The sequence below is a fragment of the Chaetodon trifascialis genome, chromosome 24 (assembly GCF_039877785.1).
Source record: "Chaetodon trifascialis isolate fChaTrf1 chromosome 24, fChaTrf1.hap1, whole genome shotgun sequence".
NCBI lineage: Eukaryota > Metazoa > Chordata > Actinopteri > Chaetodontiformes > Chaetodontidae > Chaetodon > Chaetodon trifascialis.
The window spans coordinates 13,104,594-13,165,541 of NC_092079.1; the positions used below are offsets into that span (position 1 = coordinate 13,104,594).

Consider the following 60,948-nt stretch of genomic DNA (forward strand, 5'->3'; position numbering starts at 1 on the left):
TATTTACGAGGTCCCTGACGCTCACTACACGAGCCTTATGAGAAATAACCCCTGGAAGTGCTGATTCAGCTGGCAGCCGCAATGCACAGGCCTCCCAATAATGGAACTGAAGCTTCCTGGAAATTATGATTGGATTGGTTTGAGATTTCTGTTTATCTGTTTCTGTCTTTTTCATTTTCAGCGAGGCTGCTCCGGTGCACCTGCAGATGTGCATGTTTTGTTTTTGTATTTATTGGAATTAGTATTGATCTGAAAACAGCGTCGAGGCGCTCAGAGTGTTCACTTCGGGATCCCTGCAGGGGTGAGCTGAGAGTTTCTGGGCGTTTCTCGCAAACGAGCGTCCTGAGAGTCTGTTCGGGAAAGCAAATGGAATGTAAAACTTCTGAGAAAATGTGAAGGGGACAAAAGAACTATGGGGCATCACAGCCGCTGAAAAATGATCCAAAACCCAACAGCCTCATAGCATCAGGAAATATCTGCCTCTTGCTGCTTGTTCTGCAGGTTATGGGAAAGAATATAAATGAGAAGGAGACACATACCACAAAAGCAGACCAAACCTGCAGCCGTATCTGCTGACATCGTCATCCTCAGACCTCCAGGTGGAGGCTGCATATGTAAAAACGCAGCATGCAGATGTGCCTGTGAGCTGTCACCTGAGAAAATGCAGCCCCGCAGACGGCAGTGCTGTCATGGCGACAGCTGCTCCTTCGTCCTCCTCTGCTTCCGCTAACGCGCTCCTGTCAGACTCCTGTCATGCCTCACCTGCCCACTAGCTGCTGTCGCTGATCACCTGATGGTCACCTGACTGCTCAGCTGCTGCTCATCACCTCATTAGTCCCTGTGTGTGTTTAATGGACCAATTACCTGTTGTTGTGTGTCAGGTGTTGCTGCAGCTTCCTGGCTAATTTCCTGTATGTTGTCTGACTACCGTCTGTCTCTGAGGGTTTGCTGCCTGCCTCTTTATTTGTTTCTTTATTTACTGGAGACCTTTTGCTAATTATAGGTCTCAGTTCCTTCTGTTGAATCGCTGTTGAATCCAATTTTATCCAAAAGTTTTGATTTCAGTGGAGAATTGTTCGTATCATGCTAACATTTACCAGTTAGCTCTCATGCTACTTTCACACAACACAGCCAAAAAGGGCCGAACTGGAAAGTGTCCCATTATTCCAAATGGGAGTGTTGGTTAGCAACACTGCTAGCCTTAGCGTCATGCTACTTATTAAGCTTACATTAGCTGCTTTTGCGGCTGTTTTTTTTAAATACATAAACGTAGAAAACTCATTTCATAGCTGTCAGAAATTCCCAGTTCCTGACTGGAAATGTATTTTTTTTCTAATTCAGCTGTCAGGACCAATAGAGACTGGCGCTGACATCCCTAAACTAACGTCCTCTGTTTGCTGTGTGTGTACCCTCCCTGACCTTCATGAACACACTGAGAGGTACCATCTCAGCAGTCAGGGCTCATTTACATCTGCAGACGTTACTGTTTTGACTGCAAATCATATTATTAGACGCCGTCAAGCATGTTTGGTTTTAACGAATTGGCAATTCTGGCGCCGTGCCTCGGCCGCATGTGGCGCGAGTGACTGACGATGTGTGAACTCTCCACCACAGGGATCCGCCGGCAGGCCCGCAGACCCGCAGAGCAGCGACGGCACCACGCCAGCCTGCGCCGGGCTCCCACCACAGCCCCGTCCAAAACACTTAATCAAAAGGGACACTCTCCTCACTTAGTCCCCCATGAGAAGGAGGCTGTTGGCCATGCTGTGCACCTTGGCAGCTCGACAGAGAAAAGCCCAGATTGGTCGACCATCCACCGCACGTTGGACATTGGAGCTGAGGCCTCCGATACAATGTGGATTTTCGAGCAGGTAATTGAAGTTTGGTTGATGGTGATGTGTCCTGCCATAAGCACTGGTGGATGTTTATCATCTCCTTGTAACAGGGCCTGCGCGTCACTTACCGCGCAAGTTGATTCGAGCTGCTGAATCAATGTCACGAGGAAAATTACTGTAATTTCACTCGTCAGGCTTCACTGTGGCATGTACCCCGATATTAAGGTCACCTTTTTCCAGCTGCACTGATTCATTTTGACACAGTCGTGCAATTTCACTGCCAAACCGCGTCTCTGCTTTGTTTTTACATTCAAGGTTGCCTTTCTCTTTACGTTGCCTCTTGGTTGCAGCTCCTGACATTCATGCCTAATTTAATAGCTTTGGAAAACGTTGGAGTAATTGGTTGTAAATCTCTGCCTTCTGTCAAATCGCCGTGTTTTCTTGTTCTCCTGCTGTGCAGAAACCAATTTTACACTTTTCCTGCAGATTATTGCGAATGGAGAGTCAAACCTGAGGGTAAGGGTTCGACTCTGTTGCGCCGGTCCTGTCTAACCTGCACTGATAACGCTGTTACATGCAGCTCTTTTCTGGGTGTACCCTGAATCTTACATCACTGGCATTATAAGTAAACTGTCACTGTTCAGCTTCATAGAATATTTCAATTTTAAAGATGCATTTAATGTACAATATTTCTTTTTTATGATTGTGTTGACAAACATTACTGATGGAAATAAAGTTGTTGCTGTCGCAGAAATCATGCATTATAACATAAACAAGTGTGCACTGACGCCGTGCTTTTCTCTGGTAGTATGTGTTGGCTGGTGGCCCCTGATTGGCTGACACTGCTCGCCAAAAATAACTGGATTTGGGTGGAAATTTTTACCCCTAAGAAATGCTGCCATACTGGGCGATGTGGCTTTAGGGTGGATTATGGAAGTGAAAACGAGACTGGGTGGGTTGACAGAATTTTGGCCTGGTTTGTCCCGTTTTTTTTGTTTTTAGTCTTATTTTTTGCGGTTAATAATGATGTTTTTGAGCCAACCTGGCCAGTTCTGAAGCCTCCTTTTTCTGTCTTTCAGATTTTGGTGATTTGCATCCCAGATGTCATCCTCAGGAGGTTTCACCACACTGAGAGGTACACTGTGTTTCCAAAATACACAGAGCCACCTGTAGGGTCGCCCCATGTTGTGGGAAAGTTATGCATCTCTTAGCCAATCACATCGCTGCACTCAGTCAACAAGGAAGTCACGTTGTCTGGGTGATGCAGAGGGTTTGGGTTTTAACAGTTAATATTAACGATGATAGCAGCTTATTTAATCAGTCTTTCGGTCTTGATTCTTCTGGATGTGACGTCACAAACGGCCACATCAGCTCTTGAAATGAGACACAGCAGCATCAAACGTGAGCCACTGGAAAGGTGGCTGTGACACTCAGGATTAATGGGCTCCAGTAATAAATAAGCAGGCACAATGCTGAGTTATAACCGGTCTGATGTGCGCGGAGGTGTGTGGGGTTATTTTCCAGCGGACCTGATTTAATGAAGGTAAACACGGTGGACGGCTCTGCGTTATGGTGCTTTTCTGCAGGCATGCTGCACTGAAGAAGAAGCTTTCCCTGCAGCAGAAACCGTAACAAACAGCTCATTTAAAGAGAAATGCGACTGGTTTACGGACACTTCCTGCTTTAACCACATTATTTTTTGACCCGCTTGCTGGCGAGGTATTTACATTTTAAGCATTCGTGTGTTATTTCTGCACATTTGCTGCAAGTATTTAGTTTGCAGTTGTTGATAAAAAATCAGCAGATTGGCAGCAGATCAACGCTGAACAAGAAAAAACTGTGATTTGAATGAAGTCCCACCTGTTCGTTCGCTCTGTGACCTGCTGTGCATGTTCTCTATATTGGATTTTTCCAGCATAATTAGTCTGGATTGGTGGCCCTGACACATTTTAAAGTAAGATACACAACACTTAAAAACATCTTAATACTCTACTTCTTTAATGAGAGATGAATTCAAAGAGATTCGCTGCACGCGTTCCTAAGCAGAAGCTCCACTGGCTGATTCAGGAGGAGGGTTTAATGCTGACGGGCCCAAGGACGAAACGCATGCACTGCGTTAGACTTAAAGAGCCAAATGACGGAAAAAACAGGAAAATAATCAGATTTAGAATAAAGGAACAAGACATAAAGGGCAAGAATCGTCAACACCTTGCTGGTAAACATCTTTTAATTAACATTCCTCCTTCATTCCTGAGAAAACGTTTCAAACAAGCTTCTCATGCCGAGCGATTTGAAGTGTTCAAAGCAAAAGCCTGAAGTGAAATGTGATTATTGATGCGCGTGAACTCGAGCGGTGATCAAGGCGAAGGAGGAAAAAACACACATCATATTGAGGATTTGACGGCCGCCGAGGCTTTCATAGTTTTCATCTTCCTGCCTTTGTTAGCATGTACTCTACCTCTCCAACAACGCGCACATCCACCACAGCAGTCATTTTCCACTGCGTCGAGATGTTTAATTAGGTCAGTGTCTGCTGCTGCTGTGTGCGAGCCGTGTCTTTCTCTTTGAACTTAATTGTGTCAAAGCGCTGTCGCGTCTTAAAAAGCCCAACCTGTGACTGCGGCGTGACGCCTTCTGCTGGAAAAAAAAAACAAAACAGGATGTGTGCGTGTTTGTTTACACATTAACTTTGTACAGCCTCTGTTTCTTATTCTGAAATCCACCGGCTGGGTTTCGTGGACTCACTGTGAGCACGCGCATCGATCAGAGGAAGACTGTGATGTCAAAGCAGCAGAGGACAAGACATCCTGACTTTTAGTCTCCAGTGTGGGCCAAAGACAGTGAATCCTACATTTCCCATGATGCAACTTAATACTTAGTAGCATGTGGCGAATGCCCTGCACCTCATCCAAAATTTTAAAATACTCTCAAATGCACAATAACTTAAAAGAAACTTTTTGGGAACGAGATGTACGCTAAATATGAAGCTAGAGCTAGCAGGTGGCTAGCTTAGCTTAGCATGAATGCTGTAAGTATTTGGCTCTATCCAGCGGTTTATCTTGTATGTTGAATCTGCACAAACACTCAATATGAAAACATCAGTTTGTGGTTTTTACGGATTTGATTCAATGAACGTTAGCTTGGTGTTGTTTTAGCTCAGCAGGCGAAGCCGTTGGTAGACTCTTCATTCACCGTGATAAGACCTACATTAGCATGAAAATAGCAGTTTCTCTCAGTTTTGACTTCTTTATTAGAAAATGATGCAGACACAAGCATGGTGGGGTTCGGGCTGATTATGGAAGTTAATGGTCCGTCCAGCTGGTGTGCGTCTGTGCCAGGTTAACCATGCCTTTGAGCTGAGTCAGGGACTGTCTGGGCCACGTGCCCAATAACTCTGGCAGTCAACAGTTCACTATTTTACAGCCAATTTACAGCAACATTGCTTAGGACTGCATGCCGCATGAATTCAGTCATCACACATTCCAGGCACACGTACGCTGGAAGCTGTCCCAGTCTTCAGCCTCGTTTGTGCTTCAGTTTTTCCAAATTGCATCAGTGCCAGCTACCTGGCAGCTGGGCCTCTTTGTTGTATTAGCCACAGAAATGGAATAATTAATGTCTGGCCAAAGCTGCCATGTGCGCTCAGTCCGACGGGTCGTGATTAAATTCATGTCACAACATTTGCAGGTACTCAAAGCCTATAGCGAGTACAGATTGAAAAAAAGAGAAAATGATGCAGCGCTCTCCGGGTGAGGTGTGAATTGAAATAAGTCATTATCTACAGAAAACACCTTCCCAAGAGGCAGCAAGGAGAGGCTTCAAAAGGATTCTTTATTTTCACAATCCAGACACATTGCAGAAATAGGAGAGCAGCGTGCAGGGAGAATCTCTGGGAGGCCGGTTATGGCAAGCTGCTTAGGTAACTGCATGAGACAAGCGAACATCAAAGCCTTAAATATTCAAGGGGCCCTGAGATGGCGAGAAATGTACAAATGGATTATTCCTCCTTGAGTAAACACACATAGAATACAAGCACGTGGCAGAGTGAGGAAAACAGTTTGGCAAATGGGCTGAAGATGAAGGAAAATGTTGAGAGCGAGAAGGAGAACGATTGGTTTCCGGGACGGGACGCGGCGTGAGCGCACATCGAGCGCAATCAGACGCCACCAGTAAAACCAATTCAGCTGCCCACAATATCCAGCTGTCACCAGTGACAGTATTAATATTGTGATGCTTCTGTTGTGCTCTCCTCCCACACTGGGTGCCATTTCCAAGGAAACTGTTCAACAAGGTGTCTGAGGCTGTGATGAAGCATAAAACCTGCAGCCTACAGGAACGAGTCACCCAATCACAGAGGAAAAATGAGCCGCTGTGCCTTCTCCGGATGTATGGGTAGGATGTCTTGTGATGAATAGCCAACCCTGTTTCCTAAACTCTGCTCCTGTGCAGCAGCTTCATCACTATGCAGCTCTATCTTCATACATCTAACCGGCTTGGCTGATTTATCGGCGGGTACGGCAGACCCTGCATCAAACGCTGCACGGCTTCTCCAGCACAAACGCTCACATGGACGGCGTGAGGGTTTGTGAGATGGATGACTGGAGCGCATTCGAATTGCAAAATATTCAGATTTACATGGATTAATTTGTTCAAAAATATTTTGATAGTATCCCGGGAAGGAAAACCTGAGTCCAGAGGCACATGTTTGCTTTAATTGGAGCACAGAAATGATGATTGATCAGTTCGGTCTCAGCGTCCACGCCGGAGGACTGACCTTTCTGTACCTGCTAAATATTCATGCTGTTTTGCTGTGGAGATCCCTTCAGGGTAAAGCCTCATCAATAAGACATATTCAGTCTGGTATTAATGGAGAGGATTAATTCGGGGGACGGAGTCTTAAACGATGGCTGTTCAGATGTGTATTACGACCATCTGGTTGAGATTCAGAATCCCAGAAAGCGCCGTTGTGTCGCCCACTCACGGAGCTCAGCGCGTCCTATCCTGTGACCGGCTATTTAAAATGCACAGTGCATGTGTGGATTTCTTCTAAGGATAACAGCAGCCCTAATGTACAATCTAAGAAGATTGTTCTGTAAGCCTTAAAAGATCATATCTGATAGAAAAGAGATGAAACCATTTCAGACAAAGCTCAACGTGAGCCCCAGAGCCGGTGCGAGAGGTGCAGACCAGAGGCCGGCTTCTTCTCTTATCTTTGTGGCCAAAGCTCTGAGGCAAAGCACCCCTCCTGGCATTTAAAACACATGTCTGCGATAACATCATTGGTTCTTTTCTCCCTCCCTCTGGCCTCCAGAGAGAATCTCTGAGCATCTCTAAATGTCACGTTAAGTGCTTCTCTTGTCCCGCGCTGACACAAAAAGGAGGTGCTCTCTGAATACAAAGGAGGCCCGTCCTGGACGGCTGCCACGGCTCGGAGGGAGCGACGGTTATCTCGTCTCCTCTTCGCCGCTCGCTCCCTCATTTGTTCAAACTGTCAGAAGTAACATTTAGTCTCTAATAGGGCTACCCAGAGAAAGGCTTCCACTCGTGCTCCTCACTAAATTTGAGTGCCTCTGCATTCATAAAGCACGAGTCACAGCTGCTGTGAAGGTTAAAGCTAAGAAGAGATTGTAATTCGATCCTCTTGGTAAGCAATCAGGAGAGCAACGGTGTAGTGATTATAGTTAAACACTAATATCATAACAAGGTGCTGTTTTAGCCGCCTGGAGCTGTGCCACAGCGAGCGTGAGACACAAATGAGGCACAAAAGTGCACCTATAATCAGCAATTAAAACATGTGACTGCAGCGCGGAGCGCAGCGACGAGGCTGCTTCTCTGGAGCTTCACTCCAAAATGTCATGCAGTGGTTTAACATTTTGGGCTTAGAGGTGAGAAGAGCGACACCAGTAAGTGGCTATAGCCAGGAGATGATTAGCTTAGCTTAGCAGAGACACTGGTAGCAAATGGAAACAGCTAGCCTGGCTTTGTCCAGAGGCACCTGCAAAGCAAACACATTTTATCTTGTTTATTGAAACGTAATTTTTCCACCTGCTGTCTTTATGTAAGCTAAGCTAGCTGCTGTAGCTTCATAGTTAGCCTATGAAATAAACCCCTTTTACACCTGGTATTAAAATGAGAGCTGTTTCCAGAGACAGCATCTGGATAATGACCAATCCGACCTTGGCTTTCGTGTTTCCACCTGCTGCTTTTAATGCTCACTGAGGTCGATCTGTGTAATTCCAGACTGCCTTAAAAAATTATGGATTTTTGTAAGATGAGCAACGATTTTTAATCATTTATCCCCTCTTGTGATCAGTGCATGTAATACATTAAGTTATAAATTTCTTTGTGTAGAAAGTGTCAGTTTGCCTCGGCGTGATGTTTTTCTCCTGCAGTTCTGTTGAATGGCTTTTGGCACAGAGTAGGTGTATAACCGCTAATTGGAGTCGACTCTCTTTCAGCTTTCTCACTTGCTCCCTGACGCCCCGTTTACACCTGGCAGTAAACTCCAGTGTGTATCCAGACATATTATCAGGATAAGAGACAAACACGTGTCAGTGCGTCGTGGTCGGATCGGCTCACGTTGTGTTGAGATCTTGCAGGATTTTGCAGCTTTTAAGGCTCCGTTGACGTCTTAACTTTTCCCAACAGTCGTTCTCGTGAAGCTCTTGGAGGAAATGTGCAGGGTTGGGTGATGCTGCAGGCACACGTCGGGTTTTCTCCTCCTACTTCCACCAAAGTCTGAGTTAAGTTTTCGACCCACGAGCACATTCATCATGCATTACCCCCTCCATCTTTTCCATCTCCATTACCTGCGTTTCCTCCAAAGGATCCGCTTCTGCTGCTGTGGCCAGTTTGCCCTATAGAGCGCCGGCCTCCTCGCTCAGTGGGAGGACAAGAAAGACTCAGTGCAAACCTCGTCATTTGTCTGCTATATATAATTCTTTAGTGCTGGTTCCTCTCATGACCTGAGAAACATTCACAGGGGACAATGAAAGGAAAAGGTGGGATGCTTCTCTCGTTCTCCCCTCCCCACCACGGCGCTCTTTCATCTCTCCTTCCCACAAGGCTGATTCACCGCTTGTGACCCCTGCAGCTGCCTCGTTGAAAATAGACAACAAAGTGTCTGAGATGAAAACCGGTGGGCAGTCGTAGGCTAGATTGCTGCTCAGCTTTAAGTTGGTCGGGCAGTGGCGAGCGCTCTCGCTGAGCTGACACTTCCATTTGTCTGGATTAGAGTCGTGTGAAAGGGAGCGGGCTGGCAGCGCCGCACACCCACATCTGTGAGCGTGAACAAACACAAGCCTGTCAGACCTTCTCTGCATGTGAAACACCTGAAGGCAATGAAAACATTCGTTAAACGGCGGCTTTTTGCTTTTTAATTGTGGCCTGAGTGTTGCCTTTAATTGAAGTCAAATCATTTCCTCCATCCTTTCATCTCACATTCGCCCTGTCAGGCAGTTCCTGCTATCTACCTTACAGGCGCCTGTTAGCATTAGCTTAGCCTCCTCTATGAAACCTCTATCTTGGTGTACCCACTTCTTACAGTACCTCCATGGCAATGATCAGCTCTGCCCATGATTGCACCACGAGGACGTGATTTTTTTTATTATTAATTTTGGTGTTTATGATGTGCTGCCATCCCAAAAAAGAAGCTCCCTTGCACCTCCTGGTGAAAGCTTCATATTTAGTGCAGGACAGCACTCAGATGCACCTCTTCACTGCGCTTTCTGTGGTCTGGTTCCATTTTAATGTGGAAAACTTTAATTCATTCAGTGATAAGAGGCACAATATTTGTCCTCTTCAGCAAATGCTTTTAATTGGATTATCAGACACATTTATTTGTTATCGTTTTGAACCTTCTCCTCGGCGGACGCTTCGCTGTGCGCCGTCCTCACAGGCTGCAGCTCCATTAACTGCCCCCAAAAGATAAAAGTGACTGCATTTGAATGCCTTGATTTATAAACTGTCGCATCAAAAGTCTCTTTCACCTCCTCATCCTCCGATTCCTGCAGATAGCTGAGAGCAGGGCTACAGTAAACCTAACTGTACGCGGCGTTTCACCATGCAGAGTGGTCTGGATCCATCTCGTCCTCTGCAGGGGGAGATAAGAACCTCCTTCATGAATAAAGATGCTTCGGCATCCTCTCCTCTCCGTGTTCAATATGTACTTGTTACAGCGGCCATTATTTATAGTCCCGCTAAGGCCCAGAGTGGTGAGAGTGGGTCTCGTGGGGGATTGGGAAGTGGAGCCACCGCTACCTATAGTGGGAAAGATATACCACCTCACCCCCGCTGAGAACTTGGAGCAGGAAATGAACTCATAAATCAAGCAGTAAATTGAGTGTAGGGCTGTGCTTACTCATCTCAAGAGGTCCGCTCCTCTTCCTCCACACATCCCTACTCCTTTTTACTGCATGACTAATGCGGCCGGCGCAACTTCTCTGCCCGCGCGTGTCTCTCGCTCTGCTAAACTCTTATCAAACAGTGTGGATTTTACTTTCAAGTAAACATCATAACTCCGGCCTGCAGACGAGAAGACTACAGGGGGGACCACTGCCAGTCTGGCTGGGATTTGGAGTCCGAGACCAGCACATCGGCATCTTGTCCTACAGCTGAACTTCACCGCCTCATTGTGATGCCGCTGGTGAGAGCTGCCTGTCTTTACCAGGACACAGCCTGCGAGGAGAGTCTCCCCTGCCCGCCTCGGGCTACGCTGACAGTCACAGGGCCTGTCCGGAGGAATTAAAATCTCTATTTATCAGGACTCGACTGAAGCCGCCTGGGGACTGGTCAGGGAAATGGCACGCAGCCGGCCTCCTCCAGCAGTGGGACTCTGATGGGGAGTTCAGCGGGATGGGATGTGCCCATGCAGGTTGTTTCTTGACAGCATGTGTGATGTTAAAAAACAGTCCCGTCCCAGCTTCACGCTATGTTCCACTTCGTTGACGTGCCGTGGCAGCATCTGCATCGCCCTGAATGTGAATCATTCTTTAAGCTTACGAGACCATTTTTTTTTAAAGGCCCATCCTTGAATACAAACGTGCGTGTGCAGGCGTGTGTGGATCCACCCTGCTGAGCGCCGCTGCCCATTAAAGCAGGGACTGTGTCGCCTCCTGCAGCTGCTCTCCATCACAGCAGCGGTGGGCAGCATCTCGCCTGACAGAGAGAGAGGAACCGACATCGCTCACCCAGCAGAAAGCCGGCGCGCCTGCAGGGCTGAGATCAGATCTCTACTGACCTCCGATGGTGAGATGATGTACATGGTAAGGGGATGGAAACACGGCCGCACGGCTCGGATGTTGAAAGGTCAGTTCACCAAAACCACAAAAAACAGCGGTGACCAAAGGTGTCTTTGTTTAATTGGGCTGACCTTTAACCTCTCGCTCTGCCAAAGCTCTGAACAGGACCAGGTAAATGCTGCAAAGTAGTATACTTAAATACAATTAAATACATATTGTACTTTTTACTCCACTACATTAATGAAGAAAAGTAACCCCTATGCATGACAACTGCTTCTGCTCTGACACAATACTTCTGTACTTTTACTTTACTTTACTTTTTACTTTCATGGACATTTTCTTTAAATGTAGGATTTCTTAGTAAAGGGTCTGAATACTTTTCCACCATTGCCAGTTTCCCAGCAGCAGCAGGTTAATGGGGCCCCTCATGTGAAAAGAGGTTGAGTCAATAGTCATTTACACCAGCAGGGGGAGCCCTGACACAAGGACAGTAACCACCTATGTTACGTCGGAAACTTTTCGACATCTTCACTTGCATCCCTGCAGCTTTGTTGATGCTTCTTTCAGTACTTTATCTTCTTGGTTGTTTTCTACGTTTAAACCATTTTTAGACGGTTTCCGTCAGCTGAAGAGGGGGCCGCCTTCAACCTCGACTCCCTCATCTGTCTCCGGTCTCCCCTCCTCAAAGCACAGCGCTCTGCTTCTCCCTTCCCCCCTCTCACGGAGAGCTGCGTCAAATCGCCACAATGTCACCGGAAATGAGGAACTTTGCCCTCAAAGTAAAGGTTTGACAGGACTCTGCCCTGGAAAAGCCCCACGCATCAATGCCATGGATTTAAATTATTCTTTCTGTAGATGTTCTTCCTGTTTGACTGATAAACTTACCCTCAGAGCAGCTTTATATTGGTTTTTATGGACTTTGTCTAACAGCTGATTAAAAGAAGAGATAGATAGATATGTTGTGCACAAAAAACAACATATTGTATGATGGCAGAGTATGAATAATAAATCAAGAAGGTATTAGGGGAGAAATGAAAACTCATGGTACATAGATATTCCAAATCAAACTTATGACATTAGTAGTTTTCTCATGAGAATATTAGCAACAGTACTTTTTATGGCGGTGGGATGTTATGGCATTTACTATTTTTATAATCTGTGCTAATGTACATACACATAGTTGTTTTTCTATTCTTTATCCTGTAAACTTTTTTCATTTTGACCTTTGACCCGCTGTTTGCTCTTTGTAATACTTGCTGACTGTTTTGGCTGAGTAATAAAGTCTTATCTTATAGATCAAAATAACACGTTATATCCAAAATGTAAGATTATATGAAAGGGTTTTTTTTGTCATTAAACAATTATTTTTAAGAGCCCTTGTATTAGCAGAATGTATGTCCAGATTTAACCACCTTTTTTAGATATTTGCATCTGAAATTTCCTCTCAAATGTTCGTCATGTTTTTAATTTGAAGGCAATCACCGGAAGTTCCGATTCAACTGTCGTTATCTTTGTGGCGCTTTTTTTTTTTTTTTTTTTCCTGAGCTGGGATTTAGGAATGTGGAGACCAGCGGCTGCGTCACCCTCAAATCTCCTGGGGTCCCGTCGTCAGAAAACTCCTCTAAAGCTCATGAATTAGTAACACAAAGCGTCCGGTAAGTCGTTTTAACGTCGTTCTGAGACATATAACTCAACATTTAAAAGCCACAGATGTTGAGGATGTGTAAAACTTTTACGTTGTTTAAAGTTTTTCCCGGCACGCTGACTGAAACTCGTCCGTTAGCTCGGTTAGCCACGCAGGAGGTTTGAATTCGAGCCGTTACGAGCTAGCTGCGGAGAAAAGCTCCACGGTGTGAACTCCTCGTCCAACTGTTGCTCAGACAAGCTCCAGCATGTGTGTCTCTGTTTAGGTTGAGGTCAAGCAAGGGGGTAAAAAGCCTGCCCCGACATGAAATGAGTGTTTGGGAAACGTGATGCAGAGAGATTAGCACGGAGGCTGCTAGCAACGCGCTGGTTTACAGGTGAGCGGTGACGCCTGTGTTTGGGTTTTTCACACGCTGGTTTCCATCCACAGAAAGCCTAACTGTGTCTGTCCCGCAGGACACAGCCGGTCCTCCTCACTGTCGGGAAACATCTGCTGATAGCCTGCACTGTTTTGGTAACATTGGTCTCTGGGGACGCTGGTCTCTGTCTCCATGGTAACGCGGCGGACGCCCAGCCTCGTTGTCGAGTTGAGCTGTCTGCAGAGGGGGCGGAACCGGAGAGGAGCGGCGGCTGCTCCTGCTCTTTCTCCTCGGGAAGGCAGAGCCGGTCGAAGATGGTAAGGAGCGCGCGGCTGCGTCAGGACGGCGGCAGCGTGAGAGGTAGCGGAGGAATCTGAGCTGCAGCTCCGCAGAGCAGATGCTGCCTGCTGCCTCTCTGCTCTCACTCCCTCTCTCCGTGGTTGTGTGCTGCTCTCATGAATTGTTCAGGTTTGCTGTTTTAAACGAGGATTTAAAACCTCTCTCTGCTCTTTGTTCCAGCCATTTCACGAGGGAGTCTACTACCCGTACTCCAGCGACACCCAGGGGACCCACTCATCAGCCGGGATCCCGTCCCTGCTCAACTCCCCGCTCAGCCAGCACTCTGCACCCGCACCAGGCATGACTCCATCCAGCGGCGCGTCTGCTGTGCTTCCTTTTAAGTTCCGCCCGCGCAGAGAGAGCGTGGACTGGCGGCGGATCAACGCCGTGGACATTGAGCTGGTGGTGAGCCAGCTGGACGTGGATGCTCTTCAGGAGCACATCAGCACGGTGACCTTCTGCAGCTTGGACGGGGAGCGGTGTCAGCGGTGCCAGAGCCCCGTGGACCCGGCTCTGGTCAAGCTCCTGCAGCTGGCCCAGCTCACCGTGGAGTGGCTCCTCCACTGTCAGGAATTTCTCACCGCCAATCTGCGTGCGGCGGAAGAGCGGCTGGCGGCCGCCGGCAGGGAGCGCGAGCAGCTGCTGGCCCAGCAGAAGAAGCAGGAGGAGAAGGTGAAGGGGCTGACCGCCGAGCTCAAGCAGAGGAAGAAGGTTATCCGCACTCAGCAGTCCCTGCTCACGCCTCGCATCATCAGCGGGCAGAAGGTACCACTGACACGCTAAACGCTCGCCCTCTGGGGGGTATCGCTTACCATTTGTATTTCGCATATGTATGGCAAGCAGACAGCTACCCCCACCCCCTTCACTCCTCCTCCTCCTCCTCCTCAGGGCCCCCACTCTGTCATTGTTCCCAAGATCTATTCACAGCTCCGGCTTTGTGCATTTCACACGGAGGGGAAAAGGGAAGTAGTTGAAGGCTTGAATCAGACTGAATCCTGGCTCTGTGTGCCGCTCGAGGCTGCCCACCTCTGCTGTTTTGGTTTGGTTTTAATGAGCAAGAGACGGATTTAAAGCTGCAGACAGATGGCGTCATTCGGTGGCTATTAGCTTTTTTTGTAATCCATTTACAAAAGGGTGAAGAGCAGTATCGAGATGACTGACTTCCACCTCCCCCACCCTCATGTACACGTACAAATGTACAGGTCCTCGCAGAGCATTTTGTCCTTGTTACTATCTTTGAGGACATTTGTGTGTGGATCCGCCTGCCTGTGGATCTCTTTCAGGATATTTATAGCTCAAATCAGAAATCTGCCTCTTCAGGTGCGGGGCTGCAGCTGACCTGGCCGAGCAGCTGCCAAGGCAACAGATCTAGTGTGTCACCACAGCGTGTGGTTGCTAGGTGTGCGCTAGAAGCTCGGCTAACGGCAGCGGCTCAATAATTGATAGAGAGGCCATGTGTTTGTGTCCCTGGAGGACCTTTGGCATTTGTTGCCGGCTGTAGCTAACGTCCACATTTCACTCCAGGTTTCCACAGTTATTCCAAACCTTCACGTGACTGCATCACACCTGTCTGTGTCATGTGTGAGGCGATAGCAGCAGCAGGTTGAACACCAAGCGGAGTCACACGCACAGCTAGTTAAATGTAGCGCGTGGTGAGTTTACGCTGAGTAAAGGCGGCGTCTGCTGTAGTTCAGTGTTAGAGAGCTGGAGTGTGGTGACGCCTGCCGCAGGGAGCAAATCAGCATCATTCAGGCCGTCTGTCTGCTGGGAAACACATGCCTGTTTGGAGTCTCTCTGACGCCTCTGTCACTCACCGAACACAAAACATTTGATGTTTCTGTCTCCTCAGATGTGAAGACTTGCTGCTTGTCTTTGTCCTACATACGGTGAATTGTGTTGGATATACTACAAAAGCAATTAGAAGATCTCTCGTTGAGCTTGAAGACCACATCATGGAAAATTTGATGGACGTTTTTCACTTTTTTCTGATGTTTTCTGGACTAAATGATTGAGAAAATCTGCAGATTAAGCAGTTATGGAAATAGTTGTTAATGCAGCCACGATACCTCAACATACTGCAGCTAAAGAAAACTCAAATAGACAAATATATTAACGTTTGTCTCCCGTTTCCTTCTTTCAGTGTCCGCAGTGCGATAAATCCTTCCTCAACTCCTCCTTTCTCCAAAATCACATGCAGCGCCGCCACCCCGACGAGTACCAGATCCGTAAGTCATAAAAGCTTTGGGAGCAGTTTCAATAAGAGAAGGATGAGCTGAGGTTAAAAGAGTCTCGTTCTGATTCCTTCCAGAGCTGCTTTCGGACAATGAGAAGAAATCTCAGATCGAGGGCCTCAAGTTGGAGATCAGCCGTCTGAAGGAGCAGATCGTTCAGCAGCAACAGGACCTGCGAGCCAAAACGGCTCAGGTAGGAAGACCAGACCTTAGACCTGAAGCATGTAGTCAGCTGATTGATTGGCTGATTAGCCACTCAGGCACCCTGCTCCTCTGTGGTTTTACAGTGACCGAGGTCTTTTCATTTCTGCTGTGATTACAGGAAAAAGAGCAGCAGTCCGTCCACAAAGACCTGCTGAGAGAAATGGACCGTTTCAAGGCTGAGGAGATGGCACGCATGGACAGGAAGATAGAGGACAGCAGGGACGGCATGCGCAGGGAGATGGAGTTCCTCTACACCCGAAATATTCAGGCTCTCAATGTACGAGCTTTCACTCACGTTACTTTAATTTGGTCTCCAGGATGTCTTTTACTCACGCCTTTTCTTACTATTTCACAGGAAGCAAATCAGAATCAGACAGCCAGGCACGAGAAGTCAGCCAGCCCTGTCCACTCGCAGCCCGAGAGGGACCTGGACAACTACAGAGAGATGCACATACAAGCCATCCAAAAGCTGGAGCACCAAATGAAGAAGCAGGTCAGTGTGGAGCCAAGACGCTGTTGGTTAAAACAGACGTGAATCAAGTTTTGCTGAGTACCAAAATCTTTTCCTCCAGGATAAAAAGTGGGAATCCAGGCTGCAGGACTTAAAGGCCCAACACGAGTCTGAAAAGAATCAGGTATCTTCTTAGTATTTGTCGCAACTGTAGTGCCATTAAAGCAGCTTTTGTTAGAAATCAGCCAGCTGGAAAATGCAAACGTCTTCCTGCCGTCTTCCAGCTGCTGGATGAGCTGAGCAGAATGCAGTCGTCTGTGTCCGACCACCAGGAGCGCAGCCAGCGGCTGCAGCAGGAGATGGGGAGGAGGCTGCAGGAGAAGGAGCAAACCATCAAGGCTCAGCGGGAGCAGGTTAGCGCTGGTTCACTCCCACGCAGCCATCACATCACTGCCCAGTGTGATTATGTCCAGAGAGGAAGTGAGGCGGGGGTCAGCCCTTGTTCAGGATATCCTGTATGAGCTGCACGGGCTCAGATTGTGATTATTGAGACACGGTGATACTGTACACTCGAGGCTCACGGCTGAGAAGTCTGCTGCTCCACAGGCGCCTCACACAAGGTCGATCTCCACATTTCAAATTTATTGTTTTCAGTTGTCATTTTTCCGCTTACAGATAAGGAATATTTCCTCAAACCCACCCACCAAAGTCGTGGAAGTGCCAGGTATTTCCTTTCAGCTACGTTTTCATCCTCCGTGTTTCTCTGAAGGACATTGCGTGTGTGATCCTGATGCCTTCGTCACGTTGTGTTTTTCAGTCATCGTCAGCGCTCCGGCTCCGGACCCGAAACCAAAGAGAGTCGTACTGGGTAAGTTGGCAGAAGCCGGCGGCCATGAGAAAATCTAAATCTGAAAACAGAGAGGCTGAGCATGTGCTTTGGTGCATGAGGGATTTCAAAATGGTGTTTCAGAGAGTGAACTCCCCCCCACTCCAGTTTTAACACATTTTATCTGACTTCCAATGAACTTTGACCTCATGTGCCGTCCAAGTAGATGAGCCAGTCTGTGCTCTTAAGCTGGATCCTATACAGGAGCTGTCAGAAGAGGAGAAAGGTAAAACAGCCCGTAGACTGCACGCTGTCTGCATGGGTGCATCCGTCTGCTGTGGGCAGTGTGTCCCGGCTGAGATCATGTCAGACATGAGAGGCATGCTCTTAGTCCAGCTCATGGTGTGTGATGATCTGTGACGCATGCCGTGTTAGCTTTGCGCGTCATTGCATCCATCCATCATATTGTCGCCTTGTTTGTGGCAAATACACCTGTAGACGTTCTCCTCTTCTGCCTGCCCCGCTGCAGCCGCATCCATGTGCCCGGCTGAGCCTTTGGCATGGAGCTTGCTGTGAAAACTGAACGCATGCTCATTTTTGTCTCCTCTCTGGTCCGTAAGCGGTTGATTAAGCAAGATGTTGTGTTCCAGACTCGAGCAGTTTCTCTGAGAGGAGGCCGGTGGAGAAGAAGCCTGAGCCTGCAGCAGAGAAGAAGCAGAGGGCGACCCTCAGCACTCTGAAGAGGAACAGCAACATCAAGAAAGACATGCGGCCGGATATCGAGCAGGCTGTCATTATGAAGCTGGAGAGCCTGGGAGTCAAGCCCGTGAGAGAAAACGCCCCCTAGTGCTCTTTTACTTGACTTTTACTGTAAGCGGTGCTCATAATTCCCTGCGCATCTTTTCAGGATCAGAGTGGTCTGAAGAGCAAAGAGCTCTCTTCCATGCTGGCCAAGGTGCATTCAAAGCGGGAGAGCTTCGCAAAGGGGATGCCGGAGTACTGGCGCCAGCGGGAGGAGATAGCCAGCAGTGTGGAGCAGAAGCTGGGCAGCCAGAGGAGGGGCAGCGACCCTGCTCCTGACTCACAGGCCAGATCCAGACAATCGGTTCAAGGTGAGTCACCGAAGAGACTCTCAGCACATGAGATCATCTTTCTGAGAGTAACCACGCTGCACGGCTTTGTTCTCAGCCGGCTCGTTGTCAGCCTCAGCTGCATTAGCAGCTTGTCTTTGGTTTTGACTGCGTGTCCATCCGACACCATCAGTCTAATCTGTGAGAGCTTGTTTGTTGCCACTTAAGCTGATTTAAGATGTGACTCGCTGTCGGTGAGTTGATGTTTACCTGCTTCCTTCAGTGTTGCAGATCCGGCCTCGATCCAGCAGCCTGCCCTCCAGAGCGACCCAGGTCACGTCTGGACCTGCAGTCAAACAGCCCAAGACCCCCCAGCCGGCGCCGAGGACCAAGACCACAGTCCAACCCAAGACGTCTACGCCCAGCACCAAGACCGCTCTGAGGAGCTTCACACCCAGGTAAAGAAAGCAAACTGTGTATGAAGTGAAGTGCTTTATTTGGCAGTGACCTGAAGTGTGAATCTGCGGTCAGGGTGGGATGTTCAGAGAGATGCATGCTCAGTGTTGTGCTGTGCAGTGAAACGTGATGATTGATGAGTGAGAAACTCTCTCTGATTCTTGAGGACCCCTCCGTTCAGTTCAGATGAGGAATCTGAAGAAGAGGACACAGACATGGAGGAAGAACAGCCCCCAAAACACCAGAGGGGCAAATCACCACAGTCCAGACAGAACCAGGCGACCCCAGTCCAAATCAGAGCGAGCAAAGCCGGTCCAGTCCAGGCTAGGCAGGCTCCAGCCAAGCACTTATACTCCTCCAGCCCCCAGCAGGCCAGGCTGTCAGCGGGCGGCGCCATTAAGACGTCGGTCACAAAGATGGAGAGCGATGAGGAGGAGGACGAGTGGTCTGAGGTCAGCGAGCTGCAGGAGATCGACCCAAGACAACTCCAGAGTCGCAAAGACCAGAACGGCAACGTGGACAAGAGAAGCTTTGGCAAAGGTAAGCGAGCCACTATAAAGTCTTACATTTTGTTTTCAGCTCGTTCGTGGTCAGCTGTCCTTCCCTCAATGCATGTGAGGTGTTTGAGTTACATCCTGAAACCACATGAAGGAAACCACATTAATGTGTTTTTATGAACTGCTGGTTTCTTTTAGAGAACAGAATCAATGACCTGGCCAGAAAAATGGAGAAGCAGTTTGCAGGGAGGGTGGTGAAGAAACCAGCAGGGGGCGTCAGCGTCTTTCCAGAGAGGAAGGATGAGGTCCAGGAACTCACGGTGAGACTCACTCTGTGATGGGACTCAGTGTGTCAGTACAGTATCATGAGCTGGTAAAAATCAGTGTGTGTGTGCTGACAGTACACAGACCTAGAGGAGAGCAGCGATTGGATGGTGTCCTCCTTAGAGGACAGACAGGAAATGTCTAAACCAGCTCAGGGCTCTGGACCAATGAGGAAGAGCCTGGACTCCCCCAGCACCAGCGTCTGGGGAACCTCCACAGGAAAGGGTCCCAAATCAGGTCAGTTATTTTGGGATGTTTTGGAGAAAAGCCGCACCGATCGATCCGCTGTGTTTTCGCCTCGTCCTGTCTAACGTAGCCGTCTGCGCTCGGCAGGTCTGACCGAAGCTGGAACAGGAAGCACCCTGAAGAGCAGCCTGTGCTCCCTCAGTGACATCAGCGACTCCGAGGACATTAGCAATAAACACAGCAAACGCTACAGCTGATCAGGTGACGTAGCTCCACGCCGAGCACAGACACAACGACCTCAGTCCGCGTCAGATAGCCATATTTTATACCTGTCCTCTGTGGAAGCGATGATGCAGAGATCAATAGTCAGAATTGTTTTCTAATCAATAAACATGTTAGAGATGAATTAGATTACAGCAGTGTCACCTTTCGCCTCGTGCCAATTCTCTGCTTGCCTTAGACCTCTTCAGTGTTTCACCACGTTCTGTCTGTGTGTTCAGTGAAGTCCAGATGCGACACTGCGTGTAGCATGTGTGAGAGTTTGTACGTCACGTTTTATAATGTGTCACATGGAGCAGTGAGTGTGTGATTTTTGTATAGAAAATATTTATACAAGCAATAAAAGATTCCTCTGTGGAAAACCAAACACAACAAGGAAAGAACTGATTTATTACAAGTCTGTCACGTTATCGTTTTCACCACATGTCCCAGCTTTGACTTGATGCTAACGCTCTGAATAAATCGACTGAGGATGGATTGGCTCTGAACCTTTTAACAGATTTGTAAACAAATACCAAGTTGTACCACGTGCCATAACGCTGTCAGTCTCTTACATTGAACCTTTCAGCCTGTGTGAACAGAATAAAGCGTGCAGGGCGACAGAGGGTCAGCAGGCGGTGAACGCTGCCTGATGGAAGACAGAAAGCAGCCATGAATACAAAATGTTTGCAGGAAACAACACAGACGAAGATGAGATGTGGAGCACAGAGCTCTCAACAAGGTGCAGCAAAGCACCTCTTCCTCAGAGCAAAGGTATTTCACTTTCCTGCCGAGAAATGATGAGGAGATGGATGTCAGTGCTAAATATGAAGCTGGAGCCAGGAGCAGGTTAGCTTAGCTTAGCATAGCATAAAGACTGGACAGAGCTGGGCTTCGTCTAAAGTTACCTGCACCTCTTTTATTTTTTTGTTTAGTCTCTACAAAAATCATTCAGTCACATGACCCTGGCCCTGTAGGTGGTAGTGGTCCGCCAAGAGTCTCCCACAAAGAAATGATGATCAGCTTCGGAGCTGCTGGTCGTCTGGTTTAGTTCGCCTCTGGCAGCTGCTGCTTCCAGTCTGTATGCTAAGCTAAGCTAACCACATGCTGCCCTGTCCTCATATTGCACACAGAGACATTACAGATGTTTTGAACGTCTCCTCTCCAGAGTCTTTAAAGTCACTTCCTCAGCTCAGAGTGGCCTCTGGCTCAGACGAAGCTGTCCCTGCTGAAGGCGGGACCGGTCCTTGTGGTCGCTCTGGTTGCGCGGCTCTTCCTGCCCTCATAGAACAGCGGCGGCACCAGAGTCACCCTGGACGACGAGGCCGGCAGCATGTAGGTCCGTCTGGTGCGGGCGGTGGCGTAAGTGGCCGGCCTCCGAGGCCCTTTTGGAGAGCTGCTGACATAGTTGGACATCGATGAAGTTTTTGACAGGTGCTCTGACATGTTCCAAAATACAGGTCCTAATTATTGATAACGAAGCCTGTTGAGGTGAAATAAAGAGGTGTTTTATTGACCTTGATGGCAGGCCTTCTTTTCCAGAGAAGTAAGTCAGCACCGTCCCTCCAGAGAGGAGAAGGATGGAGCCTCCCCAGCCAACGAACACGGCAGCTCCAAGCTCAAATCTGAACAGCAGGTGTGGAGGTATAGCAAGAGCAGTTTCATATCTGTACTCTTACAGGGACCTTGTCATAGTACTAATACTGCTTTCAAAGTACTCACTTCTGTTCCCTGAAATGAGGATCCAAGAATTCTGTTATGACTTTGTTGGCCCACCACGAGTAGGTGATCATACCACAGAATCCTGACAGGAAACACACCTTTAAACATCGCCAGAGCAAAACATTCACACAAGGTCATTTCTCTCACAAGGTTCATACCTGAGACCAGGTAGGTTATCCCGCCTGCAAAGGTCACCCTGGCGTTGGCGACCTCTGATCCGCCTATCTTAGTGCATTTCATCCCTATGAGCGTGAGGACGCCTCCGAAGAAGCCGGTGATGACGGCGCAGACGGCGAGCGCTCTGCAGGCGTGCAGGAACGCTGGAAGGAAACAGGTGAAAAGCTCAAAGGCTGCTTTTACATACACGGACACAATGAGTGATAAAGCACACAAGGGATTGGAAATTATTAGAGGGTGGGGGTCAGAAAGGGGGGAGGAAGAGTGTCTCACCCGGCAGGGCCAGCATGGACGGGTAGTCCTTGCAGTCGGACACCCCCGTGGTGTCGGAGATGCAGTCCCTCCACAGGTTGGAGTAGTAGTTGGAGGTGGTCAGCACGATGCTGCCCACCTCGGAGAAGGTCCAGTACTCCGTGGGAAGAGTGGAACACACCAGGATCCAGCCGCACAGGCAGGACACGAAGCAGCCGATCTCCATGTACATCACCACCGTCCTGTACTTCATGGTGCGTCTCAGGTCTGTTCAACACGCAGAGCGAGTTTGAACTCCTCTTCCTCTCCCTGAGTGAAGGTGGACTGAGCTCTGCCTCTAGTGTTGGGCTTCTATCCCATCTTATCTTTTAGATGGTTCTGCCCAGTAAGCATCCTTCATGTTCCCAGCGCTCAGACGCTGTACTGAGCCCTTATGCTTTGTTTTGCTTCCTCATCGCTGCGAAGTCAACCAGCTATGTTCTTTTCAAATACTCTTTACTGACCACACAGAAACTCAAAACTGAGCTTGTACATTCTGTGAAGGCGATAAAATACAGAAACAAGCATAAAACATTGTGAATCCACCAAATAAGAAAATGTTTCATGCTTTATTCATGTGTTGTTTGGGCCTTTGGAGGAAAAAATACTGTGTTTTGGGGATGTTAAAGATGAAACTGACAAACAAGCACAGAAAAATAATGATGGGATGGAAACTTGTCTTTTCATTGTTTATTTTGGGTCATACTGTACATTTGGAAAACAGCCGTCGTGCACTTAGTTATATTTTGAGGACGCTGAGCTCATGTTCTCAGAGTGGTTTCTGGGAATTTAGGGCGGATACTGTTTACAGTCAACATCTTCAAATGTGACAGTTATGAATGACGGTCCTGGAGAAAACATTTAAAATCTACAGAAAATATAACTTCATATAAATGATTTTATGCAGCTTTGGACCTCAGAATCTCAGCCCGCATCCCGCAGGGTCGAGTCACACAGTCACAACAGAGGCCATCTTGTAGGGAAAGATGTTTCTGGAGTCTTGTGACGCGTTTGACTTCCCACAGGTGTGTTTGTGTCCTCTTAGGACTTCTCTCTCGTCTCCCTGTTCACAGATGAAGAGGACCGTGGGACGCCTGCTGCAGGGACAGTGCACATCAGTGAGTATTTTCCCCACTTAACAGGAAGCTCCAAACATTTCTCACTGAAACGGTGCTTAACAAACCTCTCTGGGTGGTTAACTCTGCATGCGGTGGCACAGTGAGCTGCACAGCCCAGCAGAATGAGGAAACTCCCCACCAGGCCGAGGTACAGGGGCGGTCCCATCTCATAGCTGAGGAGACAACAGTGAAACTGGCTACTGGTTTGCATATACTCACATTTCTAAGAGTTATTCAGAGGCCACGCATTACCTCAGTTTTGACGGATCTGCTTTGCTGTGTAAAAAAGCTGCAGCCACTCTGTTTATGTACAAACAGTACGCAGCCACGTCTGATACGCCTGCATGAGGGAAGCCGATGACACATGGGGAAAAAAAAGACAAAAACAAGAGGAAGCAGTGGGTAGACGCTCTGAGGCCAATCCGTGAATCTAAACTCGTACTCACAGCCGAGCAGATGGAAAGCAGAGGCTGTCATTAACGTGCAGTCTTTGCTCCTCTGGTCTCCGCCGATGCGCGTGCACTCGAGTCCAAAAAATGTGAGCACCGAGCCAATGAGGCCGAGGCACAGGCCGACCATCAGGAGCCCCCTCACCGCCTGGATGTATGCTGATGGCAGGCAAACACACGCCTGGGTCAGAATAAAAGAACCTGTTTTCCATCCTCTGAACACACACGATGAGGGATTATTCCTCACGTTTGACTGTCCACAGCACCCCCAGGTCCACGCAGTTCACCAGAGCCGTGGAGTCCTCATAGCAGTCTTTCCACAGGTCAGACCAGTACCAAGCTGTCACCACCACAGAGGATCCCCCTTCACCCCCCAGCTGGGCCCCCCTCAAGGGACAAAATACATACAATGAATATAACTGGGTTTGTATCATCAACTGACAATGATGAAGAGTAGTACTACTGTACGGGTACATTGTGAGTATTTCAAACACATATTCTTAAAGGGGCAGTGCAGCAGTTTGGTATTGAAATTACCCCATTGTGAGTCACTCTCTCCATGTCTGTTTGTGTTGCCTTCATGCAAATCAGCACAACGCATCGTCCCCATTTGTGCCAAGCTAAGCTAAACTAAGCTAAGCTAAGCAGCTCCTGGCTGTGGTGTCATATTCGCAGGACGAAGATGAGAGCTGCATTGTTATTTTAACCGTTTTCAGCCCAAGAAATCTGAGCATGACTTAGTTTTTTGATGTGAAAAAGTGGTGAATTGTGCTATCGTCGCAAAAAATTAAGCTTTTGTTTAATGGCAGTTGTATTTAATTTCACCACACAATTTATTGATGAAACACTGTCAACACAGACAAAAAAAATCTAAAAATGGATATGAATTGTTCATGCAGTTATGATGCAAAAAAATGCAACTAGCAATTAATCATTAAATTCATACAGTAGAACATATTTATATGTGTTTGTGTTCCATCCTTCACTTTTAAGTTCATTATTATTTATATATATATAAGATGTCAACTTCTCTTCAACATGTCCAGAAGTTATTGCAAAATAAAAGTGTAACATCTGCAAATGAATTAACAGTCATTGCACATGTGGCGCTCTGATCGTGCACGCGTTGATATTTCATCAGTTTTGGTCCTTTTTTCAGTGAAACGTGTGTTTATCTCTGATTGCTTACCTCCAGTGGTCCATGGCAAGGGTGCAGCCCACAAAGCCCCAGCCCAGGATGCAGAGCAGCAGGCCCAGGATCTGAGCCAGCCTCGTCCTCATCCCCTCAGTCTGGTAAATAGACGATCCTTCACTAATAATCCACACTGTGCTTGTAAAGTTAGCAGTCTCTAGCTGATAGGAAAAGCAGAGCCAATAATGCCAGATGTGAAGGCCTTTAATGCCTTGTGAAGGAAGCAGATCACCAGTGATAAAAAATAAAAGCCACGAGGGTTTTTCTGTGGTGCTGCAGTCCTCTTAAAGCAGCTGCTCAGCCATTTGTGTCAAGGTTTGAATAACAGCAAAGCAGAGACTGTTTACTGTCAACCAGAGCTGGTCGGCCTGGAGGTTTATTTGAAGTCTGAGAGGCTCCACAGAGGCTCGTGTTCTCTAGTGAGAGCGCTAGTTTTTACATTTTATAGACGATAAACGTGAAGAACAGTTCAACTCAGTGACAAGGATTTTTTAAAACAAGTTTTTATTAATACAAAACACACACCGCTGAATCTGCTCTCAGGCTCGTTAGTTAAATTAAAGGACATCACATCATCTGTCCACATTCATTGCATTTGTCCCTCACAGAATGTCTCACATGTATTCAGATATAGGAGTTTTTGATGAACGGTTTTGTCTCGCTCCTCGAACTGCCTGACAACAACGACGCCGTCCGGCTGCTGCCGCCGCTCCTCGACTCCGACGCGCTGGACCTCGACAGGCTCGACACGCTGGACCTCGAAGAGAGGCCGGACTGTGACCCCGATCCTGACCTGGACCCCGCAGAGCCCGCAGACCCGGTGGTTCGCCCAGTCTTCGATGACCACCCTGACTTGGCTGTGCGTCCAGATTTGGACGTGCGCTCTGATCTGGAGGAAATGCCTGAGACGTCTGAGCGGCCAGACTTGGAGGACAGCTCAGAAACGGAGGACACTTTGGTCTTGGAGGTGATCTCGGACACTGTGGACAGAGCTGTGGTGGACTTGTTCTGCTCGGGATCTGCTAGTTGCTGGATGGTGATTACTCTGAAAGGAAGAACACATATAGTCAAGCCCCTCTTACTTAAAAAGCCATCAGAAATCACAGAAGTCACATATAGCCAGGGATGTAGAGACACTAAGAGTCCAACTTGTCCAAATATGAATGCGAAGGTGGAACATGGTATCTTGAATGAGAGTTTGCTGCAGAGTTGGTTTGCACAGGTGCAGATATATGCTCTCTGAGCTCCTTCTAGTGTTGAAATCAGTCCACAGCACGCAGTTTTTCCTTGCTTGTGTCGTCAGGAAAGCTTTTAAAACACCAGATCTCTGGGTGTTTACACCAACAGCTCCAGGGTTATATTACATGTTGAGAGGGAGCGTACCCACAAACATCTGCACGCTGCTGTGCGCTAACACAGCCTCATATATTCTGGATAATGAGTCCACTGGAGCACACTCACGCTGGTATTTATTGAGGAAGTGGGGAGAGGAGTTATTTATTCACTTCCACTGACATGTTACAACAGCAACGTGTGTGTGCACTCACGTCTCTCCTCCACAGAGCGGCGTGCACACCGACCACAGGTAGAAGAAACCCCCGGCCGTGTGAAAGGCTGAGCCCACCCAGCCGAGGAACAGCGGGGTGCCGAGGTCGTACCTGTTAGTTAAAGTTAAAGGTTAAAGGTTTGAGTTTGATTAGTTCATTGGCGTCTTTTCTCAGGTTAAATCTCGACTTTTATGACTTACTTCAGCCCATCGAAGTTAGGATTGAAGTATTCTACTGAGACGTACTGTGCATAAACAGCGTACCCACATGTGGACAGCAAACCTGAGGACAAAACATGTTGAGGGACGAGAAGCAGCAAATCGCAGCAGGAATGGAGACTGTCTTGTCTAAAATAAACAATACTTGATTAAAGATTTTAGTACATAAATCCTACTGTTGAACACACATCTGCTGACATTACCGCTGATGATGTGGAACCATCCGCCGGCGTAGATCTTCTTGTACTTGGAGCGATCTTTCCCTCCGATGAAGGTGCACTCCATACCCATCAGACTGAGCACAAACCCCAGCATGCCCAGGGAAAGGGCCGCCATCAGCAGGCCTCGCACTATCTGGATGGAGCCTGGAGTCACACAGCAGGACACAAACTGCCACGAATGAGTCTGGATGTCGCTGCAGTGAGACACTGTCTGTCTCTCTGTCAGTCAGGTGTTACTTACCCTCCACAGACCAGAGCACAGGGTAGTCGTAACAGTTGGTGACAGCAGTTGAGTCTGTGAAACAGGACCTCCACAGGCTGGACCAGTACCAGGCCACCTTGATGATGGAGGAGCCCCCCATGCCCCCGATTGAGGTGATCTTCCAGCCCTCCATTGCCATGGTGCAGGCCACGAAGATCCAGCCCAAAACTGTCATCAGGAAACCCCAGATCTGGACCACACGGATCTTCATCTCAAAGGCGTGAGTCGACCTCTAGCTTCTATTTTTAACCCTCTGACGTTCATCCACAGCACAGTTTTGATGCTTTTCTTCTTTTATTTCAACAGGCAGCAGCAAAAGACGTGTCCATCCTGAGCCGAGCGTCTCCGCAGCGCTGGAAGTGGACTCCTGCTCGGCTGCTCTCCTCAGAGAAAAGACAAGTGCATCTCAGGTACAAATCAGGGGGCGTGCTCGTGTTTTCCAGGTGTTATCGCACATGTGGGTGAGAGACAACATTCACTCAGGTTCCCATGAGCCAGCGCTGAATCTGGACTGAGAGTGCACGCCTCAGCATGTATCTCCAGTTACCACTTCACGCCCTCGTCAGACTGTTCTGGACTTTCTGTCACGTGCAGAAGCTACAAATAGCATCAGTCTGTGGATTTTAATACTTATTTCTGCGTAAAAATCGGTGGCGTGGCCCTTTAAATCGATAAATGGATCGCTTAAAATTAAATGAGAGATCACAAATATCTCAGTTCACATGTACGCAGAGTTTAGCGTAAATACAATTTGTTATTTCACATTAACACATTGAGATTTGTGTATTTTCCTGCATTAATGACCGCTCGACGTCCCATCAGATCTGTAAAATCACTGCTGCTCTGCATCATTCTGGACTCTGCCCCAGGCTTTAAGCTGCTGGTTATTAGTAATTTCACCAGGACCCCACCGTGCTGCGGGTCTCATAATTACAGCGTAACGTCTTTGTGCTGTTATAATTAGAGTTAAATCTGAGGTAATGAGAGCTGGGGGAGGGGTGAATGTTTGGCGGGGATGAAAAAGCTCCTCTTTGTTTCTAAGTCCTCTCGGCTTATGAAGAACTTATTGGTGGCAGTAGGGCGATATTGGAAATGGTGGACCGCCAGGAAGCCTTCATTTGTTTGGCGAGGGTGGATTTAATTAGCTTTAATTAGCATGACACGACTAAAAAAAGAGAACGGAAGGGATGCTTGTGGGACCTGAGCTGAGCAGGTTTTAAAGATGCTGCAGCAACGGCCAAAAAAATGTAAGCTCTTAACAGTCAAAACTCCAGTTCTAGCTGTGACACATTGTGTTTTCCTCACATCTGTAGACCGTGAAATGTGCATGAATGCTGCTCTCTGGTGGAGTGACTGCAGTGCTGGGTGGAGGAGCATGGCTGCGTCCACAGCTGCTCTTCAGGAGGAGCACGCCGTCACGGTGAAGGTACGCTGCACAGTTCATATGGTTTTATCTCACAGGTGGGATGTTTAAGAGCCCCGGACATACCAGACATCAAACGGTGCTTTAAGGTTTTTTATTGCAGTATTTTCTTTGACATATTAACCAAAGTGGATATAAACGTCATGAGAAGTTTTCTCTCCAGAGAAAATCACCCAAAAAGTGTGAGCTAGAAGAGTGCGATGCCTTAAAGTTGCAGTTTCATCATCCCGAAATGTAAAGCAGACATTAAACAAAACAATACCGCCATTATCTCAGAGAGCATCGCGCAGGGCCCGGGACACCTGACACTTGTTTACGGATGCAAGGCGCTGGAAAGCACAGGGCCGCCGCTCTCTGCCAGCTGGTTCAAGTATCAGACCGCCGAGCCAAGAGGTTTTGCGTAACATAGCCTGGGGTTCCCATTGATAATAATTCCAAGGTGGAGATGGATGGCTGATAGGAGGGAAAACCTCTAGTCGGGCCTCCAGCTCCGCACAGTCATCTCAGGGGTCCGATGTAGCCTAGTGACCCTTGGAGGTCAGATATCCGTCTGTGCCGAGGAAACGAGAAGGGCCCACATATGATCCGTCTTTCTGCCTGAGAAATATTAACTGAGCCAGCTGTCAGCTGAAGGTGTCCTCTGTCTCCTGAGAGCAGCACGAGGAGACTTTTACATAGCAAAACGAAATCTTTTGGACTTTTAGTGACTTATCAAGATAATATTTAACCTCATTTACAGAATGTTGCTTCCAAAGCGTCACACTCGTTTTGTGTGTTTGGATGTTGTTACTCCACGATAACAGAACTGCTTTCAATGATGCTGCCTTTTGTGTGTGGCCGGCTTGTTGAAGGTGACCGCAGAGTTTGAACAGTGTTTTGTGCCAAATCAAATTTCCTGCCCTAAAAGAAAAACCAGCTTATCTTTTACATACGGGCCAGTGACAGAAATGTCCCAAAAAGCTGCCATATTTAAAGTCTGACCACTTCAAATCAACAAAATATGTACGCTATTACACTTTCCAGCCACAGAGTTCATCAAAGTGAAAGCTGCACTTGTTTTTACTGCTGAAATGTTTTCTGGCTCCACAAACTTTGATGATAAATCCCACAACCAAGTCACTGAACACCAACATTTGATTCGTTTCACACGTAGGCATTTCTGCCAAACTGTCTGGACGGCTCTCTCTGCAGGCTGCTGACTGCTTTGCTGTGCTTGTTGCGTGTTGCTCCACTGTAGGAGTATTCAGCTCTGCAAAAGCCAGAAAATAAAAGCACCCTCAAATCAAACAGTGAGCAAACACATCATTTCAAAGTAGGGTTGCAGTGTCAAAATGCCTCTTAGCTTTCTTGCTGTGTCCGTAATATAACACGAATAATCTGTCTGTAAGGCACAACTGAATGCTAACATCACCATGCTAACATGTCCACAGTCACAGTGCTAACCTGCTGAGGTTCAGCAGGTGTAAAGTTTAACCTAATTTAGGTTAGCGTGTTAGCATGCTGATTGTGTAGGGATGTAATTTTAAGAAAGGTTGCCTTGACAAAGTTGTCAGCCGTGAAATCTCTGGAAAAATCTATTTTCTCCCTCATTTCTGTAAGAGTCTGCAGTCATGCTAGTGGCTCTGTAAGGCCATACGACTAAATGCTAATTAGCATACACTGCCAGTGTGGCTAAAAACAGATGTTGATTTCATATGACTTTAGTTGGACAAAGAATCCTGATGAATATTTCTTTATATCTTCCCTGCTCTCCATTCCTCTTAGTTTTCTTGCTTTATCCACGATGTCACTGCACGCTAAGTCGGAGTGACCGTTCACACAGAAGATGGACGTCGCTGAAAGAGAAGGCTGCCATTCTTTGCCTGATGCAGCGCTTCCCTATAGGTGCCCTGAGTCAAGGTGACTTTCATTTGGAAAAGGTACTTATTACTCGACTGCAACAAAGGAAACATTCAGCTGTCCACGGCTGCATAACTAATCAAAATCACAACGATGCAATTTGCCTCGTAGGTTTAGCATTTATGAGACAAGATGCTGAGAGAGATTACTGGATGTTTTCGACCATAACTTCTCTCCATCACAGTTAAATTAATCATTTAAATTGCCCGATGGAGTTAGCGTCTCAGCGTGGTTAGAGTCCGTCCTCAGATTTCCTCTGAGCCCTTGTTGCGGTGACGGATGTGGGATCACGTTGTTAGCATCCAGCATGTCAGGAAAATCAAGCCACTACCTGATGCTGAAGCCTTCAGACAGGGAGAGACAGAAGACGAGTCCTCCGAGGACACACAGGACAGATCCAGCCCAGCCGATGAAGAGAGCTGCTCCCAACTCGAACCTGAAGGGTGGAAGTGAAGAACTGAAAATTACCACCGGAGCTCCTTTCATCTGAACGTGCTTTTGATCTGCTTGAATACTAACTTCTGAGCAACAAACAGGGGGTCAAAGAAGTCGGTTGTGATCCTGTGAGCGTATATGGAGCAGGCAGTGATGGAGCAGAGGCCTGCAGACACAAACAAGAGGAATTGTAATTTAAATTCAAAGCAGAAGGAGCTGATTTTCTCATTAATTTGAGCACTAATTCCTCCCAAAGTCAGATAGCAGTGTGACATAGAGAAAGGTGAGCGGCAGGAGATTTACCGCTGAGAATGAAGTGGAAGCCCGAGAGGACGGTCAGGCGAGCCTTGGTGGTCTCCGAGCCTCCTATTTTCGTGCACTTCATTCCTACCAAGGCGAGGATGGCACCGAAGAAACCCAAACACACAGAGGTGATCATCAGACCCCGACACACCTGGATATAGGCTTCATGACAGAGACAGAGAAGATTGGAGAGTGATTGGTTCCCAATTGTTTCCAGAGTTTGAGTGTTAAACACAAGCACAACTTCAGCTGAACGCTAATGTGGCTTTGTTTCTACTGGATGTGTAAATAGGCTGTTAGATAGACCACAGCAGCTGAAAGGATGGTGATATATCGATGGTGTGTTCAAGGCTCAGTTAGTAAAAATCTGTTATTTAAAGTTATTTCACTTATTTTAGGGGATCTTAGAGGCCGGGGGAGGTGAAAGGGTCTCATGTTTCACAAGAAAAAAGCGGGACATTTTAGGAACTAAAGCCGTGAGGGAAGAGGACGAGGGTTTAATGGAGTTTAAATCTGCGCTGTAGAGCCCAGCACTATATTTCAACTGACGGCAGATAAGAAGTGCTATCTCTGAAACTGCACCAATGTCTCAAGTTGCTTCAAGACATTAGAATTAGAGCATCTACAATCAGCTTTTCCTTTTTCTTACCAGCAAGTAATAGGAAGTGACAAGTGACCTCTGTATGACTGCATGACTTTCTCAGATTGCTTCATTCGGATCCATTAGGAGGTCGTATCGGTGCAGCTCGGCTCATTCCCTGAAATATGCCTCTGGTGGCCTTTAACTTTAAATGTTTGTGCCCCGAAGCCAAAGTCAGAAAAGGAAATATCAAGTTCCAGGTGCATCTGTTTACAATGGTGGTCATTCATCCAAAAACAACTGGTGTTTTTGGGCGTCAGTGTTTCAGTCTGATGTCGCAGTTCCTCAGAAAAATGCAGGACTGATATATTTCTGTTTGCTCTCTGACTCTCTGAGAAACTCAGCATCACACACTGCCACAGCAATAGTCCTCTCACAACTCACCATCCAGAGCCAGCATCGAAGGAAAGTCCTTGCAGTTGGATACACCAGTGGAATCAGTCACACATGTTTTCCATAAGTTGGACCAGAAGGTGGCCGTCGTGATGACCGTCCCGTCCACGGAGGACACCTTCCAGTAGTCTGTAGGCAAGGTGGACGACACCAGGATCCACCCTGAGATGGTCAGGAGAAAGGCAACAATCTCTGTTGCCATGTTGCCCATTTTCTGCGGTGTGGAGGTTCGGACTGGGACAGGACGGAGGTCTTTCCCTCTGAGGTGGGAGGGTCGGTCCAGGACAGGTGCGTCAGCAGGATTTTACGTCTCAGCCGAGCATCCACGCCCGAGAACCAATACCTTTAAGGACATATCAGTCACTGAAGCACAATCAGTTGTTGTGTAATGTGTTTGTGTGCGGTGGTGACAGGGGTGCGCACACCGGTCATCACTCCACACGGCGTGCACAGGGTCTGCAAGCGGATCTGCAGGAGGAGGAAGCCTTTAATTGAAAGGATCTGAAAAGTCTTTGACGGGGAAGGAACACAAGACGAGGAACAGAGATTGGAGACGTTTCCACGTTGGACTGAATGAATGAATGAATGAATTATCCGGTTGTCTTCTTTTTCCATTTCAGTTCATTTGTTCATGTTTTGAATCTCTGCACCTCGTCACAATGCGGCGTCAGAGTTTAGAGATCCAGCACTTCAAATCCTAATTAAAGCAGCAGCAGCAGCAGCAGCAGCAGCAGCAGCAGCAGCACATAAAGGCAGTGCAGCTTGTCAGACTGTAATTCTATGCTGCTTTTACAGTGCGATGGCGCCATCAAGTGGCAGAAAGGAGAGCACGTTGTTGCATCAGCGATTATAATCTAATGCAGTGCTTCCCCCCTTTTTCGCTGACTTCATGACTTCTGTTTTTGTGCCCCCAGGCCTGTGTTTTACCCTGCGCTGCTGTCCTGTAATAACCACTGGTGGCCACAGGGGTCACTGTTCAGCAAAAGTGACATGAAGTCTCACTTCAGTGCGTGCCTCAGGTTGGTGTCACGAAGAAGCACTTGGAGCATCTACTTAAGCAAAAGTAAGCAATCCCACACTCCAAAAATACTCTATTATGAGTACAAATTCTTAATTTTAGGTTTTGGCAGCAGAGAGTGCTCAAAAGTAAAAGCACTCATTGTGAAGAATTTGGTTGTCTTATATATTATTAGATTATATTATTGGGTCACGCTACATTTACATGTCAGCGACACTATGATAAATTGTACTTAATGTAAGTGCACTACTTAGTGTGGACTTTTCTTTTAAAGTCCGTCTGCCCCCTGACACACAGAATAGGACCATTTCTTACAGTTTATGTTTATCAGCGTGCTACGTTTCGTTCTGTGGTGTCCTTGGTTGTCTTAACAGCACACATTGCAATTAAATTAACAACATCTGACAAGAGGATTTCATTTAATACTGTCATGATCATGACCTGAAACATGACCCCAAAACAAGCAAAGTCAAAGCTTCCCCCACTGCTGAGTTACATTATGATATAATTTCCTCTGGAAGCGAAACAAGCTGATGACAGACTGTGTCTCATTTCGATAGAAAGGGTTGAGCAACTGCGACAACAATGAGTGTTAAATGTGGAGGAGGGAGGGTCAGAGTAAAACTTAAGTGGTGAAAGAATACATTTCCAAGTAAAAGGCAAGCGTGACAGCAGAAGCAGAGCAGAATGAGGCCAGGCACTAATTAATTAAAGTCCTAATCTTGTCCTGAAAAACTGTTTACAGAGTTGTGGTTTTATTGTAGAGCCTTTTCAAGCAAGGATTAGATCTAATCTCTTTTTGTGGAGAAAGGGGGATTGTTTCCGGGGCAAATAATTACCCGAAACATTTCCAGACACTGTTAGCTGCCCCACCGACCCTGATCCCGGGGTGCTTTCAGGGGTCACAGAGTGCCCACACTCGCCGTGCTCCCGTGTTCCTCATCCCATGCAAACTAAGCCCAGGTGTTTTACTGTCAGTAAACAGCAGAGTGAAGGTGCTGAGAGCATTGTTGGCTAAATCTCAAGACAGCTGATACCTTGATGGGTTTCCATGGTCGCTGTTGCTGAGCAATCTCAGTGGGGACTCTAATCCTGTAAACCTGCTAATGAAAGGGAAGCAGCTGGAACAGCTTGTTTTGTGTGTTAACTTGTTGATTACGCTCCATTTTGAGCTTGAATTTGATAAACTGGTGATACGAACGTTTCCATTGGCTGGGAAGTCTTTTTTGAGAGCGGTCCAATCAAAATCCACGTCTTTGTTAAACCTGCTAGAGATCAGCCCGTCGGCATTGTGAGCGAGTCAATATGCTGATGTTAGCATTTAGCTTCAGTGCCATTGTGTCTGTTAAAGCCTCACAGAGTTGCTTGCGTGGTTAAATCTTATTTCTTTTTTTCTCGCAAACATTAGCTTCAATTATTGATTTTTGTTGCTAACTAGTTAGCATTTTCATTTGCATCATGTGTTGTCTAAGTCTGCAGCTTCCTGACCTCCCTGACCTCCCTGCCCCCTGCGTTTTACCTCCTTATCAGTTTTTATACTGTTTGTAAAAGTGAAATAGGCCCTGTTGTATCTTCTGATATGTCTGTACTGTTTTTGTTTACTCCATCTGAGCAAAAACAATAAGACACGCTGCATAAATCTACAGTGTCTGTAAAATGAAAGTTCATCCTTTGTGCTCGTTGAAGGGAGAAACGACATCGTGTGAGGAAAAACTAGGCCTATCACACGCCTGGGGTGGCATGGGAAAGGAGTGTTGATCCTCTGCAGATGAATGTTATTGGGCCCAGTTCAGCTGCTTGTGATAATCTCCTGCTGGCTTTCCTCCTGCAGCCAGTTCCCAGTCGGAGCTAGCTAAACATCAACAGCAGGATAACATGCGAGGTGTGCGGGCCAGGGACACTCCAGCCTGTTATCATTAGGCTGTCAGTGTCAGGATAATAGTTTACCTTGGTTACATGTGACTGGGTTTCTTTGAACGTTTCCTTCAGCACTGAAAGCGGAGAAGGAGGGCGAGGGGAGGGAAAGCAGGGAGGAGAGGTGGGAGATGTTTTAGCCGCTCCGCTCGCTCCCAGGTTTTTTATTACAGTGCAGGAAACACCTGCAATGTGTCAGAGAGCATCTGTCATCTCAAGCCTGCTCTTTATTTATAGGATATCCTGTGTGTGTGTGGGTGTGTGTGTGTGTATGTGTGTATAAACATCACGTGTGTCTGTGTGTTTGTACAAAGGCCCGGAAAGACGGCTAGAGAGCAAGCAAACAAAAATTGATCTTTTTGGGAATTCTTATGCAGCCATTTCCTTTGCCGTGGATTAATTATGATTAGAAAATTGCCCAACAGTCTGAAATTCAAGTGAAGTCAAGTTGCACGTGTTGGGTTTGGCATACCACACTTCCTCTTATCGAAAGTGACACATATTCTCTGTTATTCTAAGATTAAGTCTGGTAGTGAATCTACATGACTGTACAAATGCGTGCGCAACAAAGACAGACAGATATGGGGAACTAGAGATTTTCCTGACAGGATCACACACCCAACAGACAGCTTACGGGACACCTTTAAAACACACCTGTCCCAGTAATTAAACATGAACATGAAACACGTGTCAAAGGCAATTATGTGGAGTCACATGGGAACATGCATGTTCAACAGCGGATTCATGTAAATTTGAGGTGTTTTTAAAACACGTTTTATTCCCACATTGTGGAACAGTTTACCTCTTTTTATCCACGAAGCTATCACGTGGTGATGCCGCACATCGTGGCAGTAAATCCAGCCCACGCCTTGGTCAGATTTTTGCAAATAAATCAAGGTAAATATGACTCAAATTAGTTTATGCGGAATACGCAGCGGTGGTCTAAACCAATCGCTTGAGCGCAGGGCACAAAACGGAGCCAATGATTAGGGGCGATCATTCTTTTCAGCCAATCAGACGTCTTCGGGGGCGAACCGCTCAAGGTGCTTTTTTTTTTTTTTGGATCTGTTCAGAACAGCCAGCTCGTGCAGGTCAGTGAACACGTAACGCGGAGGACCGACCTCCGGCTAACATGCGTGCGCCCAGAAGTCACGCTACATAACCCGGAGAAACACTTTTTGGAACGGGACAAAGTTGAAGGGAAAGTAGCGTGAAAGTGCCGACTACCATGGAAGAAGTCGGAAAAGCTGACAAGACCAACCCAGTAGCGACGGCGGGCGTTATATCCAAGATATTTTTCTGGTAAGTCGACAGAAAGATAGCGGTTGGAAAACGCTGCTAGCTTAGTTTCTGTTAGCGGGGAATTCAAACGCTCGCGGACACGGTGCGTTCGCTGACATGTAAAGTGTTTATTAGCCGATGAAGTCCGCCGTGAAGCGGGCAGACACTCCGCGCTCCTGATGTTCAGCTTACCCCAAATTTCACATGTGAGAAAAGTTGTTTGACTTTGAGAGGAGACCGCTGATTTCACTCCCAGTTCGTGCAGTGATGGTTTCCTGTTGAAGCATTTGGCTCTGGTTCCTCATTTAAGCGGCTGCTGTCATACTAAAATGACAGCAGCCATGTCATTACGCATGTAAAGAGTATGAAATCACACATTAAGTCACGTTAATGTATCTGACAAGTGTTCATGTCACCAGTCGTCTGAACAAAGTCATGAGTCTGTGGTGGACTGAGCTCCTCCATCTCCATGGCAGCTCTCCTCCTGACTCCTCTGATTATTTACTCCGTCAGGTGGCTCAATCCCTTGTTCCGCACTGGATACAAGCGCAGGTTGGAGGAGGATGACATGTTCCAGGTGCTCCCGGAGGACGGGTCAGAGAGACTGGGCCAGGACCTGCACAGGTAGAGATATCTTCAAAGTCACTTAACTTAAAAAGCCTCCAATTACACCTCGACTCACCAGTTCATGGTGTTACAGCTTGAGAAGTCTGGAACTTGAATTACAGGAAGGTATCACCGCTCTCAATCACTTGTGATTAAAGATATCTGCAAATATCTCAAAGCTTCTCAAGGCAAAAGATGTCACAGCGAAGAGATTAAAACTGGTTTTGGACCAGACGGGCTGCTGCTGCAGATAATCAGTCCAACGTCACTGGAGAGACGGTCGTGTTGTGTGTATCAGGAAATAAAAGATTTGTTATTCTCAGTGTTCCTCTTGAAGAGCTGTCAATAGAACGAAGCATGCTGTCACTGCAAGCTCTTCATCATGAGCTCCTTTCCTTGGCAGGACGGCCACTTCTGTCACCTCAAACCAAACTGAGCGTCACATTGATCGTATTGACAAAGCCGGGCGTCGCACTTGTACAATGCACACCTCAGATATCTAAAGATATCAGTTATTTTCGTTTTGTAAATGACAAAAGCCACATTATGACACCTGCGACTGCTTATAAAACAGCCCTCTCTTTTCAAACACCTGTTTTTGAACGTACAAAGCCTTTTCAGACAACCGCCACCTCAAGCAGAAGATGTTCCTTATCCTCAAATTAAAAGGGAAACCTGAAATAAGCTGAAAATCCCTCATTTGCAAATCTTGGAAACTTAAAGGTGCCCATCGGGGTTTTCCTCTAATTAATACACGCATGTGTCCTTAAGGTCTAACGAACATGATCAATGCGTCTGCTTCCTCATGGAAAGCTGTTTATCTTTATTTTATTTAACTTTGAATCCAGCGTCAACATCCACATTTCCTTGCCAGCAGTCTTCTTCAGCCTTTTCTGGCGCATTGCTGCGTTTCTTGGTGCGTTAGTGTTACACAGTTACCTGTGTATCAGTGGAATAGTAACTGTACTGCTCCACAGTACTACAGGAAACCTTTCGCCCGGCTCGACGCTTTGCGGCTGACAGAACAGGCCGAGCAGACTTGAAGAAACGTGTTAGGCAGCAACATTAATCACGCAGCCCTGAATGGAGTCATTTCAAAAGATAAAGTCACTGTAATAACTCTCCAGAGATTTAAAATCCTCTCACTTCACTGTCACACTGGTACCCGTTTATCCGTTTAATTTTAGTAGCTTGAGGAGAGAGAATGAATGAGTGATTTACAAGAGAAATAAGCAGACATTAAAATAAAGTCTGGATTTTGTGGAGCAGAAATATGTTTTGTTTTGTTTTTTTTTCTGCTGTAATGTTCAAACCCTCTCATGACCTTTTGCGACCCCAGTGAGGGTCCCAGTCTCCAGTGGGAACCACTGGTATTGCGTTAAAATGGTTTGCTCTGATGTGTGCAGTGTGCCAAGACTGAACTACAAGAAAAGGTTAATATTTTGTTTCTTATAAAAACAAGTTGTAATTCATAAATAAGCTTAAAGCTTAATGGTGGGTGCAATAATGACCGTTGTCAACTCAAGTCAATCATTTCCAGTGTTATCAGGTGACTCAGGTTTATGAGGAAAACCTTTTTTACGACGTGCGTGAGAGCAAACAGCGGAGGCTACGTATGTTTAGCGTCCAATCACTGAGTCTCCTCCAGGTGTAAACCAGTCTGTAAATCAGTCTCCTATTTACTAACAAGTGAGTTTCCCCAGTGTGGGATCAGTTAAGTCTTATGTTGTCAGAAAAGACCCAAGAAACAATGCCTGTATCCTACTAACAAGTGTTTGTGTGCGTGCATCCAAAGCCTCGTGTGCCACTGTTGTCAAAAAAAGTATTAAAAACACATCAATGTGGATTAATCCGCCACTGAAAATAGTCCCCAACACATTTTTATGAATGAAAGTCTGTTGGAGCACCTGCGTTTTCCATAGCAGCTGAGCAGGGATGTGATTTTTAGGTAACTCAGCTCACTGAAAGTACCCCATCCCACCCAAAGACCAGGGGCTGTGGATATGAAAGGTATTGTACAGGTTTGGACTTGACCACAGTTTGCCTGACTATTATCACTCTACCTGTCTTCCATTAAGTGAAAGGGAAGCCTCTGTTTGATTATGCAATTATGTGAACGCTGCCACACAAGGCAAGCCCGGACTTGGCCGGATGCAAGGCTCCACTGCTTATTACACATGCAAAAATAACATGGCACCTGTATGTGACAGATACTGGGACCATGAAGTCCAGCTGGCTACCAAAGAGCTACGGCAGCCGCGACTCGCAAAAGCCATCATTAAGTGCTACTGGAAATCCTATGCAGTGCTGGGATTCTTCACCCTCATTGAGGTAAGTGTGAGCTTTGAAAATGAGCTGAAAAGGGTAAATAAATGAAGTTCGCATGCAAGGACGGGGCGAGGTTCGCATGATCTTATAGAGGATGTGAACACGATGCCTCAAGGCAGTTTGTTTGCAATGTTTTGCACAACTTTTTTGGAATCGGGGTTGTGTTTTCAGCAGCATATTTTAGACAAAGCAAACACAACAGATAATTAAAAACAGTCCGTCCAAGCAGCCAAAGCACTGCCCCGTTCAACAGGTTTTGATGTGACCGTGCTGTGGTTTGTCGATAATTGTCCGCTGTAGTCAGTGCGTGGCGATGCTCACCCTTCTTCATCTCCCGTCCTGCATATCAGGAGGTCATCAAGGTGGTCCAGCCCGTCGTCTTGGGCCAGATGATCCTGTACTTTGAAAATTACAACCCAGACGACACCATAGCTCTGAATCAGACCCTGGGCTACGCAGCGGGTTTGTCCATATGCACTATCGGCCTGGCGCTGCTCCATCACCTCTACTTCTACCACGTCCAGAGAGCGGGCATGAAGATCAGAGTGGCAATGTGTCACATGATCTACGAGAAGGTCAGTAGGAGGACTCCTCACCTCCCATGTACAGGGTACTGAAAGTAAATCCTGAATTCTCATCTGTGGCACAGCCTGCCAAGTTCTGTCTGTAATCCTTAAAGTAGTGCATTTGAGACAAAAGCAGGATAACACGAAATCCTTTGAATGGATTTGTTGAACAGCTCTGAAATGACTTTCATTTTGCATTTTATACCTCTGTCTTTCTGCTGACGGCGATTCCCATCTCTTTCCAGGCTCTGTGTCTCAGCAGCTCAGCCATGGGAAAGACCACCACAGGCCAGATTGTCAACCTCCTTTCCAATGACGTCAACAAGTTTGATGAGGTACATGAAATTTAAGGCTTTTAGCCACCAAAAAGGGCTGCTGGTTCTGCTGCGAGGCAACAATAGCAACAATAGCAACAATAGCACACACATGCAGTATAATTAAAGTCGTTTGCATGAGCATTTGCAAGATGCATGTCTCTCTCCTTATTGAAAATGCCTCAAGGGAGCAGTTGCAGACTTGTTGCCAGAGATTTTGTACGTCTCAGGGTTCACTGAGGGCGTGTAATTTTGCGGCTGGTAAACACGGCACATACAGGATTTACATGAGGAGCAGACAAGGTAGTTTTCTAGTGAGACATCAGCTGCATCCTTCACTCTGTGTTACTTTTATTTTCTCTTATATTTCTTTATCATCTTTTAGATCTGTTACGCTAATGCTATTCAAGCTGAAGATTGTGATCTAACTATGAGTTTCCCCCAAGCAAATTGTGCAGGTGAGATCTAGAAATGCAGGTCTATTTCTAGATCTCCAGCTCACCTGGATGACTCACAATCTGTTCAGACTATTACCTGGATCATGATACTTATTACGGGAGAAAAGACGCCGTCGCCTGGTGACGTCAACTCGAGGAATGCTCGTTTGACCTAATTTTACAAGTCGGCACTCATGAAGCATTTGAGCTCTTGGCAAGAGACGCTGTTCTGGTGTGTGTGGCATGTTTTGAAACGTGTGTGGTTGCGGTGTCTCACACCAGCGCTGTATTGCCAGCGTTCACTGAAGCAGTGGCGAGCCGGCTCGTCCCGCCGGAGTGTTGTTTCGATTTAATCAGGAGGTCAGAGCCCGCTGCGAAATCTCCACAGTGTCTGCAGGTCATTTGTTTCTTGGCAGAGGGGCTGTTAATTAGACATTACGCTATGCTGTCCTGCTGCTTTGGATTAAAGTGTTTTGTGTGAACCTGTCAAGTGACTCTGCCCTCGCTGTAAAACCTGCCCTGTGCTGAGACTGTGGAGATAATTACACATGCCTCTCCAGAGCAACCCTGGATCTGAGCGATCACTCGTTCAATGCTTTGCTTTTCTGATCGTTGTGCAAATCATTCACGACAGATTCTTAACAGGTCACCATCTTCCTGCACTTCCTGTGGGTAGGGCCCCTCCAGGCAGCGGTGGTCGTGGGGCTGCTGTGGTTGGAGATCGGTCCGTCGTGCTTGGCAGGCATGGTGGTCCTCATGTTCCTGATGCCCGTGCAGACCCTGTTCGGAAGGCTGTTTTCCAAGTTCAGGTCAGCCCACAGTACCCTCTTTCTAGTATGTTTTGTCTTATTTCACCGTTTTAGTTGTACTTTAAAGTTACCCGTGTTTTGGGTTTCCTTACCTGCGACTCAGCAGGTGAGCCACGTGAAACAAAACGTGGTGCTGAATGACATTGGCACCAACCGCGTGCGGTTACACGCTTTTACAAAGCACGAGCAGATCAAAGAGGAGATGGCGTCATTCTGTGTAAATTCTCTAGCCACACCGGCTCTTTGCGCTGATGTCCGCCCTCTCAACTTCTTTGCAGGAGTAAGACGGCCGCTCTGACAGACAACAGGATCCGCACAATGAACGAGGTGGTGTCTGGGATTCGGATCATCAAGATGTACGCCTGGGAGAAACCCTTCGCTGCTCTGGTCTCTGATGTCAGAAGGTAAAAACATGAAAGGTCTTGTCACAGAAAAGATTTTTAAGGTGATAATGATGTTTTGGGTGTTGCCCTCAGATCTTAGAAATGCCATCAGTTGCTCTAAATCACTCATTGTTACTAGTCCGTATTGTTGGAGATGCCGTTGGGATACATCGTGTTTAGCTGCTGCACAATGCAGTCGATTCAGGCTGTGCACATGTTGCTTTGCATGCCACATTGAAACAGTGTGGAAACCACACCCAGCTGGCCCTGTGCCCATCGGGATCTGAGGCACGCCCACTGCTCTCAACTGGGTGTCTTCCTTGATATGCGATCCACAGCGCTAGGCTAATCAGTGTTTAAAGGAGCTGCTTACCACTACAATTAAAACATAAAACGTCCTGCCTGCGATTCATCCTGGCCGTCATTGGGCTGTTCAGTCAATCCAATGTGTGTGATGCACTGATAGTGTTGGCATCCGCTGTATTTTTTTCCCAGTGCTGCAGGCAAATCTGGCAAGAACACACTGATAATCTGTTCCAAAATGAATTATAAAAATGATTTGATGGTGATAAATGATGAAATATGCATCGCGTGCTTGCCAGCCCTGTTGAACTCTGTGCCCCTCTCCCGGCTCTTCTCCCGGAGTTTCAGCTCCCCTGTTCCCACTGGCTGTTCCCACGCCATGTGGCTCCTCTTGATCTTATTCTCATCTAATCTGAAGCCCATATCGTCCTGAAGTCTGAACAGACGCTGGTGATTTGTATCTGTCATCTGATGATTTCTGTAATTGTCAAAAGTAAAGTAAAAGCCTGGTCTTGTGACTGTTGGATCTCTGTGTGTCATCTTAGGAAGGAGATTTCCAAGATCATGAAGAGCTCCTACCTGCGAGGCCTCAACATGGCCTCCTTCTTCTGCGCCAGCAAGATCATCGTCTTCGTCACCTTCACCCTCTACGTCCTCCTGGGAAACACCATCACGGCCAGCCGTGTCTTCGTGACGGTGTCCCTGTACTCAGCTGTGCGACTCACCGTCACACTCTTCTTCCCCAGTGCCGTCGAGAAGCTGTTCGAGAGCCGCGTCAGCATCCGCAGGATTCAGGTAAGATGATCGAAAGCGCCCACCACCCAAAATACTGTCGGCCCCTCTTTATTAAGAATCGAAGGAGGGGGAAGACATTGCTTCTTTTGATATACTAGTCTTTCTTCAATGAAGGCAGCTGTTTATACGCAGATTAACGTCTAACCTCCTCCCTCCTCTTCTTTTTTTTTTTAATTAAGCTATTGTTAGCTTTAAATGTAATCATAAACCTGCGGTCATGAAACATTACCGAACGATTTGCATGAACGCTGCAGCACACATTTAAGTTGGCGCTGACTGTTTTTATTTTCTCATGGTCAAGGAATTCCTGTTGCTGGATGAGATAGAAAAAAAAAACGCTGCACTGCTGCAGGATGAGAGGAAGGACGCCTCAGTGGAGATCCAGGACCTGACCTGCTACTGGGACAAGGTCAGACGCCTCGCTCTCACTGGTTCACAGCACCAGGAATACCAGGAGCTGATTCATTAGAATAAGACAATCCAATTTCTGTAACCTGTCATCGCCCGCTGGTTTGCAAATACAAATTGGATGGTGCAAAATGTGCAGGAATGCTTGAACTGGAGGCTGAGGTGACAAGAAATGTACACCCAGTAGTTGCATCTTTTCTCTGTTATTATATTATAATGTCTTGTACCTCCTGCAGAGTCTGGATGCTCCGTCTCTGCACAACATCTCCTTCACTCTGAACTCCAATAAGCTGCTGGCTGTGATTGGGCCGGTGGGAGCTGGAAAGGTTAGTCGACGCTCCAATCAGAGCAGTATTTAGGTGGAGTAGTTCAGGTAGTTTGTGTACATTGTTCAGCCAGCTCACGTTTCATCTTTGTGCCTGCGTGTCCGTCCAGTCGTCACTGCTGAGCTCCATCCTGGGAGAGCTGCCGGATGAAAAGGGGGTGCTGAAGGTCAAAGGTCAGCTGACCTACGCTGCCCAGCAGCCCTGGGTGTTCCCAGGAACCATCCGCAGTAACATCCTGTTTGGGAAGGAGCTGAACCCCCAGAAGTACGAACAAGTCATCAAAGCGTGCGCTCTGAAGAGGGTGAGAGATTGTTTAATTATCGCTTTACATGTAGACTAAAGGTCTCATGCTGACTAGGGCTTTGTCTCACACAGCAGGGCTCTCTGTTCAGTCTGGCCTTATCAGTCATGGGGTAATAACACTACTAACGACACCAGAGCAACATATTACTGCATAATGAATTGCAGGCATAAAAATTAATGATGCTTTCAGGCCGGAGTTACAAATACTAACCACAATATGACGGCAGCTTTCATATGTTCTCATCCATAAGCTGGAGAGAAAGTTTTAATTAAAGGCCCTGAAACAACATCTTTCTGTGAGTAGCAGAGGTGTTTTCTGCCATCTTTAGGACACTTTTGGTGGTTTGACATGAGAGATTTGTACATTTCTGCTTTCCTTGCTGGTTTGAAGTGCAGGGCTCAGTTGGAAAACGGACCAGGTGCCAATCAGAGTTCAGCGTTTAATCAAAAAGTGATCACAGTTGTTTTTTCATGCTGCCCGACTGCTGTAAATCAAATCTTATCAAACCACACCCACACAGGTGACAGCCATGGCCGGAGGCGTCATGTTTTTGGCGTGTTGGTTTGCACGTCCGTCCCGTTGGACTCAACGATAAGCTGCTCAAAGATCGAGCTCACTGTGAATGACGAAGCACATTTTTGGCCATAACCAGTTTATTCTGCGACAGCAAACATCTGCTCTGTAAATATGAATGAGCTCTCCTTTGAGGAAAAATGAATTTGACAGGATATCAGTAACAGTGTCTGTCTACGTAGACGGAGATCTTATATTGACAGAGCAGCGTTGGGTCACAGGCCACAGACTCTGAACAACAACCCTCATTAGCTTTCCTGTTTGTTTACTTTGTCTCTCCAGTGGAAGTGTTTGGGGTCAAAATCCTCTCAATGCAGAAATACGGTCCAGATGAAGAGCCAAACTCCTCCTCATTAGCTTCAGGGAAACTTCCACCATTGCTTCTTACTCACTGTTGTGGACTTACTCCTTATATGACAATGTGTCCGTCAATATTTGATGTAAACAAATAATTAAAGCCACGTTTTCAGGGGCTTTAAGATGACTCATGGATATTCAGGTATTGATATTATCTGACACAAGCTGAGACTGTCAGTGAGTCCAACCAGCCGCCATCGCTCACAGTGGCTCTAAAAACAAGCTGACTATTTGCTGACTCATTCATTGCTCAGCCATTGACAGCAGCGACCCGGCGAAGCTGACCCGCAGGTCAGTGTGATCTTTCTGCCTGTCGTGAACTGTATGTGAAGGGCCGTGTGGTGCACAGTGGGTGCTATGCAGTGCCCTTTGTTGCTGCTCTTTCTCGTCAGCCATTGTCATCGTTAGCTAGGTTGGTGGAGAGCAGTGCATCTTAAAATATGAGCTGCCTCCGCTCCCTCACGTGTCTGACCAGCAGCAGAGGTTGACCTGTGATTGACTCTCACTGTCACTCAAGGACGGGTTACTGAAGCTGTGTCCAGTAAATCAGTTACCTGTGAGTCTGACTTTGTCCATGTGAAATAAGAAAATAAACAGTGTGGCTCTGATGCAAGCCAAATGCAATGACCATCTTCTTTTATCAGGCCCAATATGGTGGAATTGTCCAGCACTCCCTTATTCCATAAACCGTTTCCGTCCTTTAATACGCGGCTATATCATGTTCAGTGGCATTACTTGCGTTTTCATGCATGTGAGTCTGTTATCAGCATTAAACAAGAAGCAGACACAGACATTATATCACTCACCAAAGCACCAGACTCCATTCACAGAAACAGTGATTTAATCACCGTGAAACACACTGCAGTTAAATCTTCTGGGCTTGTCTTTTCACTGCTCCAGCAATTGTCTCTCACTCTGGATTGACTGAAATAAACTGTAAACTCACTCTTCAACAAACTGGCAGAAAGAGGGCAGACGTCAGAGAAGCAGCTGCGTGTTTTTCAACTTGTGAATTATTTTCACAGGGTATATTATCTGTGGAGAGATTCAAATACGTCGGACTTCAACAGACTTTTCCTGGAAGAAAAACCCAGACAAAACAGTAATTACTGCACACAGGAGAGTGTGGTACACACAAAATACACATTTATGTTTGGCATTTTTGTTTGAAAATGACTCAAATGACAAAGTGTTTATTACAGTCGTAGCAACATGGCGGCCTTTTGAGTGCAGCAGCAGTAATGCTGCAATGCACGTTATTCCCATATTACCTTTGGATTTAGCTGACATGAACCTGTTTGTTCAAGCTTGTAGAAGGGAAGATACTGATTATGATAAATGTCTAAATGTTTCTAAAGTGTCCTGAACTTCCTCATTGATGCAGTCATCCTTGCGACACAGCTTCGTCTCAGTTTCCCCTTTTCTACTGCCAGTGTCTGGAAAGCGCTTTCAAAGAATCATGTTGTTGCTCCTGACCTCTGTTTAGGAAGTGAAGGCCTGTCATTTTACACGCTCCTTTAAACATATAGTAAAGTTTGGTGTGACTGTCCATTTGTGCAGGACATGGAGCTGCTCCCAGAGGGAGACCTGACACTGATTGGGGACAGAGGAGCCACACTCAGCGGGGGACAGAAAGCTCGTGTCAACCTGGCGAGGTCAGAGCAGAGTCCAAATCCATGAAACAGTGTCAAATACGTATCAATATAATAAAAAGAAAACAATATACATGTATTGATATGACCTCTGTATCCCGCTCCTGAAATCTGTTCGAGGCTACATGAGCTGCTACAAGTTTTAGCACAACATGGATCAGCTAGTTTTAGTGAACAGCTGCCTATCATCAGTGTAACAAAGCTCAAATTTCACCCCAGTGATGGCACAGCACAAGAGATGGGTGCAGAGCAAAGAGTGAGCAGCAAAACTCTCCGCACGGTGTTGTAGCTGCATGCCGTCTTACGTAACTGTGTGTGTGTTTCATCAGGGCCGTGTATCAGGATGCAGACATCTACCTCCTGGATGATCCTTTAAGTGCTGTGGATGCTGAGGTCGGGAGACACCTCTTTGAACAGTGAGTGACTATATGTAACCTGCTCAGTTTGCATGGTTTTTCACTTAATGTGTCCACATGCTCTCATAACAGAGCAGCAGCTCTCACACGCTGTGAAACCACAGCCGGGGGGATTCATTTGATCTACCAAACTGGAACATACTGGAGTGTGCTGGTCATAGAGAACCTCAAAGCTGGAGCAGAAAGTTCCCGTAAAAAGAGGGGCGGAAGTGCGTCTGCATTGTTGCATAATGTCGCCAAGAAGATCAAGAAAAGGTTCATAGTGTTTTAAAGAACTGAACCTGAGCCAGGAAGAGGTGCGGTGCTGCTAGTGTCAGGTAGACAATTGAAACTGGCCCCACGCTTCCTGTCGCACTGTGCCTCTTTGAGAATAGTCAGGCTGGAATAGTAAGGCACACACAGAGAGAAAAACAAATCCCTCATACATGTACTGTGTCTGATCCCAACATACTGCTAAAGTACACGCATTAGTGCTAAAACCTGACATGATCTTCACCGTATGCTCCTGAATCAGGTGCATCTGTGGCCTGCTGAAGAACAAGCCTCGTATCCTGGTCACCCACCAGCTGCAGTACCTGAAGGCGGCCGACCAGATTGTGGTCCTCAAGGAGGTTGGTTCTGGACTCCATGTCCAGTATTTACAGTCTGAAGAAAGACGTGCAGCAGTTTGCTTCACTCACGTTAGAACCACTCATATTTCTCTGTGTTCTCACATCCAATCCTAATCTTCTTCTCTTCCTACAAAACAAAATATGGTGTGTGTTTATGCAGGCTTGAACCAACCGCTGTCACAATGTTGTTTTATTTGGACTTGAAGAGAAAGTGCAGCAGTCATTCATTCATAATTAATTCTGTCTGGGTACAAATGAAATCTGAGCGGTCCATACCTGCCATTTGAGTCACTTAGAGCTAGTTTAAGTAGGATATGGAAATCAACATGGCTGCTAATTCACAGAGAGCTTCAACAGCTTTTTTTTGTGTGTGTTGACAGTTTATACAATTCAGTAATTCAGACTGTTTGTGATTCAAGATGTCTGCAGTTTGGCGTGTTCATGGTGAGACAGCATTTAGATGTTGGCAGTGTGATGTGAACACAGCAGCAGTTTCCTAACTCTGTGTCTACATGTCAGGGTCACATGGTGGCAAAGGGGACGTACACAGAGCTGCAGCAGTCTGGACTGGACTTCACCTCCCTGCTGAAGGAGGAGGAGGAGCAGCAGCAGTCCCCGTCAGACACCCCCGCCAGGAGCAGGACTCTGTCCCAGAATTCTGTGCTGTCACACACCTCCTCCGTGCACTCGGTCAAAGATGGAGACCAGTTACCAGTTCGTACATCATTGCTCCTCTTTTCTTTGTCTGAGACCGTCTTCTCAATCCTGTGGTGTGTGTCCAGTGTGTATCTCAATAAATCAGTATAGTATGGTAGAGTGTAGTTTATCAGCATAATATAGCATGTCATATTATAGCATGGTGTGGCCTAGCATAGATAATACTTTATTCATCCCCAAGGGAAATTCACAAGTTCCAGCATATTCCACAAATTTTAAGTAAAAGGCGTGCAATAAATAATCTAAAAGCACAGCAAGCAAAGAATTAAAAGTTAAAGGTAAAACATGTAAAAATGTCCACATGTCCAGTGCAATCGGACTAAAAGTACAGATGTCCAGTGCAGACAGAATTAAAAGTAAAGATGTCCAAACAGAAGTAAACTAAACGTAAGTATATCATGACGTGGTGTAGTATGGTGGATCATAGTATTCTGTACTGTCATAGCATTGCACAGTTTAGCATGATAAGATAAGATATACCTTTATTAGTCCCACAGTGGGGAATTTCAGGTATTACAGCAGCAAAAGTGTATCGCAAACATAGAGGGCATCAGTAAAAGGACATTAAATATCAAAGCAAACAGTATAAACAAGGAATAATGAAATATAAACACAATACTGATATTGCACATTGATATGAACATTGCACATTGATATAGTATAGGATGGTATTACACGACATAGCACACAGTACACTGCCTGCTCAGCACAACACAACACAACATGACAGACTGCTGCCCTCAAGTGGGCAAAAAGCGTCATTAATCAGCTGTTGCAGGTTTAAGCTGACAAACCCTTGAGTAATTTCCCTATGAGTTCAATCAGATGCAGCCATACAGAGGCTGCGTTGTTGTTGAGTATGTCATTTTTCTGCTGTTGTCCACACAGGCAGAGCCGGTGCAGACGGTAGCAGAGGAGAGTCGCGCTCATGGGACCATTGGAGTGAGTCTGTATGTGAAGTACCTGAGAGCTGGAGCCAGCGTGCTGGTCCTGGTCATTGTCATACTGATGAACCTTCTGGCTCAGGTATGCAAGAAGCCCAGCAGAGGACAGTCATGGATGTCCTTTCACTTTCTGCACGTTAGCTCAGTGATGTGAGAAGAAGTTTGCACGATGAGTGAATGTAAGAATGAGCGCATTGAGAAACACACTAACATATTGTTCATTGTTTGCTCTCTAGGGAGCGTACATCATGCAGGACTGGTGGCTGGCTTACTGGTAAGTAGGAAAACCACTAGAAAGATGCCGAGTGTTGTATTTCTCACAGGTCTCAGATTTTTTTTTGTCTAATTTTCTAACTTTTTGACCGATAAGGGCTGACGAGCAGGAGAAGCTGACTCCCACTAACACCACCATCGTCCAGAACGCCACCGAAGAGCTCAATCTAGACTTCTACCTGGGTATTTATGGAGGTAATCTGACGTCATATGTTGTCGTGTTACTCTGCGCTGTACGCACTGTGCGGCATTTCAGTAGTAACCTGCTGTTTGTTTTTACAGGTTTGACTCTGGCCACCATCGTTTTTGGATTCATCAGGACTTTGATTATGTTCAACGTGCTGGTGAGGAGCACACAGTGTCTGCACAACCGCATGTTCAGCGCCATACTCCGAACGCCTGTGCGCTTCTTTGACATCAACCCTATCGGTAAGCCAATGTAGACATTACCCTTAGTTAATAAGAACATTTGTCTCATATTTTGGCCATTAGTTTAGATGTGTTTCTCTGTAGGTGCTTGCCTCCTCTGAGTTGTTTTATCTCTTTGAAAGGCAGAAATCCTTGCAAACATTTAAGAAGAAGAAGAATTGTTGGAGCATTACTAAAAAAAGCTGTTATTATTTCCACAGTATGATATTCTGTATATTCTCTCATCTCAGGAAGAGTCCTAAACAGGTTTTCAAAGGATATCGGCCAGCTGGATTCAAACATGCCGTGGACTTTTGTGGACTTCATTCAGGTGAGCAGAGATCGCAGAGCACTTGCACAGCGTTTCACTACATTTTTATGTAATTCAGAATTTACTCGTATTTACAATCAGTATTATTATGTGAGGCCCACAGAAGACTGTTGACGTCTAATGAAAGCTTCACAAACAGCATGAGAACAAACTGGATTCAAGACTTGACGTTAGCATGTCGAACAGTAATGTGGTTTGTTTGCTCTGCGCAGGTGTTCCTGCAGATTCTCGGTGTGATCGCTGTGTCGGTGTCAGTGATCCCCTGGATCCTCATCCCTGTGGTCCCCCTGCTTCTCTTCTTCCTCTACCTGCGCCGCTACTTTCTGCGGACCTCCAGAGGCATCAAGCGCCTCGAGTCCACCAGTGAGTGTCCCACAGTGGAAGCATCATGGCTCAAACGTTTCTGTGTCATGACAGAAAACATAACATGCGTGTGCTGTGGTTTTCCCTGCAGCACGGAGTCCAGTCTTCTCCCACCTGTCCTCGTCTCTTCAGGGCCTGTGGACGATCCGAGCCTTCGGAGCAGAGGAGAGGTTCCAGAAAGCCTTTGACGCCCATCAGGATCTGCACTCAGGTCAGCCTCAGCACCGTCCATCAATAAGACGCTTTTGTGAGCTGTGTCAGTAACATGCCTCCTTGTCCTGAACAGCGGCCTGGTTCCTGTTCCTCACCACCTCTCGTTGGTTCGCTCTCCGCCTTGACGGCATCTGCTCCATCTTTGTCACTGTCACCACCTTTGGCTGCCTGCTGCTCAGAGACCGTAAGGAAGATTTTCAATCTGTGAACGCGCGACACATGATTAACAAAACTTTGTTCGATGTTGACTGAAGAGTTTGATTCTGGAGATCTTGTCCATTGCGGTAACACATGAAATCTTTTTCCTGCTTGTGTCAGAGCTGGATGCCGGCTCTGTTGGCTTGGCTCTGTCCTACTCTGTCACACTGATGGGCATGTTCCAGTGGGGTGTCAGGCAGAGTGCCGAGGTGGAGAACATGGTAAGGTGCTCTTTTTTGCACAGGGGACATGATTAATACGGGGGAGCATGCTGAGATAAAGAGAGGAGAACCATTTATACAACGTCTGTAAGAATATGTTTGAAATGTACAGAAATATGATGGAAAAAATGAAAGAAAAAGATGCGAGGTGAATGTTTGCTGCATCTCTCCTGTCTTCAGATGACGTCAGTGGAGAGGGTGGTGGAGTACACTGACCTGGAGAGTGAAGCACCCTGGGAAACCAAGAAGCGTCCTCCTCCTGATTGGCCCAGTAAAGGCCTGGTGACTTTCGACCGGGTCAGCTTCTCCTACAGTGACGACGGACCGATGGTGCTGCATGGCATGAAAGCGATGTTCCGACCCCGGGAGAAGGTCGGCATCGTGGGAAGGACCGGCGCTGGGAAAAGCTCCCTGGTCTCAGCTCTCTTCCGCCTGGCAGAGCCTCAGGGGAAGATCTACATCGACGGCGTTTTAACCTCTGAGATCGGCCTCCATGACCTGCGCCAGAAGATGTCCATCATCCCTCAGGTGAACAGACGCTGACACACGAGGCCATGAATTCCAGCGGCTGTCTGCCATCATTGTTAAAATGTTTAGAAATTACTGGTGCCTGCACAAGATCAGTGTAGAAAACAAATGTATTCAACCTTGTTTTGTCCACATAGTGTCCCGCCTGTAGAGTAACATCTGACCCCCCCCCCCCCGCCTCTTGTTTTCCAGGACCCGGTGCTGTTTACAGGCTCCATGAGGAAGAACCTGGACCCTTTTAACCAACACACAGATGAAGAGCTGTGGAACGCTCTGCAAGAGGTCAGTCACCAGAAAACATCAGAGACAATGAAGAGCACAGGCACAGGATTGAAATCACTCTCAGATCAAAGTACAGACTTTAAGAAGCTGAAGGAGCTGGTGACCCTGATACATCTTGTAAGTGTAGTAACTTGTCTGGAAAATAATTTTACAGACCGAATAAATCAGAGCAGTAGCACAGACTGTCAGGGGGAGGCTTCAGTCCTGCTCGTCGCGGAGCAGCAGACGATCGCACGCTCGTACAGTAACGTGCTGAGCTTCTCCACGTTCTCCGCAGGTGCAGCTGAAGGCTGCGGTGGAGGAGCTGCCTGCTAAGCTGGAGACGGTTCTGGCCGAGTCAGGCTCCAACTTCAGCGTGGGCCAGAGACAGCTGGTGTGTCTGGCCAGAGCCATCCTGAGGAAGAACCGCATCCTCATTATCGATGAGGCCACAGCCAATGTGGACCCCAGGTACTGCTGACAGCGCTCACTCCAGACAGTAGACAGCAGCAGAATCTGCCTGGACAACTTCCAGTTTTGTACCAAAGTGTTAACGTGTTTTTTAACAACTACTTTATTGATGTTACATGATAAGCTGCATGTCTCTGATGTCTCTGCAGGACGGACGAGCTGATCCAGAAAACCATACGGGAAAAGTTCAGAGACTGCACTGTGCTGACCATCGCCCACCGCCTCAACACCATCATAGACAGCGACAGGATACTGGTGAGTCCCCTCCCCCACATTCATGAACACTCGGCTGTCAGTTTATTAAGTCAGAGTAGCTAAAAAAATCTACTTAAAAGCGTGTTTCCAGTACATTGAAAGCATATTTATCCACTTGTCCACCCTGAGGACAAAACACCCAGACGCAAGCAGAGCAGTGTAGTTTATGCAGTGCAATGCAGCGAGGAATGGCACAACATGGGAGAGCCAACCCCTCGACTCAGCAGTCCACCCACATCTTAAGGACGAGGGACATTCCCTTGAGGCCAACAATGTACCTGAAACAACATGGCATACTGTTTACATGCAAACAAACATCTGGTTTTGTCTCCAGGTTCTAGATGCAGGGAAAATTCACGCCTATGACGACCCTTACACCCTGCTTCAAGACCCAGAAGGCATCTTTTACAAAATGGTGCAGCAGACTGGCAAACAGGAGGCAGCAGCTCTACGAGAGGCAGCTAAACAGGTGAGTTTTACCCTCACAGTCACTTTATACACTCCCTACTGTGTTTGCTCGGAAGCGAATCTGACGGTCGATGTCGTTTCAGGCTCACGACAGCAGAGACCATCCCAGCATTTCAAACGGGCACGCAGAGACCGCAGACGGTAACTTGGTTATCTTTGAGACGGCTCTATGAGCTGCTGCCTCGCCTGAAGACTTGAGAAAGCGTCTGGGCTCGTGCTGCGCCCCTCCAGCCTGTGGTGAGAGCACAGCGCCTGGAGAGAAGGGCCTCAAGCAGCTGGTGAGGAGAGCGTGAGGATCTGCAGAGGCGCCGCCTCAGCGCAGCCGATCCGTCCAACTACATGCGCGTTATGCTGTCGTCTCCTTCGAGCTGACACGGCTTGGAAATCACTGCTGTACAAACTGTTGGCATAGATCACCATTTATTTTCTATGCCCAATATTTATCTCATGTTAAATTGCTGCTCAGTATACTGTTGCCTTGGAGAAATTACTTTCAAATGGTCACATAATCCTTCAACAACTAAGTGCCTTGTTTCAGGTTTGCACGTGTTAATTTAACCAATGATTGACTCTATGTGTATCCAAAGTTGCCTTTGTGTTTGTATGCGCTGTTGCGCAGCTAGTGATGACCAAATCTGACATGACACAGCACTTAACGTGATCTCAGTAAAAATGCATTTTGTACATTGATGTGCTGAAATTTACTGATCTAAAACATGTTAAGTTTTTATACTTTCCGTTCACTCCGCTGACTTAGGTTTACAGGGAGGAAGATCAGGTGGCACTGCGTTCAATTACTGTTCCAATTATGACACTTTTTGGTATTGACTATCTTACATGTTAACACTTTGTTGTTTCAACTTGTCCGTTTTTATGTCAAATGCTGCATAAACACCTACAAATCTCACTGTGGCCACGTCCTTTGGATCAAAGTATAAATACAAAGAGTTTTACCGTGTTAAGGATGTCTTCTGGACGGGCAACAGGCAAAAGGCTTGTCATTGTCTGACAAGAAAAAAAACATGACCATCAAGACATGGACCAGAACTTAGGTAAAACTGGAGTGATCTTTATGAGACGGGATTCATAAAAACAAAGCACATTATGACAGTCTGTATTACGGTTTAAATCTTTCATGTTTGGGTTCACAGCACAGAGTATCTTTGGAGAGCAAACACGTGATCCTTAAATGCAGGAAAAGACCTCACTTTACTCTGAGCTGGTTGATTTTGTCACTCAGGTGCTAGAAATTGTGCCATCTGCGACTTAATTGTGGGATCAGTGGATTCTTATCACCATGCAGCTGTAGAGTCTGAGTAGTCCTATGAACCAGTTTGACCATTTAAAGTACTGTTGCATGAACTGGAGAGATGAACAACATATCTTGATTCGTAAATAAATGTGGATTTATGTTCGGGATTGTCCCAAGAAGAAATCAATGACGTCAGACGCTCCCAAACGTCTCCTCTAATCAGGGAGCAGCAGTCGCACGTGCGTCCCGCCCTGTTTCCAGTTGGAAAGTTGTGTCACTTTCGGATGTACAGCGGTGACGCAGCTTCATTTTTCAGGTAAAGTAACGTCGTTTTTCAGCGTTTTACTCTTAATGCCTCTTTGCTCCTCTTGTTCGCGCTAACCGCCGTTAGCTTGCTGCCGTAAAAACAGCAGAAATCTGTTCCAACAACTTTGAAAAGTGTCAACTGACACCGGCGTTCCGCCATGTTGGATTTGGGAGCGTCGAGCAGCAGTGACGGGTTTAAACGGTGGAATAAGAGTAGAAGTAGAGCGAGTTGATGCTCAGGAGGTGAACACGGAGTCGGTATTACGGTGTAGCACCACTCCCTGGTGACCGAAGGCAGCTTTACTTGCCTGAATCAGCCTGTGGAGGAGGCGGAGACGAGCCGCTGCTCTCCCGCCGGCTGAGCCCGTGTACGCGGCTTCGCTCGGCCGGGCAGCCGCTGGAGAACGGCCGCTGGTGTCGGTGAATGCTCCGTCATTAAGTTTCCACCGAAGTCAGAGGGAGAGGGGCTCTCACAGCCTTTTGAAGGCTCAACAGGCTCTTGTCAAAGACAGTTAACAGCATGAAAAGAGCCGCCAGAGCTCTTGACATGAAGATGCTCATCAGCCCAAATCCGTTTTTCATCAGCAGCTGCGAAACCAGAAAGACACGAGAGAGATTTATTTCCATCCACCTGTCACTGTTTCACTGAGAAATGTTGATTTCAGGACACTGCTGATCTATATCCATAGATCTATATTAAGATTCAACAGTGGGAGAGGGACAAAAGTACATTCACTCAGGTACTTGGACTTTATTTAGAGTCAGAGGAGACATTTTACTACAGAACGAGTACTTTTACTGCAGACTCCATGAAGCTGAGAATAGTTGAGTACTTTTACTTCAGTCTGAGTTTGAAAGCAGGGCTCTTACTGGGGCTGTAGTATTTGTACAATGTTGTATTGGTACTACTTCTTCAGTGAAGCTTCTTGTTCTTCAGATATGTTGAGTTGTGTGTTTGTAGAGTCACATGCTTATTGTTGTTGTTTGTTGCTCACATGAACTCATCACTTCATTTCAATTCATCCATTGCAGATGAATGATTTGTGTTTCCTCTCCAGATCAAAGTGTGTGTGAGCTGGTGTGAGTTCAGCAGCATGAATCAGTGTGAGCACAGAGAGGAGGGAGTCCGTCCCTTTAAAACCAGTCTCTGTGGACCTGGACCTGGACCTGAACCTGGACCTGAACCCAGCTGTGTGTCCTTCAGGAGTGACCGGTCAAAGGATCTCCCCATTTCCTTTAAACAGCAACATGTCTCTGACAGACAGTAAGTTGTCTCAGTGTTAAACTCGTGTTGGACAATTTGACCTGAAATGTTCATATTTCCGTCCTCATGTTGTCCACTGCTGATGTTCGTCCTCATTAAATCCAGTCTGACCAGTTGTCCTTACTGTATGATGTGCATGTTCTCCTCGAATGATGATGAATGTTCGAGCAAGATGAGTGTTAAAGGACATTTGTCCAGTCTGTCCCTAAACAGCACTGACATGTCCACATCGTCACTGAAAGCTGAGGATAATGGTGGTCTTCCTGTGTGTCTGACAGGATCTATGGCAGACAAACCTCTGCTGGACCTGGACCTGAACCCAGCTGTGTGTCCTTCAGGAGTGACCGGTCAAAGGATCTCCCCATTTCTTTTAAACAGCAACATGTCTCTGACAGACAGTAAGTTGTCTCAGTGTTAAACTTGTGTTGGACAGTTTGACCTGAAATGTTCATATTTCCGTCCTCATGTTTGTTCTCATTAAATCCAGTCTGACCAGATGTCCTTCTGAAGTTCATGTTGTCCTAGAATGATGCTGAAGGCTTGAGCTAGATGAGTATTAAAGGACATTTTTCCAGTCAGCTATGGTTCAGTATTTGATGGACAAATGAAGCGATGATCCATTCAGCTTCATGTTTTATTGAACTTTGGTGTGTTGATCCTTTTTTGTTGGTAGCTGCTAGTTTCTCCAGCAGCCTCTGAGTCTGAAGAATAAAAAGTGGTCTTCCATCCCTGGTGGTCTTCTTCTGTGTCTGACAGGTCCTATGCACGTGGACCTGAATCTCAACCTGACCCTGAACCTCGAGTCAAACTTGGACCCAGCTGTGTGTCCTTGGCGAGCGACGGGTCGATGGGTCGTTTCATTGATTTTCAAGGACATCAACTGTCTGCTGCAAAGAGGTAAACTGTGAACATTAAAATATGGCAGATTCATGTTCTAATTTGTATTTATCCAGAAAAGTTAGCTTTGGTTTGATCCAGTATTCTCTGGTTTTCTGAGTTTCACTCAGTTTATTGTGACTCGCTGCCTGTTTGTGCTGGACAGGGAGTGTCCAGTTTGTGTGAATTTATCTCAAAGGACCTTCAGCTGGTGTTTGTCTCTGTGTGGACGGACATGATGTGAGCTAATTCTTCATGACTCCTCCACAGAGTCCACCAGGAGAGCTCAGAGGTTCCCAGTGGTCAGTCTGCCCAGCAGCATCAGACTCACCTGGACTCCATATTTCTGGTCTGTACATGTACAACAGCTGCTTTCACATCTGTTCTGTCCACAATAATCTCCACGCTGCACTTTTTAGACCAGTGGACCGTCAGTCTGTCCAACGTGGATCTGATGTTTGCTTCCATGATTTCACTTTGTGTCATTCATATCATCTTCTGTTCCAGCTGCTGGAGGAGAACATTGTCTCTTTTGTGAGGAACGAGCTGAAGAAGATCAAGACGGTTCTGAGGGCAGATTACCCAGAATGCTTAGAGAGTCAGGGGGAGGATGAGTATGAGGATGCAGAGCAGAGGAGGAGCAGCAGAGAGGCATTTCTGAAGATCACGCTGCACTTCCTGAGGAGAATGAAGGAGGAGGAGCTGGCTGAGCGTCTGCAGAGCAGTAAGAGGATTTCTCTAAAGGTTTAACTGCTGGATCAGTGAACATTCACTGATGTCCAACAGATGGACCAAAATATGTATTATATTGGAATTCATCAATCACTTATTGTTTTGATTTTGTTGTGTCTTCATTCAGGAAGTCCTGTTGGTGTTGGTCAGCGTAAACTTAAATGTAACCTGAAGGAGAAGTTCCAGTGTGTGTTTGAGGGGGTCGCTAAAACAGGAAAGCGGACCCTCCTGAATCAGATCTACACAGAGCTCTTCATCACAGAGGGAGGGACTGGACAGGTCAATGGTGAACATGAGGTCAGACAGATTGAAACAGCATCCAGGAAACCACACGGACCAGAAACCACAATCAGATGTGAAGACATCTTTAAACCACCTGGACGAGATGAACCAATCAGAACAGTGATGACAAAGGGAGTGGCTGGCATTGGGAAGACGGTCTTAACACAGAAGTTCACTCTGGACTGGGCTGAAGACAAAGCCAACCAGGACATACAGTTAACATTTCCATTCACTTTCAGAGAGCTGAATGTGCTGAGAGAGAAAAGGTTCAGCTTGGTGGAACTTGTTCATCACTTCTTTCCTGAAACCAAAGAAGCAGGAATCTGCAGGTTTGAAGAGTTCAGCGTTTTGTTCATCCTTGACGGTCTGGATGAGAGTCGACTTCTTCTGGACTTCACCAACAATGAGATCCTGACTGATGTCACAAAGTCCACCTCAGTGGATGTGCTGCTGACAAACCTCATCAGGAGGAAACTGCTTCCCTCTGCTCGCCTCTGGATAACCACACGACCTGCAGCAGCCAATCAGATCCCTCCAGAGTTTGTTGACATGGTGACAGAGATCAGAGGGTTCACTGATGAACAGAAGGAGGAGTACTTCAGGAAGAGGTTCAGAGATGAGGAGCAGGCCAGAAGAATCATCTCCCACATCAAGACATCAGAAAGCCTCCACATCATGTGCCACATCCCAGTCTTCTGCTGGATCACTGCTACAGTTCTGGAGGATGTGATGAAGACCAGAGAGGAAGGACAGCTGCCCAAGACCCTGACTCAGATGTACATCCACTTCCTGGTGGTTCAGTCCAAAGTGAAGAACATCAAGTATGATGGAGGAGCTGAGTCAGATCCTCAGTGGACTCCAAGGAGCAAGGAGATGATTGAGTCTCTGGGAAAACTGGCTTTTGAGCAGCTGCAGAAAGGAAACCTGATCTTCTACCAATCAGACCTGACAGAGTGTGGCATCGATATCAGAGCAGCCTCAGTGTACTCAGGAGTGTTCACACAGATCTTCAAAGAGGAGAGAGGACTGTACCAGGACAGGGTGTTCTGCTTCGTCCATCTGAGTGTTCAGGAGTTTCTGGCTGCTCTTCATGTCCATCTGACCTTCATCAAGTCTGGAGTCAATCTGCTGTCAGAACAGCAAACAACCTACTATGAATCTGCAGAGACACACTTCTACCAGAGTGCAGTGGACAAGGCCTTACAGAGTCCAAATGGACACCTGGACTTGTTCCTCCGATTCCTCCTGGGTCTTTCCCTGCAGACCAATCAGAGACTCCTACAAGGCCTGCTGACACAGACAGGAAGTGGCTCAGAAACCAGTCCCGTAACTTTGGAGTACATCAAGAAGAAGATCGAGGAGGCTTCCTCTGTTGAGCAAACAATCAATCTGTTCCACTGTCTGAATGAACTGAGTGATCGCTGTCTGGCGGATGTCTGCCAGCAGTCTCTGAGTTCAGGAAGACTCTCCACAGATAAACTGTCTCCTGCTCAGTGGTCAGCTCTGGTCTTCATCTTACTGTCATCAGGAAAAGATCTGGACGCGTTTCACCTGAAGAAATTTTCCCTTCCAAGAAAGAACTCTTTGTCCCTATCCTCAGCCAGAGCCAGCATGAAAAGTCTGTAAGTGTGTGGAAAAATTGTGTGTTTCAGAATGCATGACGTGCTGTTATTGATTCAAATGGACAACATTTTCTCTTTTTCTGCTCATTGTTTCCTTTCCAGACAATTGTCCTATAAATTGTTCAAGCAAATCGTTGAACCTCTCAGATCGGTGGAGATGAGGAACAACAACCTGCAGGATTCAGGACCGAGGACGCCGCTGATTCCTTCATGCAATAGAACCAAGAAAAGTATTCCACGGAAAGTTTCGAAGCCTATCGTCAAGGTTCAAATGGGCCCTGCTGTGACTGACAGTTGATCAGTTTCTCCAGTTGCAGTGAAAAAACTTTTTTTCAGGATGGTTAAAATATCCATAATAATGTTCCTGTCAGTTGGATGTGTAGAGAAGATGCCAGTCCTTTGGAAGATGGAAGCTGTGATCATTTAATTGTGGAAATGCTGTTGACTTGAACCTTCAGCTGTGTGTTGATTTGATTTCCGGCTCTTGTTCCAATAAAACCTGAATTAACATTCAGTGTGTGTGTGTGTGTTTGTCGTGGATATGCTAAGTGCTTTCCAAAGCAGCCTATTTCTCACAAAATATTTTCATGGTCTGTGGGAGCTACAGAGTCTCAAGGTGAGTCCATTAAAAAATGAGCTAAAAAGCAAAAAAGTCGATTTTATTTAAGCACAGGTTTGTTTATTATAAACCTTTCTAAATGCATTTATTGATTTATGCCCTCTGGTCTGTAGGCTGGAGGATGGTGTCCATGTCTCCTCAGGGGGTCGCAGTTCACCGTAACTGAGGCAACAGAGGGTGCCTCGTGCCTCGTGACCAATCTGCCAATCTCAAATCCCACCTGTGCGCCTGACAGGTGTGTGGAAGCTGGTGAGTGATGCGCACGTGTCTTCGCTAGTTCCAAGCTGGCGCTAGCCGGTAAGCTAATTTGTGCTGTTTAAGATGAGATACGTGTCATAGAAAACAGCCGGTTTGTGAGATGCTGTGTTGTGTTTCCATTGTGCTTTGGTGCGTGTTTTTTCATCGTTGAAATGTTTTGAAAAGATTGGTAATAGCGGCCGAACGCTAGCTAATCGCTAAGCTAATCGCTAGCCGTTTGTACGTTTGTGCCGTTTGTACCGAGTACATCACATTTGCTGTTAACGCTGAGATATTTTTCATAAAACCGCGTTGTTTGTGAGATGTTGTCTCATGTTCCCAGTGTGCTTTAGTGCGTATTTTTTCATTGTCGTAATGTTTTGAAAAGATAGGTATTAGCGGGCTAACGCTGGCCGCTAAGCTAACGGCTAAGCTAAATCTTACACATACAATCAGAGGTTGGATCTACAGGTGCGTCTCAAAGAATTTGAATATCG

At 46.8% G+C, this 60,948-nt stretch overlaps 7 protein-coding genes across 9 annotated transcripts; 3 read left to right on the forward strand and 4 right to left on the reverse strand.

The window, feature by feature from the left end:
• The first annotated feature begins 10,314 nt into the window (after nucleotides 1-10,314).
• Nucleotides 10,315-20,310, forward strand: dzip1 (DAZ interacting zinc finger protein 1). Of its 3 annotated transcripts, none has more exons than XM_070957908.1 (20): nucleotides 10,315-12,729; nucleotides 12,985-13,095; nucleotides 13,175-13,394; nucleotides 13,597-14,181; nucleotides 15,557-15,641; nucleotides 15,725-15,840; nucleotides 15,970-16,128; nucleotides 16,207-16,344; nucleotides 16,424-16,486; nucleotides 16,587-16,715; nucleotides 16,978-17,026; nucleotides 17,120-17,170; nucleotides 17,355-17,414; nucleotides 17,779-17,954; nucleotides 18,036-18,240; nucleotides 18,482-18,656; nucleotides 18,821-19,194; nucleotides 19,350-19,471; nucleotides 19,553-19,712; nucleotides 19,809-20,310. In XM_070957908.1, exons 3-20 carry the CDS (start codon nucleotides 13,392-13,394, stop codon nucleotides 19,916-19,918), a joined length of 2,760 nt encoding a protein of 919 aa, XP_070814009.1. In that variant the 5' UTR covers nucleotides 10,315-12,729; nucleotides 12,985-13,095; nucleotides 13,175-13,391; the 3' UTR covers nucleotides 19,919-20,310. The 3 variants fall into 3 exon arrangements, with proteins under 3 accessions (XP_070814009.1, XP_070814010.1, XP_070814008.1); XM_070957907.1 differs by having other exon boundaries at nucleotides 11,987-12,729; nucleotides 17,352-17,414; XM_070957909.1 differs by lacking the exon at nucleotides 17,355-17,414.
• A 655-nt stretch (nucleotides 20,311-20,965) lies between these two features.
• Nucleotides 20,966-22,377, reverse strand: LOC139327771 (claudin-10-like). The gene is made up of 5 exons (XM_070957730.1): nucleotides 22,092-22,377; nucleotides 21,800-21,961; nucleotides 21,642-21,723; nucleotides 21,437-21,544; nucleotides 20,966-21,315 (listed from the first exon to the last, which is right to left on the reverse strand). Exons 1-5 carry the CDS (start codon nucleotides 22,321-22,323, stop codon nucleotides 21,129-21,131), a joined length of 771 nt encoding a protein of 256 aa, XP_070813831.1. The 5' UTR covers nucleotides 22,324-22,377; the 3' UTR covers nucleotides 20,966-21,128.
• A 665-nt stretch (nucleotides 22,378-23,042) lies between these two features.
• LOC139327772 (claudin-10-like) lies at nucleotides 23,043-25,074 on the reverse strand. The gene is made up of 6 exons (XM_070957732.1): nucleotides 24,866-25,074; nucleotides 23,924-24,063; nucleotides 23,674-23,835; nucleotides 23,480-23,567; nucleotides 23,293-23,400; nucleotides 23,043-23,206 (listed from the first exon to the last, which is right to left on the reverse strand). Exons 1-6 carry the CDS (start codon nucleotides 24,955-24,957, stop codon nucleotides 23,059-23,061), a joined length of 738 nt encoding a protein of 245 aa, XP_070813833.1. The 5' UTR covers nucleotides 24,958-25,074; the 3' UTR covers nucleotides 23,043-23,058.
• Nucleotides 25,075-25,401: 327 nt separating this feature from the next.
• Nucleotides 25,402-27,530, reverse strand: cldn10e (claudin 10e). Its single transcript, XM_070957878.1, has 5 exons — nucleotides 27,096-27,530; nucleotides 26,837-26,998; nucleotides 26,616-26,697; nucleotides 26,416-26,526; nucleotides 25,402-25,913 (listed from the first exon to the last, which is right to left on the reverse strand). Exons 1-5 carry the CDS (start codon nucleotides 27,325-27,327, stop codon nucleotides 25,493-25,495), a joined length of 1,008 nt encoding a protein of 335 aa, XP_070813979.1. The 5' UTR covers nucleotides 27,328-27,530; the 3' UTR covers nucleotides 25,402-25,492.
• A 2,152-nt stretch (nucleotides 27,531-29,682) lies between these two features.
• cldn10a (claudin 10a) lies at nucleotides 29,683-32,420 on the reverse strand. The gene is made up of 4 exons (XM_070994244.1): nucleotides 32,201-32,420; nucleotides 31,177-31,338; nucleotides 30,958-31,039; nucleotides 29,683-29,788 (listed from the first exon to the last, which is right to left on the reverse strand). Exons 1-4 carry the CDS (start codon nucleotides 32,418-32,420, stop codon nucleotides 29,683-29,685), a joined length of 570 nt encoding a protein of 189 aa, XP_070850345.1.
• Nucleotides 32,421-36,212: 3,792 nt separating this feature from the next.
• Nucleotides 36,213-54,167, forward strand: LOC139352142 (ATP-binding cassette sub-family C member 4-like). The gene is made up of 30 exons (XM_070994243.1): nucleotides 36,213-36,443; nucleotides 36,936-37,046; nucleotides 39,239-39,359; nucleotides 39,707-39,931; nucleotides 40,168-40,257; nucleotides 41,319-41,482; nucleotides 41,761-41,886; nucleotides 42,714-42,963; nucleotides 43,265-43,372; nucleotides 43,608-43,697; nucleotides 43,807-43,998; nucleotides 46,492-46,586; nucleotides 46,913-46,999; nucleotides 47,514-47,610; nucleotides 48,130-48,324; nucleotides 49,216-49,353; nucleotides 49,508-49,545; nucleotides 49,642-49,739; nucleotides 49,827-49,973; nucleotides 50,204-50,283; nucleotides 50,496-50,646; nucleotides 50,738-50,857; nucleotides 50,933-51,043; nucleotides 51,178-51,278; nucleotides 51,459-51,806; nucleotides 51,999-52,088; nucleotides 52,366-52,538; nucleotides 52,688-52,793; nucleotides 53,128-53,262; nucleotides 53,345-54,167. Exons 1-30 carry the CDS (start codon nucleotides 36,370-36,372, stop codon nucleotides 53,432-53,434), a joined length of 3,951 nt encoding a protein of 1,316 aa, XP_070850344.1. The 5' UTR covers nucleotides 36,213-36,369; the 3' UTR covers nucleotides 53,435-54,167.
• Nucleotides 54,168-54,756: 589 nt separating this feature from the next.
• Nucleotides 54,757-60,219, forward strand: LOC139352015 (NLR family CARD domain-containing protein 3-like). The gene is made up of 8 exons (XM_070994027.1): nucleotides 54,757-54,829; nucleotides 55,878-56,083; nucleotides 56,362-56,481; nucleotides 56,840-56,980; nucleotides 57,230-57,308; nucleotides 57,467-57,683; nucleotides 57,819-59,595; nucleotides 59,698-60,219. Exons 2-8 carry the CDS (start codon nucleotides 55,914-55,916, stop codon nucleotides 59,891-59,893), a joined length of 2,700 nt encoding a protein of 899 aa, XP_070850128.1. The 5' UTR covers nucleotides 54,757-54,829; nucleotides 55,878-55,913; the 3' UTR covers nucleotides 59,894-60,219.
• Nucleotides 60,220-60,948: the final 729 nt, after the last annotated feature.

Coding starts and splice junctions, on each gene's coding strand:
- LOC139352142 (XM_070994243.1), top strand. CDS start 36,370: ATGGAAGAAGTCGGAAAAGCTGACAAGACCAACCCAGTAGCGACGGCG. Junction 36,444..36,935: donor ATATCCAAGATATTTTTCTG/GTAAGTCGACAG, acceptor TTACTCCGTCAG/GTGGCTCAATCCCTTGTTCC. Junction 50,284..50,495: donor CTTTTGTGGACTTCATTCAG/GTGAGCAGAGAT, acceptor TGCTCTGCGCAG/GTGTTCCTGCAGATTCTCGG.
- cldn10e (XM_070957878.1), bottom strand. CDS start 27,327: ATGAAGATCCGTGTGGTCCAGATCTGGGGTTTCCTGATGACAGTTTTG. Junction 26,698..26,836: donor ATGGTTCCACATCATCAGCG/GTAATGTCAGCA, acceptor TTTTGTCCTCAG/GTTTGCTGTCCACATGTGGG. Junction 26,527..26,615: donor CCTAACTTCGATGGGCTGAA/GTAAGTCATAAA, acceptor TTTAACTAACAG/GTACGACCTCGGCACCCCGC.
- LOC139327772 (XM_070957732.1), bottom strand. CDS start 24,957: ATGAGGACGAGGCTGGCTCAGATCCTGGGCCTGCTGCTCTGCATCCTG. Junction 23,568..23,673: donor TGCTTTCCATCTGCTCGGCT/GTGAGTACGAGT, acceptor TCCCTCATGCAG/GCGTATCAGACGTGGCTGCG. Junction 23,207..23,292: donor AGAGTTAACCACCCAGAGAG/GTTTGTTAAGCA, acceptor CTGTCCCTGCAG/CAGGCGTCCCACGGTCCTCT.
- cldn10a (XM_070994244.1), bottom strand. CDS start 32,420: ATGGGCAACATGGCAACAGAGATTGTTGCCTTTCTCCTGACCATCTCA. Junction 31,339..32,200: donor TTCGATGCTGGCTCTGGATG/GTGAGTTGTGAG, acceptor TCTGTCATGAAG/CCTATATCCAGGTGTGTCGG. Junction 31,040..31,176: donor CTTCCACTTCATTCTCAGCG/GTAAATCTCCTG, acceptor TTGTGTCTGCAG/GCCTCTGCTCCATCACTGCC.
- LOC139327771 (XM_070957730.1), bottom strand. CDS start 22,323: ATGAAGTACAGGACGGTGGTGATGTACATGGAGATCGGCTGCTTCGTG. Junction 21,962..22,091: donor GTCCATGCTGGCCCTGCCGG/GTGAGACACTCT, acceptor GTTTCCTTCCAG/CGTTCCTGCACGCCTGCAGA. Junction 21,724..21,799: donor GATAACCTACCTGGTCTCAG/GTATGAACCTTG, acceptor GTTTCCTGTCAG/GATTCTGTGGTATGATCACC.
- LOC139352015 (XM_070994027.1), top strand. CDS start 55,914: ATGAATCAGTGTGAGCACAGAGAGGAGGGAGTCCGTCCCTTTAAAACC. Junction 56,981..57,229: donor CAACTGTCTGCTGCAAAGAG/GTAAACTGTGAA, acceptor ACTCCTCCACAG/AGTCCACCAGGAGAGCTCAG. Junction 59,596..59,697: donor AGAGCCAGCATGAAAAGTCT/GTAAGTGTGTGG, acceptor TTTCCTTTCCAG/ACAATTGTCCTATAAATTGT.
- dzip1 (XM_070957907.1), top strand. Junction 17,171..17,351: donor ACCAAAGAGAGTCGTACTGG/GTAAGTTGGCAG, acceptor GTGCCGTCCAAG/TAGATGAGCCAGTCTGTGCT. Junction 19,472..19,552: donor ATGAGGTCCAGGAACTCACG/GTGAGACTCACT, acceptor GTGTGCTGACAG/TACACAGACCTAGAGGAGAG.